The sequence below is a fragment of the Helianthus annuus genome, chromosome 2 (genome assembly GCF_002127325.2).
Source record: "Helianthus annuus cultivar XRQ/B chromosome 2, HanXRQr2.0-SUNRISE, whole genome shotgun sequence".
Taxonomy (NCBI): domain Eukaryota; kingdom Viridiplantae; phylum Streptophyta; class Magnoliopsida; order Asterales; family Asteraceae; genus Helianthus; species Helianthus annuus.
In genome coordinates, this window is record NC_035434.2 from 66,788,938 (window position 1) to 66,861,026 (window position 72,089).

Sequence of the window (72,089 nt, forward strand, 5' to 3'; positions counted from 1 at the left end):
AATATCTTTACACCCTAATATATTTTAAAATACCCCAATATGTCTTAAAATACACCCTGTACGTGAAAACCGAGCCCAAAATATGAAATGTCATTAAAAATAATTAAAAAACAAATTTATAGGCTGTCGCGGGGTGCTTAGCCTTTGGCTACCACCTACGCGGGCCGCGAGCGAGTAACAACGAGGCCGCACCTGGTGCTGACACGTGGCAGCAACGTGTTGAACCTATATCGTGACCCGGATCACCTACGCCTAGACCCCCTACTACGCGGGCCGCGTAACCCGAGGACTAACCTTACGTGGGCCGCGAGAAACTTGATTTCAGGCCCTATATAACAGGGCATCGGGTTTTCGTTTTTCGTCGCTCATTTCTTTTCTTTCTTAACTAATTTCTGAGAAGTAGGCATAATACTCGGGTATAATATCCCCCTAATTAACGAAGTTCTGCCACGATGTTTATTCAGTTTTGTCTCGTTTCGATACAGTTTCCCTCATTTCTCTGTTTTCACATGGCAGAGAATTCATCACCTCGCCCATCAGGTCCTCGGTCTGAATTCAAGGGTTCTACAACCCCAAATACTTAGATCGACGGAATCATGGGAATCAATACAAGTAACAATCACTCAGACGAAAAGGACTCCTCAGATCAACTCATAGAGAGAGCTCCAGAATACTGGATCGGCAGATTCCAGATAGCTTTGAACCAAATTTTCACACAAATTATCAGACCTGAGTCCCCAAACATCAGATCTGATATTCGGCAAGAAAGCAGTGGCAGGATTGATACTGTAGTATTGGACCCACAGATGCCTTATCAGTGGGACATCCAATCTGACAGTTATACCAGGGTAATCCCAAAACCAGAAGGTACCAATGGTCAGACAGCTAAACTAAAACAAATAAACATGGTACAAGGAGGCCCTTCACGAAGGCCAAAAAAACGACACCATGATCAGCATTGGCGAGAACAGCAAGTCGTGTTTCCTGTTGTTCCTGGAGGCCCTCAGGAAGAGCGACCAGTAATTATTACTAGCATCTTCGGCCACTATCGAACGGACTATATGTTTATAGATCGAGGAAGCTTGATGGATATCATATATGAGCAGTGCTTCAAACAACTCGATCCGGGAGACAAAGCACGTCTAGAGCCGGTCGATTTCCCTCTCACCGGATTTTGTAATGAATCTATATTCCCGTTAGGGCAAATAGCATTCCCTGTGACTCTATCTGATGGCGAGCATTCGCGCACAGTCACAGTAAATTTCATCGTCATGCCGGCAACATCACGCCATGATTTATTGCTCGGAAGAAGGTCACAAAGAGAATTCAGCATGATCACTTCTATTCCACATGCTGCATGCGGATTTCCAACAGAAACTGGAGTTGCAATTCTATACCAAGTAAGGAGGTCATGTACGTAGATGATGAGCCACCAGCAAAAGTGGCCAAACCCTCATCATCAAATGAGCCGGAGAAATGGGTTCTGAATAGTGAATACCTAGAACAGACCATCCTGTTAGGACACGCCATTTCCCCAGCAACACGAGTACAATTAAAAGAATTGATGTCCAATAATAAAGACATATTCGCCTGGTGCCCAGCAGACATGACTGGGGTTCCGCGCGATATAGCACAACATTGTCTGAACATCCGACCCTCAGCAGAACCTGTTTCATAGGGGAGGCGGAGCTTCAGCGATGAGAAATCAAAAGCCATGAACGAGCAAGTGACAGAGCTACTTAATGCCGGATTCTTGCGTGAGGTTCAATACCATACATGGGTCACCAACCCAGTAATGGTCCAAAAACATAGTGGCGGGTGGAGAATGTGCGTCGACTTCAAAGACCTGAATAAAGCATGCCCAAAAGATTGCTACGCGCTTCCTGAGGTAGACAAAAAAGTTGACTCTCTAGCATTATTTCTATGGAAGTGCTTTCTTGACTGTTATAAAGGTTATCATCAGGTCCAAATGAAAGAAGAAGATGAAGACAAGACCACATTCCGCAGAGACAAGGGCATCTTCTGTTACACAAAAATGCCCTTTGGCTTACGCAACGCAGGCGCAACGTACCAGCGCCTAATAGATACGATCCTCAGAGGCGATATCGGCAAGACAGTCGAGGTATACATGGATAACCTCGTCATCATGAGCCACGAGGAAGATACAATGCTCGCAAATATCCAGCGCATGTTCGATTCTTTCCGCAGCGTAAACTTAAAGCTCAACCCAACAAAATGTTCCTTCGGAATGGAAGAAGGGAAATTTCTGGGTTTCATAGTAACAAGGGATGGTTTTAAAGTAAACCCGGAAAAAGTGCAGGCCATCCAGTTAATGCCGTCACCTGCAACAATAAAGAAATGCAAAGACTCGCCGGACGTCTAGCAGCCTTGAACAGATTCTTGGCAAATCATGCAGCAAAGTCCTATCCATTCATTAGCACACTACGAAACTGCGCCAAGAAAACCCACTTCCAGTGGACACCCGAAGCGGAAGCAGCCTTCAAACAAATGAAAGAATGTTTAATTCAGTTGCCGACGCTAACAGCACCACGAGAAAAAGAGCCACTGATCTTATATTTATCTGCTGTGGAAGTAGAAGTAGGTGCAGTATTAATGGTAGAGCGAGAATACATTCAGACTCCAATCTACTATATAAGCAAGATGCTCACTGGCCTAGAGACACGTTACTCAATGATAGAAAAACTAGTCCTAGCACTAGTACATGCATCACGGCGCTTACGTCGGTATTTCTCTGGTCATGTCATCACAGTTCTCACTAATTACCATTTAGGTCAAATCTTATCCAAACCCGACGTCGCGGGAAGATTGGCCAAATGGGCTATTGAGCTCGAAGGATGCAATATCCTATATAGACCACGACCGGCAATCAAGGGTCAAGTTCTAGCAGATTTTGCCACAGAAGTTCCTATCAACAAAGTCCAAGAGTGCGAGGCAATCCAAACCCTGTTCCTATTTTCGACGATAGGGTCTGGACTCTACACACAGATGGCGCTTCTAATGATGGCGGTGCAGGTGCGGGTCTCCGATTGGTCAGCCCAGATGACCACAAACTTACATATGCTATACGCCTAGATTTCCGGAGCACAAACAACGAGGCAGAATACGAAGCGTTCCTAGCAGGCCTTCGTTTAGCGCTCAAGATGGGGGCAAGAAACCTTGAAGCCAATGTAGATTCAAAATTAGTGGCTGAACAGGTCAATGGTCATTATGATGCAAAAGGAGAAGCAATGGCTCTATACCTGGAACAAGCGCGAATACTAATCAGCAAATTCCAAACATTCAAGGTTAATCACATAAACAGAAGCGAGAATAAGCACGCGGATGCGCTAAGCAAATTGGTTGCCACTAGTTTCAAACATTTAGCAAAAGAGGTACGCATCGAAGTATTGTCCAACCCTTCCGTCCCTCTCAAACAAGTAAACATTATAGAGATCGGCAATCCATCCTGGATGTCTCCGATTATCTTATACCTACAACATGGGAAACTCCCAGAAGGAAAGGCGGAGGCTCGAAAAATCCAGAACAAGGCAATAAACTATGAAATGGCGGAAGGGATTCTGTACCGAAAGTCATTCATGGGACCACTATTGCGCTACGTTGACAAAACAGACGAACAACATTTAGTCAGGGAGGTCCATGAAGGGTTATGCGGGATACACGTCGGACCGCGCATGGTAGTGGCAAAAATAACGAATGCGGGCTACTACTGGCCGGGAATGCATGTAGACGCGGTAGAATTACTACGGAAATGCGTAGCATGTCAGCGCTATGCGCCAAAAACACTCCGACCAAAGAACCCGCTTGTACCGGTCACGTCTGCCTGGCCTTTCCAACAATGGGGCATTGATCTTGTGGGACCATTCCCTGACGCGCCCGGCGCAGTCGACTACTTCACGAAGTGGGTTGAAGCTATGGCCTTGGCCTCAACCACAGGAATGGTAATCCGCAAGTTTATATGGGAACACATTATTTGCAGATTCGGATTACCATTGCACATTATCTCCGACAACGGCACCAACTTCGCCTCAGAAGATCTTCAGAAATGGTTTAAAGAAATGAAGATCGAACACAATTTCGCCTCTGTGGCGCACCCACAAGCAAACGGCCAAGTTGAGAGTGTCAATAAACAGATTGTCGACGGCATTAAAGCGCGCCTCGGAACAGCGCGCAGGGGATGGGTCGATGAACTCCCCAGCATCCTATGGGCTCATCGTACCATGCCAAAGACCAGTACGGGGGAAACCCCCATTCAGTCTTGTCTATGGATCGGAGGCATTAATCCCAGCCGAGAACGGCCTCCCATCACCGCGCATGATTGCTATGCAGAAGCAAAACAATGAGCAAGAGCGAAGACTGGATTTAGACCTTCTCGAAGAAAGGCGCGAGAACGCCGCCATCACAAAGGCAAGGTACAAATCCAAACTCGAAAAATACTACAACGCGCGTGTACGCGTATGTACCTTCGTTCCTGGTGACTTCGTCTTGCGCGACAATGAGGCTTCCAACGCTGAAAAAACAGGCAAACTAGCGCCAAAGTGGGAAGGACCATACATCATCAATGAAGCCCTAGGCAAAGGGGCATACACACTGAAAAGAATCGATGGGACACTAGTTCCTCGCACCTGGAACGCGCAGCAGCTACGCAGGTGTTACATATAAGCCAAACCATCCCGCAAAGATAAAAGTATACAGGCAATGTGTTTCTTTATTGCACTTTGTATTATTGGCCTTGTGCCCTATTAGTGCGAACATCATCCCTACACATGTTACTGCTTGTTACAAATTGCATATAATTCTTTTGGTTTACGCGAAAACAATATGGTAAACATTGTACGCCTCATGAACAGTCTAAAAAGGGCACAACCTCCCGCATTTTTAGACAAACGTTCACACATGAGCACAATACCATTCTCATTCGCTCTACCTATTCAAAGCAATTAAACATATGCAACATATTGTAATCCAAACACAAACTGAAGCAACCAAAGCTTACATGCACAGCAATACATCAAAAAATACATATATCATCAAGTGCAGTATAACACTTCAAACAACCATTCACAAAGATCACGACAGTAATCTTCAAAAATTTCCTAGTAGCAAGACCAACATGTTTACAAACATCAAAAAAAGGGGGGGATACACTGTTTCCCAGACTTAACCTAATCAGCAGCAGGACCGTCATCAACAGCCGGCACCTGATCACCACGACGATTCTTCCGACGACAGTATACCAGTTGACATCCACCTTTCCGAATCATCAGAAAACGGGCCATTAATTCCTCAACAGATAACACATCATTTTTCTTATCAACAGTGCCCTTTGGCAGGTGAACTTTACAGTCAGAACTTACAACCATTGAAGGAACGAGGTCGAGCGGTTTTTCTTCTCCAATAGCCATTAATGGCGGTGAATCAGCAAGGAGCAAGAGCCCCTCAGCAGCCTCGTAGATTGTGACAACTCGTATTTCGAACCTACTTTTGTGTAACGTTACGTGATTATGTGAACTCTATTTTAATAACATGCTATACGTGCCTTGTGTGAAATTGTGAATGTTTGTTTATATGGTTGCATGATCCAACTACACAAACCCAATCGGCCCATGTATGTTTGGCCGACTCGAGACCAAGGACAACCCAATGATGGGTTCGGCCCACTTCATGTACACGCATAACACATAGGGTGTTAGTAACCTTCTCTCATTTGTTACAAACACACAAGTTATACAAAACCCTAGAACTCCTTCTCTCTCTCTTGTTTCCTCTTGAAGCCGGCGACAACATCACCTGGACTCGAGACCTCACGGGTTTCATCCCTAAGCCGGTTAGTGTTTTAAGTGTCTGTTGTTATATGATTTCATGTTTGATGATGTTTCTTGCATGATAATCTAGGGCTATTGTTACATGATTGATTGTGTTCTTGCTAATCGGCTCATGTGCATATTGATTATGAATATATATGAAATCGGCTGTATGTATGATTGGCAATATGATAATTGGTCCGAATATATGCTTGTTAACCGACTGTGATGATTGTGTTTTGCAATTAAGATTTAGGTTGCATGATAGTTAAATAATTCGGTTTATGTGTGAATGATGATTTCGATGGTTACTGCTCTTGTGGGTGATGAAGATGTTATGAATGTGTTTGAATATGGAATGATTATCGATTTGATCTGATTTTCGAAACTGCTAAGTTGTTAGCTGAAATTACGGAATGATTGTTACTGATTAAGTAAGGAAATCTGTTACACTTTGTCTCGACACGGATTTGCGAGTCGAGAACCCTTAGTCTCGACTCGAGACCACATTACCGGCACAGAACAGCACAAACCGAGACCACGGTTGCGGGTCCGGTTGCGACTCGAGACCGTGTAGTCTCGACCAGACCATGACAACTCGAGACCTCCTTGTTGCGACTCGAGACCCCGAAACCAGTACACCTCGAGACCGACTAGTCTCGACTCGAGATCGTTAGTCTCGACTCGTGACCGTGAACACTTGCACACTATTGGACTTTCACTGTTACGAGCCCAGTTGATTGGGCCGGATACTTGGACTTCGTTATTTACGTAACTGTTCCTGCTAATGCTCATACGTGAATTGCCATGATTATATTTGTGAACAATATGTGTAGAACATACGTGCTATACTTGAATAAGAACCTGACTTGTATAATAACCATGCTAGGACGTGGTTGATCGCTATATAGTTTAACCGACTTTCTGTGTATCTGCCGAGCAAACCAAGGTGAGTTCACACAGCCAAGGCATAGGGTTCCCGGGTGGGAATGGGATTTGATGAATTATTGTGTATACTCAGATGGTAGAACCTAGCGATAAGATACGACTAGACTAGTAACACTTATTGAACTGATCTTCGCACACCTGCCAAGGGTTGGCCGCGATAATATGACTGACTTCGCACACCTGCCATAGGAAGGCCGCGAACTAAATTTTACTAACCTTCGCACACCTGCCTGGGAGGCCGCGATACAAATAAACCTAGTCTAGAATACTTGGGAAAAACATCCTCTAATATCTTCGCATACCTGCCTGGGAGGCCGCGATGGAAACTAATACGAGACATGACCTAACGAACGAACATAATGCTACTCATACTATTACAAATACTGAACTGTACACTGTGAACTCGCTCAACTAGTTGTTGACTCTCTGCTGCATGCCTTGCAGGACCCTAGGTATTTAAGGAGTTTGCACAAGGAGGAGCAGGTCGTTGTGGGCATGGATCGTGAATGCTTGCTAAACACTTATGACATTTCATACATTATTACTTCTGTTGGGTTTTTACTTACATGCTTCCGCTACTTAAACAAAGTTTGGTTTGAACATCAATCGTATTGAATTGGGTTTTATGAATTACTTTAACTATTATGCTATGTTCAATATGATTGATGGCTTGATCCTGGTCATGTCACGCCTCCAAGCGGTGGTACTCCGCGTGTGGATTTTGGGGGTGTGACAGATTGGTATCAGAGCCATTGGTTATAGAGAACTTGGTTTTAATATGGGGAAAACGTTTTTATTAAAACCAGACTATAACCAGAACAGTGCTCTCAACGATCCACAACGACGCTTCGCTCCACGTGCAAGACTCGACATACTAGGTAATATGGCTTATATTTATATATTACCTGCATGCTAGAATTACATAGAACTTTGCTCGTAGTATGCATAGATACACATGACACTATTGCCTGAGAACACTTACGTGCTTACACTCTTCTGTCATCGCACTACTCGCGAACCATTCTCACTTATGCTACTTTTACTATGAAGATCATGTCTGGACGTATTAACATGACTCAAGCCCAGTTGACGGCTCTTATTAACGAACAAGTTGCTGCGGCACTTGCAGCCGCACAAGCAGGAGGTATATCCTATAGTTATAATTCACACTAGGATCTTTAGATCCTACACTCCTAAACCAACTCTCGTGTTTAAACATTGTCCTATTCGTACACAATAGGTCAACCCGCACAGCAACCTGTTTACACTTTCAAGAACTTCATGGACTGTCGTCCAAACACGTTCAGTGGCACGGAAGGGGCAGTGGGACTACTTCATTGGTTTGAGAAGCTAGAGTCAGTATTTGAGATGTGTGAATGCCCTGAGGCTCGCAGGGTCAAGTACGCCACTGGCACGTTGGAAGGAATCGCACTAACCTGGTGGAATGCGCAAGTACAGATCCTAGGGTTGGCAGCTGCTAACGCCACACCCTGGGAAGATTTCAAAGAACTGATCAAACGAGAATACTGCACGCGAGATGACATCCACAAGTTGGAGGATGAGTTATACCACTTGAAGATGACGGGGTCAGAGATTGAGGCTTACACGAAACGGTCAAACGAACTGGCCATCTTATGTCCAACGATGGTGGACCCTCCAGTTAAGCGCATTGAGTTGTATCTCAAGGGGCTTGCGCCAGAGATTCAGAGCCACGTGACGTCGGCTAACCTCAACAACATCCAAGACATTCAGCGTCTTGCTCATCGACTCACCGATCAGGCAGTGGAACAGAACAAGCTGCCAAAACGCATCAGTGCTACCACTACTGCTGTCACTATTTCTGCTACTCCCAGTGACAACAAGAGAAAATGGGAGGGGGATTCCAGCAAGGGATCAGTTTCTGTTCAGTCTCAAGCACAGCAGCGCAAGACAAATGACTACCAGAGTCCGAATCAGCAATCATCAGGCAGTCAGGGACAGGGTGGATATCGGGGAAATCACCCATGGTGTAGTAGGTGCAACAAACACCACAGTGGAAGATGTCGCAGGGAACGTTATCAAAGATGCCTCAAGATGGGTCATGAGGCTAAGGATTGTAGAAGCTCACGACCAGCAAATCAGAACCAGCAACTCCCACCGCCAGCTCCACAGAACCAGCAGCAGCAGCCACAGCGTGGAAACCGGGGATGTTTCCAGTGTGGTGCTGAAGGACACTACAAACGTGATTGCCCTCAATTGAACCAGAACCAGAATCGCAACAACAACAATAATCAGGGCAACGGGAACAACAACAACGGGGGAAACAACAACAACAATGGCAACGAGGCAAGGGGCCGAGCTTTCGTGCTGGGGCGAGGAGACGCAATGAACGATCCCAATGTGGTTATGGGTAAGTTTCTCCTCGACGATATTTATGTTACTGTTTTATTTGATTCGGGTACGGATACAAGTTATATATCTGTGAAAGCCAGTAAATTGTTAAAACGTGCACCAACACCCCTAAACACCAAGCATGTAGTAGAACTAGCTAATGGTAAGAGCCTAGAAGCCACGCAGGTAGTCAAGGGTTGTAGTATTGTCTTAGCTGGTCAAGCTTTCTCCATCGACCTTATTCCCATAGTTTTGGGTAGTTTCGATATCGTTATAGGGATGGATTGGTTATCCCAACATCAGGCAGAAATCTTATGCAGCGAGAAGATCATTCGTATTCCCCGTTCTGGTCAAGAACCTCTCGAAGTTCAAGGCGACAAGAGTGGTGCTGTGGTTGCCATCATCTCTTTCTTGAAGGCTCAGAAATGTTTACGAAAGGGGCACACTGCAATTCTGGCACTTGTCACTGACGCATCAGCAAAGGAAAAGAAGCTGGAGGATATTCCAGTTGTACGTGACTTTCCTCAGGTGTTTCCTGAAGGTTTACCCGGTTTACCGCCTCACCGCCAAGTCGAATTCCAGATTGAGTTAGCTCCTGGAGCAGCACCGATAGCCCGCGCACCGTATCGTTTAGCTCCAACCGAACTGGAAGAACTGTCGAAGCAGCTACAAGAGCTCTTGGAAAAGGGCTTTATTCATCCAAGCTCATCTCCTTGGGGAGCTCCAGTACTTTTCGTGAAAAAGAAGGATGGCACTTTCAGGATGTGCATCGACTACCGTGAACTCAACAAGGTGACGGTGATGAACCGTTATCCTCTTCCGCGAATAGACGATTTATTCGACCAGTTGCAGGGGTCGAGTTACTACTCCAAGATAGACTTGAGGTCAGGGTATCATCAGCTGAGAGTCCGGGATGAGGACGTCTCCAAAACCGCATTCAGAACTCGCTACGGCCACTACGAGTTTCTTGTCATGCCGTTCGGGTTAACGAACGCGCCTGCCGTATTTATGGATCTAATGAACACAGTATGCAAGCCGTACTTAGACAAGTTTGTCATCGTTTTCATCGACGACATTCTGATCTACTCCAAGAGTCAGGAGGAACATGAGCAGCACTTACGCCTTATCTTGGAACTTCTTCGAAAGGAGCAACTGTACGCCAAGTTTTCTAAATGCGACTTCTGGCTTCGTGAAGTCCACTTCTTAGGCCATGTGGTGAACAGGGATGGGATCCATGTCGATCCATCCAAGGTAGATTCGATCAGGAACTGGCCTGCACCGTGTACACCAACGGAAATACGCCAATTCTTGGGTTTGGCGGGATATTACAGACGGTTCATCAAGGACTTCTCAAAGATTGCTCAGCCGCTTACACTACTAACACAGAAGGGTGTCACATACCGTTGGGGCAACACTCAGGAAACCGCTTTTCAGTACCTAAAGTATAGGCTTTGCAGCGCACCTATTCTCTCATTGCCAGAGGGCACGGACGACTTTGTGGTTTATTGTGACGCGTCGATACAGGGTCTTGGGTGTGTATTGATGCAACAGGATAAGGTTATTGCTTACGCTTCTCGTCAACTCAAGGTTCATGAACGAAACTACACGACGCACGATTTAGAGCTGGGAGCTGTTGTTTTTGCACTTAAGATATGGCGACACTACCTGTACGGTACCAAGTGCACAATTTACACCGATCACAGGAGTCTCGAGCATATTCTTAAGCAGAAGGATTTGAACATGCGTCAACGACGATGGGTTGAGTTACTCAACGATTACGAATGCGCCATCAAGTACCATCCAGGCAAGGCCAATGTTGTGGCTGATGCCCTCAGTCGTAAAGATACTACACCTAGACGTGTACGAGCTTTGCAGCTCACCATTCAGTCCAGTCTTCCTGCACAGATACGAACTGCTCAGATGGAAGCATTGAAACCCGAAAACGTCAAGGCTGAAGCCTTACGCGGCTCAAGGCAACGAATGGAACGAAAGGAAGACGGCGCCTACTATGTAACAGGGCGTATTTGGGTCCCACTCTATGGCGGTTTACGAGAGCTTGTGATGGATGAAGCACACAAGTCTCGCTACTCGGTACATCCAGGGTCGGATAAAATGTACCACGACATCAAGACTACGTATTGGTGGCCTAGCATGAAGGCCCACATGCCACTTATGTCGGCAAATGCTTGACCTGTGCAAGAGTCAAGGCAGAATATCAGAAACCAGCAGGCTTACTTCAGCAACCAAGGATACCACAGTGGAAATGGGAGGAAATTTACATGGATTTTGTTACAGGCCTACCTAGATCTTAGCGTGGGAACGATACTATTTGGGTGATCGTGGATCGACTCACCAAGTCTGCTCACTTCTTGGCAATCAAAGAAACGAACAAGTTTTCCACACTTGCAGACATATACTTGAAGGAAGTAGTCTCAAGGCACGGGGTGCCCACCTCTATCATTTCGGATCGCGATGCACGATTCACTTCAGAACTATGGCAAGCAATGCACAAAGCTTTTGGCTCACAGTTAGACATGAGCACAGCATATCACCCTCAGACGAATGGACAGTCTGAACGCACGATACAAACTCTAGAAGACATGCTTCGGGCATGTGTTATCGATTTCGGCAACGGCTGGGAAAAGCATCTCCCTTTGGTGGAGTTCTCGTATAATAACAGTTATCACACTAGCATACAAGCCGCTCCATTCGAGGCATTGTACGGGCGTAAATGTCGGTCACCTCTCTGTTGGGCAGAGGTGGGGGATAGTCAGATCACGGGTCCAGAGATTGTAGTGGACGCCACGGAAAAGATTGCGCAGATACGACAACGCATGGCGGCAGCACGCGACCGTCAGAAAGCCTACGCGGACAAGCGTAGGAAGCCTTTGGAATTTCAGGTCGGGGACCGGGTTTTACTTAAAGTCTCACCCTGGAAGGGTGTAGTACGTTTTGGCAAACGGGGCAAACTAAATCCGCGGAGCTGAACTCGGTGCAGTTCACAATGTATTTCACGTGTCGAATCTGAAGAAGTGCCTATCAGATGAGACCCTCATAGTTCCTTTGAAAGAGCTCACTATCGACGAACAGTTGCACTTCGTCGAGGAACCAGTTGAAATCACGGACCGGGATGTTAAGGTCCTCAAACACAAGAGAATCCCTCTTGTCCGAGTTCGTTGGAACTCCAAACGTGTCCAGAGTACACCTGGGAACGCGAAGACCAGATGACAGAAAAGTATCCCCAGTTATTCGGAACCAATGTAACCACTTCTGAGGCTGAAGCTACTACTGCGGAATTTCGGGACGAAATTCCAGATCAACGGGTGGAGGATGTGACACCCCAGGAAAACCAGTGAACGATACAACTTACCTAGCTTCCCCAGTGAGTGCGTACCAAATTTCGGGACGAAATTTCTTTTTAGTTGGGGATAATGTGACAACTCGTATTTCGAACCTACTTTTGTGTAACGTTACGTGATTATGTGAACTCTATTTTAATAACATGCTATACGTGCCTTGTGTGAAATTGTGAATGTTTGTTTATATGGTTGCATGATCCAACTACACAAACCCAATCGGCCCATGTATGTTTGGCCGACTCGAGACCAAGGACAACCCAATGATGGGTTCGGCCCACTTCATGTACACGCATAACACATAGGGTGTTAGTAACCTTCTCTCATTTGTTACAAACACACAAGTTATACAAAACCCTAGAACTCCTTCTCTCTCTCTTGTTTCCTCTTGAAGCCGGCGACAACATCACCTGGACTCGAGACCTCACGGGTTTCATCCCTAAGCCGGTTAGTGTTTTAAGTGTCTGTTGTTATATGATTTCATGTTTGATGATGTTTCTTGCATGATAATCTAGGGCTATTGTTACATGATTGATTGTGTTCTTGCTAATCGGCTCATGTGCATATTGATTATGAATATATATGAAATCGGCTGTATGTATGATTGGCAATATGATAATTGGTCCGAATATATGCTTGTTAACCGACTGTGATGATTGTGTTTTGCAATTAAGATTTAGGTTGCATGATAATTAAATAATTCGGTTTATGTGTGAATGATGATTTCGATGGTTACTGCTCTTGTGGGTGATGAAGATGTTATGAATGTGTTTGAATATGGAATGATTATCGATTTGATCTGATTTTCGAAACTGCTAAGTTGTTAGCTGAAATTACGGAATGATTGTTACTGATTAAGTAAGGAAATCTGTTACACTTTGTCTCGACACGGATTTGCGAGTCGAGAACCCTTAGTCTCGACTCGAGACCACATTACCGGCACAGAACAGCACAAACCGAGACCACGGTTGCGGGTCCGGTTGCGACTCGAGACCGTGTAGTCTCGACCAGACCATGACAACTCGAGACCTCCTTGTTGCGACTCGAGACCCCGAAACCAGTACACCTCGAGACCGACTAGTCTCGACTCGAGATCGTTAGTCTCGACTCGTGACCGTGAACACTTGCACACTATTGGACTTTCACTGTTACGAGCCCAGTTGATTGGGCCGGATACTTGGACTTCGTTATTTACGTAACTGTTCCTGCTAATGCTCATACGTGAATTGCCATGATTATATTTGTGAACAATATGTGTAGAACATACGTGCTATACTTGAATAAGAACCTGACTTGTATAATAACCATGCTAGGACGTGGTTGATCGCTATATAGTTTAACCGACTTTCTGTGTATCTGCCGAGCAAACCAAGGTGAGTTCACACAGCCAAGGCATAGGGTTCCCGGGTGGGAATGGGATTTGATGAATTATTGTGTATACTCAGATGGTAGAACCTAGCGATAAGATACGACTAGACTAGTAACACTTATTGAACTGATCTTCGCACACCTGCCAAGGGTTGGCCGCGATAATATGACTGACTTCGCACACCTGCCATAGGAAGGCCGCGAACTAAATTTTACTAACCTTCGCACACCTGCCTGGGAGGCCGCGATACAAATAAACCTAGTCTAGAATACTTGGGAAAAACATCCTCTAATATCTTCGCATACCTGCCTGGGAGGCCGCGATGGAAACTAATACGAGACATGACCTAACGAACGAACATAATGCTACTCATACTATTACAAATACTGAACTGTACACTGTGAACTCGCTCAACTAGTTGTTGACTCTCTGCTGCATGCCTTGCAGGACCCTAGGTATTTAAGGAGTTTGCACAAGGAGGAGCAGGTCGTTGTGGGCATGGATCGTGAATGCTTGCTAAACACTTATGACATTTCATACATTATTACTTCTGTTGGGTTTTTACTTACATGCTTCCGCTACTTAAACAAAGTTTGGTTTGAACATCAATCGTATTGAATTGGGTTTTATGAATTACTTTAACTATTATGCTATGTTCAATATGATTGATGGCTTGATCCTGGTCATGTCACGCCTCCAAGCGGTGGTACTCCGCGTGTGGATTTTGGGGGTGTGACATAGATCCTTAAGATATCTAAAAGTCGCTGGGTACGAACGGAACTTTTCGCCTTCATATTTTCCAAATTAAGGAAGAAGATAAAAGTCCTTAAATGTATATATAGAGGAACCAAACTCCGGGAAAAGGAAAAGCTTAATCACCATGATTAACTGACAGAAACGTCCCTTTTGTACGGCGCTATAGGACCTAGGGTCATATCCCCATAAATGAGGCCTGACAAGCGTCCATACGTATCCCAAGGTAAGAAGAAAAAGTATCGCAAATACTAATTTTTTATTAATTGGCGTCACCAAGCGTCAGGTCATGATTACAAAAGGGTCAAATCAACAAAGGGGAAAATCACAACTTCCCCTAAAGGTTTTAATAAGCAAAGTAAATCTTCTCATAGAAGATTCCCTACTTTCGCGCCAAAAAGCATTTTCCCTCTCATAAGTCCAGTGCTCCACTTACTTGCATAAGAGCAACACTAGACTGGGGGGACTTGAAGGGGTAAGGTACCAAAAACCTTGTAACCAGTACTTAGGACCATACCACAACCTTGTCTTTCAGCCCTTTTTGACCTTGCGTGGCCGCGCGCTGGTCCTACAAAAAAGGCTTAAGAGGCAGATAACAGACAACACTTGCGCGCCAAAAGGAAATCATAAATCCTTGCGATTTCTTCCATAAACAAAGGATCAAAATCCTAAGTTAAACACTTCCGCCTAATGATGTCCAGACTTGGATATTATTTACCCAACTGGTGCCACACGATAAAGAGTCACACAGGATTATGGCAATAACCTTCTAGAAGGACCCGATCGTGCACCACTAAACGGTTACAATCGTCTGGACACGTGTCATCACCTCAGGCATCCCTGAAATCATGATGATGGCATGAAATTGGAGAGAAACCTCCACTTGATCACTTTCCACGTGGCAAACCCCCAGCCATAGATCTAAACAGCGATCCGTGTGCACTCACGTCAGATCGAGAAGCTTAATGGAAGGAAATGTAACCACTTACGGAGTTAGCATCTTCCGTCTGCATTTCACCAACGAGTTTTCCCGCCCAAAAATCTCGGCTATAAATATGAGAACAATTCAGGTATGAAATTCAAGTTACACACACTTCGTCAACACTTCTTCTTCTTCTTCATAAACACCTACTTATTCTCACGCCGGAGTCGGGTCAAGGAGAGAACCCCTCTTCTCCCCTTGACGAGGCTAACGGTGCTTTGTTTTGCAGAGTTTACCGGAGAAGAAGGTCAGTTGTATCGAATCAAACGAGAGAGAACAACCCCCTTTTATGCAGATCCAAACCCCCTAGATAATTCGATTCCGGTCAATTATCTAGTGTTTCTTCAGTATACAAAATGTGGAACACGTTACAATTGGACAACGAGTTAGACAATGTGTAATATGACTCACCAGTCAGGATTGACAATACTGAATGAGTAATTGTGTAGAAATAAACAATGTGATTGCTCTCAATACTGTTAATGGATGAAACTTTTCTTGATTAAACTAGGATTCACTCACCAGTATTTCCCACTTACAAATGTTTTTAAAACGCGTTTCAGGTAACAAAATGTAAAAGCCAAATTAGAAGAAAGACAACTGGAGAGCACTGACGGCTTGGAAAAATGTGGCTATAAAAGTTACCTAAAAGACGATGTTTTAAATAAAATAGGGTGTATCCCTATAAACATGTTGTAATAAGAAACTTGGGTTTTACCCATGTGATTATTAATATAAAATATGGTGGTTTTACTCTGATAAATATTTCCTAACTACGGTCCTGATGAAATTTCCGCTGCCAAATTAATAAATAATGATACCACCAAAACTGGTCTCGCGACCGCCCGTTCCCGGGACAGATAGGGAGCGGGGGTTGTGACATATCCCAGCAACACTCCTGAATTTTGCTCTTTAAACTTTTAACTGAGAACCCATGTATCTCATTTAGTGCCCAAGCCCACTTGTAATCCCCAGTCTCTAATACCACTTATTGCCTTAACAACCCTATTTGAACCAACTCGCCTATCTTTGCCAGCGAACTCGGCTGCCTTTTTAGCTCCATAACCAAATTAAGCCATTTTGGCTCCACTTCAATCTATCTGCAACATAGCACATCTTTGAGCTTTTAATCTCAAATAAAGTTGGGAACTTCAAGGCTAGCGATTACGACCCAATCCAGCAATCCTTCCGAAATCTAATTGATTGTCGATTTCTCAGAACCCAAATTATGCTTTTACTTAGATCGACCCCTTGTTCCGTCAAAACATCTGCGGCCTTGAATATTTGCTTCACAGGCCCCATAGATGATATCTTAGTTGGAATAAAACTCCAGGATCTTGAATGATGATGAAGTGCCTATATCACCTTTCTCCACATCCCATTCCTATCCTCCTTTAACCGCCCCCACCATTTTTGCAAACATTGCAAGATTGGCGTCTTGTAGTGGCCCGAGCCCTAAGTCATATGTCTTTTCTAGAACAGTTACCTTATTCCACATAACCCAATTCATCTTCGGCTTTTCCTCCGACCTACCCAAAAAGAAAACTCTTTGCATATTTTCCAACCGATGGAGCACGTTATAATGAAAAATAATATGTCGGCGAAAGCATTTAGAACAACCTTTGTTAAGGTTGCCCTTCCACCAAAAGACAACGACTTTTCCTTCCAGATTGACAACCTGTTTTAAAACACATCTAGCATGGCTCCCATGATTTTATAAAATTCATATTTTCTCCAATTTGTAGACCGAGGTCATCGGGCCGGGTATGTATCGACTTTACACCGAAAGAAGTTTGCCATATCCTGGACCTCCCCACCCGATACACATATACCAAATAAACTGCATTTAGTTAGATCTATCTTTAGTCCTGAGGTCATATAAAAACACCGTAGCAATCTTATCAAATTCAAAGCATTTGTGGTCGACCACTCTCCCAGAAATACCGCGTCGTCTGCATACATAAAGTGTGACAAATTCATACCACTCGCCCCACAACTAACCCCTTTCAATAGCCCCGATGAACACGCTTTTTCAATTAAACCTGATATTTCTTCCATTGCTAATGTAAAGAGAAAGGGTGACATTGGATCACCTTGACGAAGTCCATGAAAACATCGAAACTCCTATATAGGTGACCTGTTGACCAACACTGGTGCCTTTAAAAAAACTCATGTGATATATGAAAAGCATGCTATGGTGTAACAAAGGTTAAAGCTTTTCCTACCTTAACCAATGACATGATATAATATTTTTTCAAACTAAATATTGTAGTCAATGGTTTAAATATCGGTATGAATCGACCGGTTATACCGGTTAAACCGGATGTCAGACACGGGTCCGGTACAATAAATGCTTGTAAAACCCGAATACGGTATGTTTTATATACCGGCGGTAAATCTGGTTCAACCGGTTCAAACCGTTGAATAAGTTTGCATTATCTTGGAATTTGATTTTTTTAATTTAATAAAATACGAAATTAAGGTAATATTGACCTTCCATATTTACGGTAATTAACCTAGTGCCTTCCATTCCAGTATTCCATCAACATTGAAATTGTTTTCCGTACAATGCAACGCTCTTAAAATGCTTAACATTTTACCATAAAATAGTTGTTTTTTTTACATAAACTATGATCGGATACATAAATCCTAATTGAGATTAAATTGTTTTTTTGAGATAAGTTTGTATTTTATAGACTTATAGGGTTAACTAGTAACCCGGTTCAACCACCTAATACAACCTGGTTTAACTAGTTGAACCTTTGACAGAGCCCAACCTGATATGATTTAAAAACTGGTTTTTAAAACATTGATTGTAGTAATGAATATCCCGACATTGATGCAAATAATTGAAAGAAGTGAAGACCCTATCATAGAGCCGTCCAAATTAATTGTAATATAAAAACATAGAGATGCTAAAGAGAGGCCCATTTCAACTGATACTATATTTGTTAGGTCATTAATTATGATATATCAATCATTGACTTTCTGTGTCTCTTTTTCCAATTGAACAAACTATATTTGAAAACAAGCTCATGCAGAAAACACGGGTTTGAAGGTGAGTGTAAATATATGAAGGAACATCATAGATGAATCGTGTGATCGGAAGATATGATTCAGATATGATTCCGTCTTTGTGGTGTAACATTGATATTTTTTGAACTCTTGTAAGCAATATTTGTGTCAGTTATTATCCATTGGTGAAATTTTTTTTTTTTTTTTTGAAAGATCAACTTCATTAACAACAAAAACGGGATATCTCTAAGCTAGAGATAACCACAAAACCAATACATCAAGTAATATCAAAATTATACAAATCTTTCCAAACCAACCCACCCTTCTTCGATCTACTATTGAACCAAAGAAACCCAAACGATTTAATATCCGCTACTATCCTCGCCACATTAGCGTTCTTCTGTGAGAATAAAGCTTCGTTCCTAGCTACCCAAATTCTCCAACAAGTTAAAACGAAAATGCCAAACAGAACCTCCGCCTTCGAAGTCGAAACCTTCAGATGCTCCACCAGTTCCAAGATACCTTTAACAAAAAAAACAAACACCGGGGGAATTCTAACCCAATACACAATACCATTCCATACACCATTAGCCAAATGGCACACCGTAAAAATGTGTTCCGTAGTTTCCTCAACCTCTCCATGAAAAGTACACAAGCCTTCACCAACATTGATGTTCCGCCGATTAAGAGCAAGCTTCGTCGGAATCCTATCCAAATTAGCCCTCCACATAAATACATTACATTTACTTGGTAACCAATTACACCATTTATACTTAAATCCATTCGTGAAATGATCTCAAATCTTTCATATAACGGATTAAATTAAAAATGTTTATGAAATGGTCTCAAATCTTTGTTCACATAACGGATTAAATTAAAAAAGGTGTACTACCAGCTGTAGTAATTATACATTACATTATCCACATTTCCAAAACTAGGGTTAAATTGTAATGAAGACTTGATTTAAGACACTAACTGAATTCATATGCATAGTATGCTGGGGCGGACCCAAGTTATGGGTGGGTGGGCGGGCGTACCCCTTTAAAAAAAATTTAGTGGTATTTTTTGTGAAAAATCCAGACTGCACCCCTTGGAAATTTCCGTCCGCACCCCTTGAAAAAATTCCGACCGCACTCCTTGGAAATTTTCGTCCGCACCCCTTAAAAATGTTAGGAATTTATGTAAAAAAAATTGTGAACACGGATTGAAACCTGATCAAATTATGTAAACAAGTTAGCCTACACCCCCTTTAATAAAACTTAAATTCAATCCATCAAGCCCCATAACTTAATACTCATTCAAGCTCAACCCAACTACTAGTTTTGTTAAACAAACCAGTCCACATAATTAAAAAAAAAAACCCAAATCGCTGCCACTTGCCAGCGACTCCCTCCCTCCCTCTGCCTCACTTCAGCGCCCAGCGACAGCATAATTCCAGCCGGCGATTGCAAAATTTCGGCTGCAAACTGGTTAATCCAGGCCGCCCCTAACAGGTACATGTTTTTTTACTAGGGCTTATAATAATTACTAGGGCTTATAATAATTACTAGGGCTTGAAATTCAAAATTTTGATTGGCAAACATGTTTGTTGATTATATGATTGTTGATTGGCAAATAATAATTACTAGAGCTTGAAATTCAAAATTTTAAATTGAAAATTAAGGAACAAGGGCTATGGTTGAACACTTGAAGATCCTTGTTTATTTTGTATGTAATAGGATTAGGAATGAACAATGAGTAGGGAAGTTATGCCGCGATTTCTCAAGAGGAAAGGGGTTGAACCACTTTTTTTCGCGGGATTATTCTAATTAAAGACCAAGGTATGTTATAGATAAGTTTTTTTTGTTCTTTTATTGAATGATTAAGAGAAATAAAAGTAGGGATGGTTTGAACTTTGATGTTTTTTGTTTGTCAATGTGATAGGAAGTTAGGAACTAGGGTTTGATTGTTTGAGAATTGAAATGGACCCGACCCGATCTTATTTGACCCTCTATGAAACTTTGTTTGTTTGTTTTTACTTGTTTTACATGACCCGACCCGATCCGACCAGCTATGAACCGATTTTTGTCTATAGCTAGGGGTCTAAAATCTTTAAAAAATTTCCGCACCCCCAGGAAAAAAATCCTGAGTCCGCCACTGATGGTATGGAGTTTCTATAACGTATTTTTTTTCTATCCAATTCCAAGGACTTTTTGTTCTGTTTTCTTTTCTTTTTTTTTTAAATAGACTTTCATTAACAAACAGCCGAACCCGAAAACCGAGCCGGACCAAACAACAAACAAAAAAACAAAGATTACATAATTACAAATTTACACCAATCACTCCATGATAAGATTTGAGAAGACATCCTATGTCTAAACCAAAAGAAACCCAACGAGCGGACATCGCTAAAGACATCTTCCTCGCTAGCCCGGGAACCCGAAAAAACCGCTTTATTTCTAGCCAACCAAATGCACCAATACGTAGTGATAATAACGCCTTGTAAAATCTTTTTTCCGGAAACACCCAACCTGCTGAATTTGTGAATCTCCAAAATGTCTTTGACAGAAAAGGCGAAAATAGGCGGAATATGACACAATCTACTAACCTTATGCCAGATGACGGAAGCGAAACGGCATGAGATAAAGAGATGGTTCACCGAATCATTGTCACTACTACACAATGGACAGGTCCCAACTTGATTCACGATACCTCAAGAAAATAAAGCATCGAACGTCGCAATACGGTTCAGCTCCAACCTCCACGCAAAAATATTACACTTCAAGGGAACCCATACCACTCGAATACGAACCTCTCCGAAGTGTTACTGCGACGGTTCAACATATCTTTAACCGATTTCACTGAGAAACTACCCGTGGAATCTCCAAGCCACTTCCACCTATCTCTGCCAACACCAAGAATGACCGATGATACCATGCTCGAAAGAGTAACCAGTTCCTGAGCCTCGTTGGCCAAATCCGGTTCATGTTTCCACAACCACGTAATGCCACCTTCCAGCCTGTCTCTCACCGAACAGTTTTTGATGACCTCCAACCGAAAGAGACAAGGAAAGATCTCTTTTAAAGGAGTCTCGACTATCCAAGGATCCAAGCAAAAAAGGATTTCTTCACCCGAAACAACCTCTCCTCTGAAAAAACTACGGAACGACTTGTTGTCAATACACGGCTTATTGATGATGTTGCAGATGTTAAACCACGCACCCCTGACTGATCTGTTGCGAGGCAAAAAGGTCCACCCCGACGAACCCGAGTGAATGGCTTTGACCACCTTAACCCATAAACCATCCGGATCATTCTTAAATCTCCATCCCCGTTTACTAAGCAAAGCCAAATTCGCAGACTTTAATTTACATAACCCCAAGCCTCCGTCTTTCTTTGGAGAAGACACCCTATCCCACGCCACCCAATGAGTTTTTCTAATATTGTTTGACCCGCCCCATACGAATTTTTTCATATTGCTTTCCAGGTCTTTGACTACCTTCACCGGCGCCTTATAAAGGGACATAAAGTATGTAGGAAGATTTTCAAGCACCGACCGAATTAACGTGACCCTCCCTCCTATCGACAAAAGGGCGGCCTTCCATAAAGAAAGCCTTTTTTCAAAAATATCATAAATCGGCCTCCAATTATTGATGCGATTCATGTTGGCTCCAACTGTTAAGCCAAGATAATTAAACGGATTAGAATCAGCCTCGCATCTATCCAATTTTCCATCTCCTCTACCTCCTCGCTATTAACTCCATTACCAATAATACTCGACTTACTTAGATTTATCTTGAGGCCCGAGCAAGCGTGGAAACACCGCTGGATTCTAATAACATTTACTATATTATCTTTGTTCGATACCCCCATAAGCATAGCATCATCTGCGTACAGTAAGTGTGAAACGCAAATCATCCCCGGAGATATTGATACCATGAAAAACATTCACCTCGCAAGCCCTATTGAATAAACAGGACAGAGCCTCCATCACCACCACAAAAAGAAACGGAGAAATAGGATCTCCCTGTCTCATACCTTTACTACACCCGAACTCGAAAGTTGGCGAGCCGTTCACCAGAACAGAAGCCCTAGCCGAAGACAGAATACAAGAAATCCAACTGCACCATTTCGAGCCAAATCCCATTTGTTGGAGAATATCCAAGACAAAACCCCAATTCACATTATCATAAGCTTTCTCAAAATCAACTTTGAGAAAAATACCTGCTTTTTATTTCTTCTAGACCACGACATCAACTCGTTATTAATTAGCGGCCCGTCCAGAATATATCTTCCCCTAAGGAAGGCTGATTGGGAGTTAGATATGACCTCGTCGAGGACCGGCTTCAGCCTGTTAGCAAGAACTTTAGACATGACTTTGTTAATAGCTCCAACCAGACTGATTAGTCGGTAATCGCTCAAACCCATAGGATCTTTAACCTTAGGGAATAAGGCAATAAACGCCGACCCGCACCCCATGTTTAACTTTCCATATTCAAAGAGAGCAGCCATAATATTAAAGAAGTCTTCTTCAAACAAGTCCCAGAAGTGAGTAAAAAATCTAAAATTGAATCCGTCCGGCCCGGGAGCTCGATCTTTATCGCAATCGAAGACCGCTGCTTTAATTTCCTCCTTCGAAAACCGCGTCTCCAGTTAAGCGACTACTGAAGAAGAAATCTGCCTCAACTGGTAACACACCAAACGCGGACACATAACACTAACCTCCACAAACTTGTCTCTGAAAAACCGGAAAACCTCCTTCTTCACTAAGGAAGGTTTGGAAATCCAAACCCCATTCACTTCAAGGCCATGGATAGTGTTACTCGCTTTCCTGCTGTTAATCATGGCATGCAAAAATTTTGAGTTTTCATCCCCTTCCTTCGCCCATTTGACGCGAGATCTTTGCCTGAGGTCCATAACTTTGGCTTCTTCCGCTTCACGAATAATCCTTTTATTTTCAGAAAAGACCCACTCCTCTTCCTCAGAAAAGTCTCTAGAATCAAGAAGAGTCTCTAAGACCTCATTCTCTTCCATCGCGGTTTCCACCTCCTCTCTTTCCTTTCGGGCTATATCTTTCTTCCATACTTTCAGCTGGTCTCTAATAAACTGAAGTTTTTTAATAAACCTCACATCTGGGAGAGCTTCCAGCGTCAGAAACTCGCTAGCAGCTTTAGACACTACCTCCTCAAACCCTTGCTTCCCAAACCATGAATTAAATACCCGAAACGGGCACAAACCGAAATTCGTAGTCTGACAAACCAAAAGAATAGGGTTATGGTCTGACCAAAGTCTTGGTAATACTCGACAACAAGCCGCTGGCCAAGAATTAAAAAAATCCGAATTCGCAAAGAAACGATCGAGCTTGCTGAGCTTATTGCCATTATCCGAGCAAAAAGTGAAAGCTCGGCCTCTAATGTTGTACTCAATCAGACCCGTATTGAAGATAAAATCATTAAAATTGTTTGCACAAACTTGTTTGAAAGCACAATTCCTCCTTTCTTCTCTGAACCAAACCGTATTAAAGTCCCCCGAGATAACCCAAAGACCGTCATTAGAATCAATTATCACTTTCAACTCCTCCCACAAGTTCTTTTTAGCCGGGATCCCTTGAGGAGCATAAACGTTAAGGACATTGACAGGGGAGTCACAACCCACCAAAGTACCCTTTATATGCAAGAAGTGTCTGTTTTTAGAACCACCAATCTGATGGAAGATCTTATTATCCCAAACGCAAATCAATCCACCCGATAACCCAACAAACTTGACAAAATCCATTCCAAAATTACTCTTTCCCCAGAACTTAGTAATCTCGGAGCCGGAAACACCGACCGACTTGGACTCTTGAAACGACAAGAAGGAAATACCATGCTCGGAAACCATATCTTTCACCCAACCAGATTTGCTCGACCCCCCAATACCCCTAATATTTAAAGATAATATATTCATAGGCGAACCACATTAATACCTGAACTGATCGAGTTCCTGATAAGATTCGCATGGCCAGCAATATCAATTCCAATCTTCGAGCCAATAGCGACTGTTTCGGAAGCCTCCTTCTCAACTTCCGACAACTCAATACCTTCTGCTCCCTCGGATCCGCCACTTCCTTCTGACCCACCAGCCGTCTGAGCCTCCACAGTGGATGAATCGACCGTTTGGATGGCTTCGGTCGCGTCTACAGAAGCTAAGTTGTTCAAATCAAAGAAATATTTTTCGAATCCACTTTCTGAACCGTTGCCCCCATTAACCTCTGTTCTTGACCTCCCCCCATTAGAACAACGACCTTCCATGAAAGATCTAGAGCGCTTCTTGGGCCTAATATCATCACTTACAGATACTGGCCCAACTGATGACTTTTTGGGCTTCTTGTTATTAGTGGGAAGCTCCTTGAATCTACTGGGCCAAAAGTCATTGGGCTTCCCAATTTTGAAAGAAAAGGAATTGTCAAAAACCCCATCCCCCACCTGAACATTACAGGGCCCCACCTAATGATTGACCAAAAAGTCCTTCCCTACATTCCCATGAAGCAAATCACCCTTATCTTTGGAGACAGAGCCACCACTGTAACGCCCTGCTTTTTCATACTTTCCAGAATTAGAAAGCTCGCCTTGTAATGCTATTTTTGGAAATCTTGTATTATTGTAGTCGTCTTTTCGTTGTAAAATCCGAGACTTGGATCATAAATAAAATTCGTATTTCTTTAAATTCACCATCTACATATTCATACATGTTCATACGTTGGAATTCATTGTACATCGAATCCTTATTTGTAATTCATACTTATACGATACTTATTCACGATGCATGTCCATGCTTGTCCTCAAATTGTTGATACCTAAAAACCCCTAATAATATGCTTAATTATACAACGGTTAATCATCTAATATGTGACAAATACTTGTCACTTACAAACATGTTACATACTTGTACATTACACTTTTTACCTAGTTAAATCATGTTTCATTTCATATTTCACCTTGTTACAAGTTAGGGGAAACATTGTTGCATATTATTACACAACTTAATTAACAAAATTACTCATTATAATGTTTTAAAAAAATAAAAAAATATGGCAGCCCCAATTCAGCAAAATTCAGCCCCATATAATTGGGTTTTGTGGGCTAGTTTCAAGGTGTAACCCCTTCTAAACACTTACAAAGTCCAACCCATCGAAACCCTAATCCTTCCCCCTATAAATACCACTTATAACCAGCCTCCCTACCACTTTTGCAACACTAAAAACTCTCAAAACATCCTCCAAACCGTAGCTGAAAGCAAGGGTTCGAGCAGATTGACACCCCTTCATGAAAATGAGCATAACTCACTCAATTCTTATCCGATTCACTCGATTCTTTTTCCTACTACTTTGTATTGACCTTCTCTACGTTTCCATAGGTTTTTCACAGTAAATAAGTCCCTGGAACTCTAGCAAAAAGGCTCCAAAGTCCACTGATTGTTTTTGTTTTCATGAAATCCTTGTTATTTCTTACCAAACTTGAGTCTATCTCATCTCAAACCTATGTCCTAATGCTTACAACACTTTAGTGGTTGGTTAGGCTTAAAAACAAGGTTGAGACACTTAAAAATCAGAGGATTAAACCTCATAAACTTGGTGTTTTGTTTAGGGTTTTTAACCCACAAGTCATGTCAAACTTTGTCTTTGATACATGAGTGATTATGGAACAACTTGGGTTGTCCAAACATACAATCCTTACATGATTTGATGATTTCTCTTAGTTAGTGTGTATATTTCTTATTCTTTATTGTATGTTCATGACCCTCCTTGGTTGTTTTTTTTTACATCAAGTGTAGTGGTGAACAAATAGAGGTTCCTAAATGGAAGACTTGATCTTCCTACCTCCTACATGATTTCTATGACATTTAGAGGTACCAAAATGAAGATTTTAATCTTCTACCTCATGCTTGAACTATTGGACATATATTATATAACCTAAATATATTATTCGAATAATCGAATCTTTGATGATGAACTAGTGTTCATATGTCCGGGTACTAGATTACATCATCCTAGACTATGATAACTTGTCACGATTCTAATGGAACCTTGTTCCATGAAAACATCTAAACTCCTTCGAGTTTCCTAGTGTCAAGAACAAGCATCATATGTACTAAATGATTATTTTCCATGTTATTCTCATATCTTATTTTTATGTTGTTTTAAACACAGAATCTCGACTCTAAACATACTTGAACTTTAACCCGTATACATTCGGACTCTAAATCTCTACTCGTCAATAATTGGATAATCGGAAAGCATATGCAAGCCTTGTGAGTATACTCGTATTTTCCCCTTTTTATTTTTACCACTTTTGGGGTATAACATGTTTACTTATCAAAAACTTACACATGAACATTTTGCTTAAACACATGAACATTCCTATAACATGCTTGTATACGTGATGGCTTGATACTTTAAACTTGGGTGAAACTTATGTGTTGAATTTATCATTAACTTCGTACGAGCCAAACCGTGACATATGTAGCGCTATAGGATTAACGACCCGCCCTTTATCATCGGTAATGTCATGAGCATATTGCGTTTCCTTGGTTTGATATGTTAGACACATGCCATGTTTAAATGTTTATCTTGAATCACATGCTTGCTATGAGGAATTGTTTAAACTTATCTTTTACTATGTATGTATCAAACTTGTATACTCGCCTTTGCCTTTGCCTTTGCATTGAATTATTTTAAACATGTTACAGGTTGATGAGGATGTTGCTAAGAAAAGAAGTAGCGTTGAGGCCTAGATACACATATAGACGTTAGGGTTTAATATGTTGTATCAATTTTGTTATGTTGTCATGTTATTTTGTTAAACTTGTTGTATTTGAATTTCTTGTAATGTTGACAATTCATCTTATGAAATGAAATCGGATTATTTAAATACTTGTCACAATTATTAGCGTTATGATGTCTCGAGCAATCTTCACACTTCGTCTCATCCCGATGTTTCCGCCATTGGTTGGGGTGTGACAACCGCCAACATCCTCTTTCTGCATGGAAACCTGCTGCCGATTAACATTTTCGAGATCCTCCATATTCTTTTCAGCTTTTTCATCGGAAAGTCGCACTAACTTTTCGTCTACCATATTACCCGATCGAACGTTCCCCGGAGGGTTTCCGGCCGAAAACTCCCCGAATACTCCCACCTCCGATGAAACGGCAACCGATGCTTCATCGTCTTCTAAAAAATTCGGAACCCATTGATCAGAATCTTCGACCACCCAAATCTTGTACCTTTTGTTTTGCCAACTGAGGTTAATGACACCATCAATTTTATTACCTGAGTCAAGTAAAATCCCCAGCCTGTCGAACGTAAGATCAGCATCCGTTTCAACGAACTGAGAAGGTTGAACCACCTTACCGTATCTACTGCCAATACTGTCAAAAACACCTCTCGAAACGAGATGGGGTGGAACACCATAAATGTTGATCCATGCAAGGCATTCGTAAGGCAACGGCTGACCTATCCAAGGGGATAGTGTTGAAAACCATCGCTTCCACGCTTCTTTATCGTCTAACATCCCTTTTATCTTGTCCTCATTCTGGCACGAAATTAACACTGTAAGCCCTCCGAGGTACTGGATGTTAGCCTCCTCATACCCAGCTAAAGATAAGGACGATCTAAGAAGCATAATTTCTTTGAAACCCAATGCTCTTCCAACTACCGCTTTCCCGACAAGATTAGATAGGGAGATCACAGAAGGATCAATAACCACCACATCCTCTTCCACTTCCACTCCCGCATGAGATCTGTTTGTAAGAATAACCACCACATCCTCCCTGAAAATTATCTTGGCCTCCTCCTGGCACCTTTGGTCCTCCCCCAGTCGCCGTATTCTACCTAATATCACCGTTCTCTCTAGCGAAAAGAGCCACATTAATCACCAACTTGTTACCTCCCAGCTTCACTTTAGACAAGTTTTTCTTGAGTTCATCCAAATTCCTTTTCTTACTTGAACGGTTTTACCTGAAATATTATTCTGCATATACAAATTAACGATCCTAAATAAATAGATGTGAAATGTAGCACTTTAACTTGTAATCGGATAACATGTCACGTTCATAAAATAAAATAAGTCATAATAACTTTTGTTTTGATAAAAAACAAACATTGTACGACCTATCTAAGTAATAGCCTTAATATAGCGAGAAGTACGACCTGCCTAACTAATAGCCATCACAAAACTCTAATCACATGTTAACTTTCAATATATCTTTTGGTTACTTTGAAAACGATATGATATGCAAAATCTAGATCTTCCACATTAGCATGCAATATTAATCAAACCGCGGAATTTAGGTCCAACTTTTTTTTATATGTAAACACAATCAGAGCATCTCCAATGAAATAGCATATCCAAAAACCAGATTTGCCTCATTAACATGCAACATTCTAGATCTCTACCCTTAAAACTCACTTTCTTTCTCTAAGGATAAATCAATACAAACTCCCAACTCATTATCCATTTTATTACATACTTTTCATTTTACTTAATCTAACCCAATTTTTATATTGTATAAATATTTAGATGAACCACGGTACATGACTTTCAGTTTACCAATAATCTTTTTAGTTCGGATCAGAGTGCCGGGGCACAACCCGAATGTACTTGAAATTCCACCAATCATTCATTGTCAACTCATTTTTACGCTAAATTAACCAAACACATTATTAGTATCACCACTACTATGGACCCCACCTTTTAACACTATCCTCACTCTTCCTACACAATACTCTCTCTACCTCTCTCTCTCCGACCCTACAACTTTTCAATCGATAAGCACAACCCGAACCCAGTACCCGGTTTGGGATGCCCGAATGGATGACGACGGTCCCTACCAAAACCCAATTTGGTGTGATGCCATCCCCTTCTTATGCTTTTCAAAAGATAAACTAGAACTCAAAATACATATATATATTTTTTTTATGATCAATAAGCTCTTAAACTATAATCAATCTAAATATGGTAACTAGAGTTTTTTGAAAATGACGTAGTTGAAAAAATATTTATTAAAAAGTGAGTTCTTTGAACTTATTAGAAAAGTGATTTTCACACATTTAGATAAGGGGTATTGGATTTTAATAATCCCAAGTTTCACTAATTGGTCGGTAATAATTTCAACTTCAAAAATTGCTTACAACAGTCCCAACTTGTAAGATTTTGGCCATCAATGATCCTTGTCTAACGGGGTTAGTTAAATGTGACGTGGCAGCTGACGTGTTTAAAAACTTAAATGTTGGAGGCCTATGTGGATGCTGATGTGTTCAAAGAGTACAACACCCCTATTTAAAAGGCATTTTAACCCTGATTTAAACCCAACCCCTGAAATGTCGACATCATCCTCTTCAATAAGCTGCCCAAACAAAGTCTCTCTCTCACCCTTTTCTACCTCCACCACCACCAGCCACCACCAAACCACCACTAGCCACCACCAACCCACTCTCTCTACTTTCTCTCTCTACAACCTCCACCACAACCACCCATCTACCACCACATAATCACCACCACCACCACCTCATATCCACCTCACCTCCATCTACACCGCCCACCACCATCACCGAAATCTTGAAGTCTTCACAACGGATAAAATTTGAATATGGGGATGTGAGTTTTGTGAGAAAAAGGTTTCCAGTATAGTTCCGAGTTGGTTTATATGGTAATAAGTCTAAAAACGGATCAGATTTTGATTGAATCGGTAATTCCGATAAATCAACGATTTCAATTTAGAATCAAATTGGACAGAATTTGAACGTGAAACACATGGATTCGATTTGGTGTTATTGGCTGTGATTGATTGAAGTTTAATCAGGGGATTACAAAAACAACGCATCAATTCCGGATTCATCGGAGCTTCCGTTTTAGATTTTGCCAGAGAAACGGGATGAAAAGAAACGGGTCTTCTTTGTTTGGACGATTCAAGTAGATATGGGGAAATTTTATCGCATGGGTTTATTTGGAAGGTTATAACCTATTGCAAATTTTCAGATATAGTAGAAAACGATGGCTTTGACTGGATTCTGGGTTGCTGGACTTTCCAGTGCTATAGATGGAGGTGAAGTGGTACTGGTTATGTGGTGGGAAATGGGTGGTTGTGGTAGGGTTTTTGTTTGGGCAGCTTATTGAAGAGGATGATGTCGACATTTCAGGGATTGGGTTTAAATTAGGGTTAAAATGCCTTTTAAATAGGGGTGTTGTACTCTTTGAACACATCTGCATCCACATAGGCCTCCAACATTTAAGTTTTTAAACACGTCAGCTGCCACGTCACCTGCCACGTCACATTTAACTAACCCAGTTCGACAAGGATCATTGGTCGCCAAAATCTTACAAGTTTGGACTGTTGTAGGCAATATTTGAAGTTGGGATTATTACCGGCCAATTAGTAAAACTTGGGATTATTAAAATCCAATACCCCTTTAGATAAATAAATTTCAAATAACCATTTTAATAATTTTTTTTTTCAACTGTGCCCTTTTTGAAAAAAAAAAAATGTTAGAAGTAACCGATATTCTTTTTTCAACTATACCCTTTTGAAAAAAAAAAAAAATCAAGAACTAACCAACAAAATGTAGAATTCAAATTCATCACTTTAAAAATGTTGGCTTACTTAATTAAGAAAAGAGGCTAACCGTGTAAATCAAACAACCCACTCGTCTTGTCATTCTCCACTTAAACATGTAAACAACACACATCCAACCACTTAAACACTGACCGAAACCATAACCAAAACAAAATGCACGACATACATTCCTCTCGGAGTAGCAGCGGCAGCGGAGGCAGTTTATTCGCAGGAAAGGTAGACGGAAGGCCGATACTCCACCACCATGACAATCTAAAGTGCCCACGTTGCCAGTCGCTAAACACAAAATTTTGTTACTATAACAACTACAACCTCACTCAGCCTCGTCATTTCTGTAAGAGCTGCCGCCGGTACTGGACTAAAGGCGGCGTCCTACGCAACATTCCCGTTGGTGGCGGCATCAGGAAAGCTAAACGGTCCGGTAAACCAAAATCCAAAGCCGTTGTTGTGGTGCGTAAGCATTGTTTTTAGAACTACTCCTAATCTACTTCTATAAAGCTTATGCACCTTGCAGAATTTAAAACCGTTAGTGTTCGTGCATAGGAGTTTTTTTTTCTTTTTTTTTTTTTTATAGAAAAAGCAGCTCCTAATCTACTCCTATAAATCACCTATATCTAAGGATTTAAAGTTGTCATGGTAGTGCATAAGCATATTTTTTTAAATAAATCTACCCGATCTTATAAGTCACCTATACCTGCACCTTTCACTAGCGTAGCTACATAGAAAGGTATAGATTCGGCCGAACCCTTATAAAAAAAAAATTAGTTCTATATATAGGTGTATTTTGACATCGAACCTGAAGAAATTTCGCCATCAAACCTGTAGAATCTTTTAAATCAAACCTAGAAAATTTCCGAACCCATAGGAAAAATTTCCTTGCTACGCCTATGCGTTTCAGAATTTAAAGAGGTTATGGGGGTGTGTAAGCTTTTTTTTTTTTTTTTTTTTTTTTTTTCTTTTATAACGGGATTAACGGCTGATAAAGAACCTATACCTACGATTTTGCAGGATTTAGATTCAAAAGTTACAAACTGCTCTACCCTTACAACCAACACAACGACGGGCAATACGACCAAGAATACAAAAGTCCCCCCGACACATATGAACACTACGGAGGTTTCGGCAAGCGATCCCACTACCTCAACGCCGGAGATGTTGTTTAGTTTCAACGAATTATCAGCACGTATTCTGTCGTCTCCGTCTCCGGTCGAAACATTCGATCCGGTGATGTTGAATCATTCTCCAGTGAGAAACGTGATTGAAACGTTTCAGTGGACGGACACCGGGACAGATATGAAGATGCCGGAAACATGGTCACCGTTGATGATGGATCAGACGGGTGTGATTGATTATGATATGGGGTTAGAGAACATGAGAAGTGACGGTAAAGATGATCGTCGGAATAGTGCTGGTGAAGATTTGTTTGATCTGACTGGAAGTGTTGATGAATCTTACTGGGGTCAAAGTCGGTGGAGTGATGTTGATGATGATGGTAATCTTGGGCATCTTAATTACCTTCCTTAATATCTCCGAGGTAACAAATATATTACACGGTTTTTTTTTTTTTTTTTTTTTTTTTTTTTTTTTTTTTTTTTTTTTGAAACTTAATATATTACACGGTTTAGAATAATGTTATGCATGATTTTGATTTTTTTCATTTTTATTCTGGAAAAGTGTTTTGGATTTATTCCTGTTTTTTTGATATCCAAAACCAAATTGACATATGCTTTTATATATTTGTTACTAGTATTAAGTAATTGTGTTGTAGCGGTTGTTTGTGTCAAGTAGTATAATACAATATCACCTTCAGCGACTACAAATACCGAAAAAGCTCGTAAAAACGAAATAACTAAAACGGAAATAAATAAATAACGCTGAGCGAAAAGTAGACGTAAAATCTTTGAATCAGGCATGCTCGTTGTAGAGGAATTAAACTGAAACGTAAAACATAGACTAAAATAACTAAGTCAATCCAGGTCCCGCGCATTGCGACGAACTTGTCAAACAGAGGAAAATAGATGTGTTGCGACAGTCCAGTCAAACGTGAAAAAAATATACAAAAAAATGTCGAACCCCACACGCACGCTGCGGTGCGATAACTCACAAAATTTAGAACGAAATGAAAAACTTGGAAAAAATGAAAAGTTTGGTGGACCAAAATTGAAAATAAAAAAGAGTTGGAATTAAATTGTAAAAGATGAAAACTTTGGGTTAAAAGTAAAAAAAAAAATATTTAAATTGCAAAAGAAGAAAAATTCTGGGTTAGAAATGAAATAAGAAAAAAGAATCTCCGGGTACAACACCACAAATTACAAAAAAAGTTAAAAATTTTATTTTTGTAAAACTTGAATAACCTATTATATAGGCATTATGCCTAGTGGATATGAGTATGATCGGGTGGTTCTACTGGTGGCACTATTATACTCCAGTGGTGCGCCAGTGATCCAAATTTGCCGTTAAAAATAGAGTAAACTCTAGTTAATTGTTAAATACTTGTAGAATATATTATATAATATATGCATAATACATGACACGGTTTCAATTTATTTATTATTCTTTAATTAGTTTAATATTTTGTGAATTAATTCCTTTTATATTAATTCAAAAGATATTAATAATTTATTAGATATTAGCTTTAGATATTAATAATATTATTAATTATTAATAGATCGAAAAAGAAAATGAAATATGACATTAATTAAAGTTATTTATTAAATTTAGATTAGATAAATATAAGTGATATATATATGTGTATATATATATATATATATATAGTGTGAGGTTCTTTGGGGAACACTAAAAAAGTGGGGAACAGCGGGGAACCGACTCAAACGAACTCCGATTGGACTCATTCCAGCGGCGTTGGAACCGGCTCGTCGAACCCTAACTAGGATCTCTTAACCCTAATTCATGACCCCTAACCCCTAAATATATTAGGGTTTGGCTTTTAGGGTTTAGCTTTAGGGTTTAGCCTTAGGGTTTAGCCTTAGGGTTTAGCCTTAGGGTTTAGCTTTAACGTTTAGGGTTTAGCTTTAGGGTTTAGGGTTTAGTTTTAGGGTTTAGCTTTAGGGTTTAGCCTTTAGGGTTTAGCTTTTAGGGTTTATGGCTTAGATTTTACGGTTTAGCATAGGTTTTAGCCTTATTTTTTAGCTTTAGGGTTTAGAGTTCAGGAGTTAGGATTTAGGGTTCAGGGCTAAGAGATCTTAGTTAGGGTTCGACGAGTCGGTTCCAACGCCGTTGGAATGAGTCCAATCGGAGTTCGTTTGAGTCGGTTCCCCGCTGTTCCCCACTTTTTTAGTGTTCCCCAATGAACCTTCCCAAATATATATATATATATATATATATATATATATATATATAACAGGATCAGGAGAGAACGTCTCAAAGTGTGAGAACGGTGAGAACGATTCTCAGCTACAAGATCTTAGTGGTTTGTGGCTGAGATTGAACTGGTGACATTTTTGTAAATAATAGGGGTCTTGGAACTAACAGGAGGGGTAAAATAAGAAGATCCAAACAAAGGTGCACATGCTAATCACATGTTATTTTCCCCCATCATATTTAAACGACAATAAATTTTTTATATGTGATTATTTTTCGAAAAAAATTACACCATAAAACTCAGCGTTTTTTTATCTTTCCAACGAGTATACTATTGATATACTTTTCGAAAAAAAATAACTGGGTTTTATGGAGTTTTCCTGAACTGGGTGTTTTATGGCGTTTTAGACTATGTATTTTTATGGCGTTTTTATGAACAAGGTGTTTTTATGGCGTTTTAACTAGGTATTTTCATGTCGTTTTTCTGAACCGAGTGTTTTATGGCGTTTTAAACTAAGTTTTTTCATGGCGTTTTTCTGAACTAGGTGTTTTATGCCGTTTTAACTGGGCATTTTCATGACGGTTTTTCTGAAATGGGTGCTTTTATGGCGTTTTATTTGAATAACCAGTTCATGTGAGTGGGTTTTTTTTTGACAATATTACCTCTTAGTGTAATTCAGTATCAATGCCACATGTCACCACCAAAATTGTTCTCACCGTTCTCACACTTTTCACCGTTCTCTCTAAATCCTGACCCTATATATATATATATACATACATATATATGTATATATATATGTATATATATATGTATATATATATATATATGTATGTATATATATATATATTGGGGATGGATCATGAGAAAACTAGTTTGAATGAGAAAACCAAAAAACTAACTAAAAAAACCTAAAAAAATACCAATTTTTTTTTTTTACAATTTTTTAAAGAAAAATCGCTACTTTTTATGTATGGAAAAAAATTTTCAAAAAAAAATATATATATATTTTTTGTTTTACTGCACATGTGCACTAATACGGAAAGGCTAAACCACTTAACCCACCCCCCACTGACACCCCCCCAAAAACCTAAACCCCCCCCCCCACCCCCCAAAAACCTAAATTCACCCTCCCACCAAAAGCCTAACCCCCCACCCCCCAAAAACCTAAACCCCCCACCCCCCAAAAACCTAAAACTAAACCCTAAACATAAACCGAAAAAAACCTAAACCCCCACCCCACCCCCCAAAAACCTAACCCCCCCCCCCACACCCAAAAACCTAATCCTAAACCTCCAAAAAAACTAACCCTAAAAGCTAAACTAGACTCAAAAAGCTAATTTTAAGCATGTAATAAAATTGTAGTACATGTTATATTGCACATGTGCACTACTATAATAATAGTGTTGAAAACAAGACGACACCATAAATCTTTTTTCATGACATAAAAAATATGCTCGAATATACTTGAATGAAAGATAAGAAAATTTGTGATCTTATGGTGCCATTTTTGTTTTAAAATGATAACGTATGGAGAAATGGGAAATGTTTGAAAAGTTTTATATATTTTTTTTTCAATTTTACCCCTCCTTCATTAAAAGTCCCCCCTCCTTCATTAAAAGTCTTCATCCCCCTCCTTTTTAGTGGATTTTAGTTAGTTTTCTAGTTTTCTCATTTATATCTAGTTTTCTCATAATCCTCTCCCTATATATATATACATACATATATATACATACATATGTATATATAGATATATATATATATGTATATATATATATATGTATATATATAGTGAACCGCTAAAATGAGAACCACCTCCAGTTGTAAGAATCGTGAGAACTACACCGTACGGGACGAGGTGGACCAAAATTTTTTTTCATAAACGTAGATTCGTGTGTTATAAACACATTTGTAAAAAAATCAAAAAAAAAAAAAGTTGTGTGTGTAGTTTTGAGCACCACAGGTTTGAGTTTACAGGTACCGTAAAATTTAAATAAAATTTACGGTACCCGTAACCCAAACTTGTGGTGCTCAAAACTACACACACGACATTTTTTTTATTTTTTTTTACAAATGTGTTTATAATACATGCATCTACGTTTATCAAAATGAATTTTGGTCCAACTCGCCCCAGATCAAGTAGTTCTCACGGTTATTATAACTGGAGGTGGTTCTTATTTTAGCGGATTTCTACATATATATATATATATATATACTAGTCATTTACCCGCGCGATGCGGCGGGAGTGACGATTTACAATAGGATACTCGTTAACTGTTAGTTTATCCGTCGTCTCGTGATATATTGTATAGTACTTAAGTTACTTTTCTTATTCGTGATATGTTGGTACTGGTTTTTCTGTTAGTTTATCAATTCTTTGGTGATATACTTGGGTAAATTTTTTTAGTTGTAGCTTCGACGTGATCTATCTACAACGTGAGTGCAAAACAAAGAAGTAGATGTAATTAAAAACAAGAGTATAAAACAGGCAAGTAGTTGGTTTAGTTATCATCATGATACCCACGTGTTACGGCAGACATTCGGGCGATACTGAATTTTTCTTTTTGTATGGGGACATGGGATGGGTCTTGGATTACCACTATATGCAACACCCCTCCCCCCTAGGCTAAGGGGTATGGGGGCATGGGATGGGTCTTGGATTGTCACCTATATTGATGGATGATGTCCTACACCACCCCTTTAGGGAACCCGGTTAAAATGGATTAAACCATGGCAACCATGCACATCCTTTACTTAATTAGTTAAATATATTTTACACAAAATAAATTTAAAAAAAAAATAGGGATGGTTGTTTCAGTCATGACCACATTGTTGATTTGAATGGTAGATGAGAATGGGGTGACATAGCGCTAACATAGAGGGTAATGGTGGTCTTGAGAGTCATGACCACACCCTATAGCTTTAGGGAACCGTCATGGTTAGGGGTGTTCTTGGTCCTATTTGGGCAGTTTTTGGGTTAAACCATGAGTCAAACCGTTAATAACAGTTTTTGATTTTGATAGTCAAAATTCAAAGCCAAACCGTTGAAAATTAAAACAGAACCAAACCGCTACTAACGAATTTGGATTCACAGTTTGACCTCTCCGATTTCTTTTATAAATTAACTTGTCTAATAAACCAATTATGTATCCATAATCGAAACACATTACCGTGTTACAGAAAATATATTACAATTTTATTTATAAGATTATTCTAAATGGGAATGTATAAGGGTGATTTCATAAAAATAAAGAAAGAACAAGTTTTGTTCCACATGAATTAAGTGATCATGAACATAAATATGGTCGCCCTTTGAAAAAAAAATCATATACAGAAACATAGACAAAAGCTTGAAATCTTAGGAGCCTAGTTTATCGAATATAGGGTCAACATTTAGTCCCAATTTTCCATGAAACAAATCCAAAAGCTTCTCTGTTCGTGTTAAACCAAGATTCTTTATAGCTAAATGGGAAATGTGTCAAACAGGTTTTATATCACCGCTGCTATTCCCAAGATTCTTCTTCAGCGGGTGCAAAAAGCTAACGGTCAAGAGGGTCAAATACACCAAATAATGTACCTGCAACAAAACATCAAACCTTATTTGGCTGCAATAAAAAAGTTTCACACCTCACATTAATTGCAGGTCCATGTGCTAAAAAACACCTCCTTTAGGGTCTTTTTAAAAAACACACTAATTGGTTGTGTAAACCTTTTAAGCAGTAAACTTGACATTGTTAAACACAAGAAAAAAACACTTTAAAAGTTCACAGCTAAACACAAATGACGCAATTATAAAGCTGTATTCATCAGGAAAGATACCTTTGTAAGTCGGCTTAGACTCGGACCACAATGAAGTTCCCCCCACGATTAATCAAATCAGGCACCTGGCTCCGTTAAAACACCCATCATGAACAGCACAAAATAGAAGAAGAATGTATAGGGAACTTTAATTAATAAACGCTTAAATTGCGCAAATTAGAATTACCTCCTTTAGGGTCTTTAACTATGTAGACCTAAATATCTACCCAAAAAACAAAATCCCAAATTAAATCGCTGCACATAATCTCAATTAGTTCAAATTCATCCATATGTTCACTGGTTCCAATAAAAAGGAGTGGCCTTTTTGTTGCTGCACCTCTGTATGTACGATTCAATATTAAATACCCATCAATGGGTCCCTGCACACCACAAAGAAACCAAAAAAGATCACAAAAAATTAACCAAACTGAAATGAAATAAAATATGCACGCAACATTTGGCTTTTTAAACAGAGTGAAGCGCACCCAGACAACAGGCTCATAAATGTGCCGCTTTTTATACGCAAGGCACAACTTATTTATATACTTATAAGTGTTCATGAATCACAGAACCTGTGAAGCCACCCACACCAAAACAAGTGGCCAGTTTAGAAACCTTACCTCTAAACAAAATCTAGGCAATCAAATCTTACCTCTGTGTATCGAGCTGAACAGTGAAAATGAGACTGTCAGAACCCTAAACCGAAGTCACCAGAAATGCGTCTGGACACCAACCACCACCGTTGTTGTAGGAGCTGCTACAAATCGTCCACAAGAGCAACGTTGAGTCTACAAAATGCAACCAAGGAACCACATTTTTAAATTTAAACCAAGATTTTATTAGTTAAAAGATATTAATCTATGAGAGCTAAAGTTTGAGTTAATTATACCATGGCAGATTCTCGGCACATTTGGACCAACTGATGACAAGTTTTGATCTGCACTATTGATTACCGTTCTTGAAGTGTGACCTCTACCACCGTTTAGAAGGGCATAAATGTAACCGGTTTTTCAAGTCGAAAACAATAACCGGTGTAACCGGTTGGGATCGGGTTTAACCGTTTTTTGCCAAAAAAAACCCAGTTTTTAACCGGTTTAACCGGTTTTTTTAAAACCGGTTTCGGTTATTAACCGATTTTTTAATACCAAGAATCCTAACCGGTCTATAACTGGCGGTTTGGTTATAAAACCGGTTAAAAAAAACCAGTTTCGGTTTTTTTCCCGGTTTCGATTCTAAAACCGGTTTTTTTGTACACCTCTAGGTTAAGCTATGTACCAGCTCGACTTGCCCATATACACTTAGCGCACTCCTAGCTATGAAGTTCTTGGTCAAGTTCTCTATTATATATAATAATTTGTAGAAATTTTCCAACATATAACATGTAATTTATTAAAAAAAACTGCAGCAAAGTTTTCTTGTATTTTCAAAACTTACCAACAGGGTTTTGCAAAAAGGCAATACCACCTACACATACAAAGGTCATCCAACTTTTGTCGCTCATTGCGTAAACTATTTCAGGCACAGGTGTCTAATAGTACTAAGCAAGCAAAACAAAGTTCCTTTTAGGTTACATCTTCTGCAAGTGATGATCTGAATAGTGAAATAAAAACAATATTTTGAATAATTTTAATATAAAATATACATATAGCATATACCAAGTGTAGGATCATTGATAGAAGATGAAGTCCCTCAATTTTAAAAGCACTGATAGCTTTGCTAGTACTGTAACCTAGAGGTGTAAAAAAAAACCGGTTTTAAAACCGAAACGGGAAAACAAAAAACCGGAACCTGGCGGTTTTTTAAAACCGGTTCTAGCCAAACTGAACCGCCAGTTAGTATACTGGTCCCAGTTAAAACCGGTTTTTTTGGCACAAACCAGTTTTAAACCGAACCGGTTATTATACCACTTTGGGTTCCTGTCGTGAAAAACCGGTTAAAAAACCGAACCAGTTTTTTAAAAAAACCGGTTTTCCCCCACACAAAAATAACTGGTTTGGTTAAAAACCGGACCTGTTTAAAAATAAAAGAAAATGATTTGTACACCTCTACTGTAACCAGCAACAAAAAGCCATGAACAATTAATAACATCTTAGTTTATAGCATTACAATACATACACAAACTATGACGTTACAATAACTTATGAGCTTACCACTAATGACAATTCTGAATAGTTCTCTTTTATAACTGTGTCGAGGGAATGTTTCATACATAAATACATTTCAGGAATATTAAATCCATATCCAGATATGATACTCAAACCTTGAAACTAAAATAATACACTTCGGTTATAATTTATATGAAATATACCGTCCGTTAAGATTGGAATCCGAGGTCCTAAAACAGTCATGCCACCAGACTTGTAAAAGATTCGAACCCAAATATTGTGAGTTGTTGACGCCAAGTATAAAAAATCATAGCATTCTTCAACCAATTGTGGTCCTAATCTATAATTTCAAAAGACAAACACAAAAAGGAACATTGTTTGGTTAATAAATTAACTTGTTAAAGATAATATAATCAAGTCATTTATAAAATGCTTACTCTTTAGAAAGAATTTCCAGCATGAGTGGAATTTTATTGACCATATCATATCAACTGAGAAAGCAATGTTAAGAAGCAATCTTAAGAACCCAACAGAACGGAGCCAAAATGGTAACAGATAACTGTAAGTTGTATGAAGAATCAAATTAAATTAAAACAACAAATGCCTTGTCTAGATTCAAATTTAAAATAATGTATAAAAGCATTTGAACAATCCATGAAACATATCGTACCTTGACCAAGTCAAGTAGTCAACTCTCTATGAAACACTTTCTCCTTTTTCCATCCCCCATATCTTCTGAAGCTCATAGGTGATAGCTAATATTATGAAGAACAAAAACTATATGGTAAAGAGTAACTTAAAGAACAAAAAACTAAAAATCGAGTAGGCTTTCGGAACAAATTACACAGCAAACCTCTTCATCTTCTTTGAGGTTGCAGAGCATGGAAACCATCCCCATATCTTCATCTTCTTCTTCTTTGAAGTTCCAGAGCACAGAAACCATCTCAACCTCTCTCTCTTCATCTTCTTATATAGTATAGATAAACCTGGAAATCTGATAAATGCAGGCTTCATATCTGCAACCATCTTAAATAGATCACTTCAAAACCCATGACCCCGTCCCAACCAAACATTCCTTTAGAAATCAAAACCGAGTATATATATATATATATATATATATATATATATATATATATATAAACTTAAATGGTCAGCAATTAAGCTTTTGACACCCATAAAAAAACTAATCAAATATTAACCAGTTGGGGCCACCTCCGCCTTCTACTTCTGAAAAACAGCAACCAAAACCCTATTATACCTAAAATCGAATAAAATAAATGATTTTACTGGTGTTGGTTCTTACCTTGTTGTTATAGAAAGCTTGTTTATGCAATATATCGCCGGAATCTCTACTTACCAAACCCTTGTTTTCCTAAACTTAAGCATCCAGTTGCGGTTACACCTAGGAAATGCAAAAGCATAAGCCTTGATTAAGTATGCCTTGTTGGATTCCTTTCCATCAAACAATAGAAAACATTCAGCAGGAAAAAAAATAAACCTACCTCGATCTTTTTCCCCTCGATTGCAACCACACCAAAGCTTCATGCTTCTGATTTCCACAAAAACGTGTGTGTTTGTACTGGCTTGTGTGTGCAAAGGGGAGGGGAGGGGAGCGGGCTATGGATTTTAGGGTTTTGAGAGAATGAAGGAGAGAGAAAGAGATACACGTGATTTAAGTGAACGCAGTTTGAATTTTGAATGAAATTTTTGAACTGCCAAAATTTGGCCCGCCCAGTAAGTACGCGTGTTGTGTTTGGCCGCCCAAAATTTTGTTGCTTTATCAGATTCAACAATTTATGCTTTAGTTGGTTGTACAATATGCTTTAAAGACTTGTAAAGTGGCAAATGACCATTCTTGTCCTTCCTATATGCTTATTAAAGTAGTATAGATATATATATATATATATATATATATATATATATATATATATATAGAGAGAGAGAGAGAGAGAGAAAGTGTACTGTACAAATGCCCTTATCGCACAATACGTACGCGTCAATCTCAGCCATCAGATCTTTTATCCCGCATTGAAATCGCATGTTGGTTTTTTGTAACAATTTCGCATGTGATAATTTTTGATGAAATCGCATGTTGGTTTTTGTAACAATTTCGCATGTGATAATTTTGATGAAATAGCATGTTGTTTTTTTGTAACAATTTCGCATGTGGTAATTTTGATGAAATCGCATGTTAAAAAAATGTGAAATTGTTACAAAAAACCAACATGCGATTTCAATGCGGGATGAAGATTTGACGGCTGAGATTGACCTGTACGTATTGTACGATAAGAGCATTTGTACGTTAACCTAACCCTATATATATATATATATATATTAGTTATTAATATTGAAAGAAAATATATTAAATTAAACAAATGTAAATAAAATTTATGAGATTAAAGGAGAAAATGTCATGTGAAATTATTTGAAATCTTTTATTATAAATTAGATTTTTGTTTTCTATGTAGAGCTTACAAGTTCAAATTTTATTAATATTTTGAAATTATAAAACCGTATTTTGTTAATCAACTTTGGAATATAGGAAGGGATTTAATACTATTAGTTATATATTATATTCTATTACTGTTTTTTAAATTTCATATTAAAATATAGAATACGATGCTGTAAATAATAGAAATAGGAAAACATGTTTAACTTTAAAATTGTAACAGTGGCACAATTACTTACCTATTTATTAATTATACTCTTATAAAAATATCAACCTAAGTTGTGTCATTTCTATTTTTTATCCCAAAGGTCGTGTCGTTTCTTTGTAACGGAAGTTACGAAACTCACAATTCCTCCCACGTTCAATATTCCCCTATTAAATAGATTACAAAAATAAATTTTATTAAATAAATAGGAATATGTCATATTCTTAACCGAAACCCCAATATTCCGAATTCTGATATCCTTTCTTCGTAATCCATTCGGCGCTTCAACTCAACTCAAACCACTGCGTCGCTTCATCAACATCACCGGCCGACCACCGCGTTGCTTCATTAAGAACGCGGCTGAAGATACATATCCGAGGCCGGATATGATCCTTAGGGGCGGACCGAACCATACCTGAATGGACATTTTTAAGATGTCCGTTCCCTCATATCTCCGAGGACGAACCTCCACTCAAGTGCGTCTGGACGAATGACGTCATCTCAGTTGACCATTATAAATACCTCATCAAGTACAAAGCCAAGTACGATTTTATGAACCTTCGTCCCTATTTTCTCTCTCTACCAATACTTATCCTCACGCCGGAGGGTGGTCGCAGAGTGGCCCTCCCACCTCTGCGGCGAGCCTAACGGTTTGTTGTTTTGCAGGTCAAGTTTCCGGCTACTATACAAGGTCCAAACCCCTCCATTTACAGGTGTCACACCCCTTTCTTAGGCGGAAGCACGAGGTGTGATCATGAAAGGTTCTCATTGCATACGAATGGTAAACAGATTACATGCTCGTAAAAATAACTTCAAATGCCAATAACATTACATAACTGAAAACATAGTTTAAGTTTGGGGTTTACATTGCATCATAATACGTTGTCTGAAAAGTTTACAACATTATTCAAAGACAAACATAAACGATATCCAAGAGCAAGAGTAAGACCGCACGCACATCCACTTTAGTTACCTGAAATACATGTGAGTTTTTGGAAATCGTCAACATAATGTTGGTGTGAATTCATGCAGTTTTTGTATTAAACATTTGTATACTTTGTATGAAAACATGGTATGTATCTTGTATAAATCAAGTATTTCTGTATGTATCAAGGTTGTTAATGGGTTGCAAAGCCATTAACACGTGACACTACATAGGAAGCATCCAAACCATAGGCATTTTTCTAGTTGTCGATTCACGACTGAGACACAAAAGCACTACTTGGTACTAGTTTTCACCAAGAGTGTGGCTGCCCGAAAACCCATTAGATCTAACCTTTTGTTCTGCGGTCTTAGTATGTACACGAATAATGGTGCTTATGGTACCCTATTCGTGACACGATTTCAAGTATCATTCCTTAGTTCTTGTATCCATCATACCATAACACATGTATTTTCCCCAAGTTTAAAAAGTATGTAAAAGATTAAAAGTGGGGACATGAACTCGCTTTTCTGTAAACATTTAGTAACAGGTACTTCATCCCTGAAGTTATAAAATTGAAAACAGTTAAAAGAAAATGGGGAGCATGAACTCACAACTTTGCGTTTCTTGCGCCGTGAACTTCACCGGGTTTTGCTTATATAGTGCCGTGACCTATACGTGTTTTATTAACGTTAGTCACTAGACTTGTATCGCACAAGTACAAGTCACCATCTTTTATGTATGTGTTCTTTGTTGTTAAAAATATTTCATATTTTTAACTATGTATCTTACTTATATTATTTTCTCAAAAATAAATATAAGTATCTTGTATTTTTCACCCGAGTTATGTATTTTGTCCAAAAACACCTTTTAAGTTTATAACTTGTCCAAGTTACGTAATCTTTTAAGAAATATATTTTCATAAATATATTCTCTTGTATTTGTCTATGCATGTTGTATGTGTATTTTTTGTATTTTTACTCCTTAGGAGTATTTAGTGTATTTTCAAGTCCTAATACACTATTATATGTAATACATATATACACTTAGCACAAAATTTGGTGATCAATAAATATATATATTTTTCTCAAAAATATACATACTTAATATCACATTTTACTTGAAGAAATCATCATTTCTTAACTTGAAGTTTACACAAAAAAATTTGGGAAACCTTAGTAAATGTTTTAGGGAATAAGTTTCACCAGAACTTATATTTTTCTAAGTGTCAAAATTCTATAGAAATTTTGACATAGTTTCCCCTAAAAATGGAGGTTTCCCATGTTTTCAAAACATGTGTTTATTTTCTTTTAAAATCATCACAACAATCAACAACCCATTCAACACTTATCAAGTGCCAAAATCAAGTAAATTACACTACATCATGAACTTGAAGTTTTTGTGAAAACTTGTAGTAACTTACCATCTTATTTAGTAGGTTTAGTTACCCTTAAAAACATGGTTATTTGTTTGTAAATCACTTTCTTGAAAGATTTAGCCATTTACAACTTGTAAGATGATTTTTCTAAAAGTATTTCTTTTGTATTTTTCTTGTTACACACATGTTTCTAGGCTTGTTTAAACACTAAAAATATGGTTAGTTTATTTAGAAACCATGACTTTGTAAATCTCATAAATAAACTTGGTTTCTTGAGAAAATCATTTTGGAAATCATATATTTACAAGATTTGTATTTTGTTTAAATCATTTTTACATATGAAAATCACTTTCATCATTCAAGTTCATGAAGACATAAAGTATGATGATCTTGGTCTTTCACAAGATCACCACCTTAACTTACTAGATCATGTGTTTAATCACAATCTAGTAGTTTCCATATGATGTCTAACATCACTAACACTAATAATCAATCAACAAGAAGCAAATCATCATCATTCAACATGTATTCTTATGTATTTAAGCATATGTTAAAGTATCATGTTCATGTTCTTTAGTGTTCTTGTGATTAACAATATTTATTATCTTCTAACCATCAAGATATGAAGAAATAAGAGATCATGAGGGCTCACCACTAGCAACAAGGCTAGGGAAGAATACTAGGACTTGAAGATGACAAAAGTGTTTGATAAAAGCAAATGGAGGAGGTCCTTCAAGATCCAAGACCACCAAGCTTCACTATAGACCTTCTTACACCTTGTGTAAACTTAAGATTGTATGAAAATGAGACGATGATGGTGGTGTGGTTGGTGCTTGATCTCGGCCGAATGGAGGGGAGAAGGAGGGAGAAAGATGGTGTTGGTTAAGTGTGGATGATTATGAGAGTTCAATGTGTTCTTATAACCATCCAATGCTTATGTCTAATGGGTATTGTGTTCTTAAAGTACAAGACATAAATCTCTAGAGAATCAAGGAGAATCAAAGTGAATCAAAATGAATCTGTAACAATTGTGCTTGTAATCATTGTAAACAGTTCAATTATCAATAAAATAATGTAATTTGATCCCAATGTTTGTTTCATTGTGTTTTACATTTTTCATGTTTTGACTTTTATTCAATTCCAAACTCTACATCGCTTTCTGGAGAGTTATACGCTAACTAGTGCCTAAACGTACTCAGTTTAATGCGACAAATACTCCGGAACATCAACCTATACTCAACGTACCTTAAATAACCTTTACATAACTTAGAAATAAGTTTTGAAGGCTTTGGTATAGCAAAAACAAGTTAATTCGCTTACAGGGACTAAACTTGACAAACTGCGAAAGTATGCCAATTTGAACTGTAACGAACATTCCGGAACATGTCCATAAGTTAAACATACCATAAATATCCTTTACATAGCTTAGAAATAGGCTTTGAGAGGTTTGGTATGCTAAAACAAACTTTTGGATCATTCAGGGACTAAAAGTGTCAAAAAGTGCCTAAGTTTGCACTTTCGCGCATAACTTACATTCTGAATACATCCGGACATCCAAAAATTTATGTAAGCATCCTTATATTATGCCTTAGTGTTTGGCATGAGAAAAATCCATTCGTCGCGTCATTTGGATCGTCTTTCACGCTTATGCGCATTCCGTCGTAATTAAGCGAACATCGCGATCGTACGGCCAAACGAACCGACATCCGACATATTTTTGGGCATGTTTCATGTCCACAATGTTTAGGCATCATTTTAGGGCCTTAAAGATGGCTTTACAGGTCTTAGAAGGGCTGGAAATAGCTTAAACACGCAACAGGGACCAAAAGTGTAAATTCTGCAAGTGGTGCAGATCAGAGAAGGCCAGGCGGCCCGCGTGAGTTTTGCCCAAATGTGAGGCGGGCCGCGTGGGGATGTCTGACAGAAAGATTTTGCATTTAATGCAGAATCTGGCCTTTCGTTCGATCAAGGGGCAATGCCTTTTCACCCAATGAAGAGCCAAGAGTCAAGTTCACTGAACTTATCCACTGGACACATGTACGCACGTGATCAAGGCTCGATATTCGATAAAACGATCCTAACGGTTCCACTTTTCCTATAAATACCCCCCCCTTTTAGTGTAAAAATCACAAAATCAGATCCTAAAGCTCTAAGTTGAAACCATTGTTTCATACCTGAGTTGTTTGGTCTTGATTTGCACTCGGGGACCCTCCGTAAGTCTTCTTTCGCTCTTTTATTCGCTTTTCGAGTCCGAAAGTCAACGTTTTGTTGACTTTCTGCGTTGACCAGCTTATGGTCGATGCGAAGTTTATGGAACTTCATAACGTGAGCGTGATCACGATGGTTATGGTCCATAGTGACCATACCTACTGATCACAACGTTATCTAGGCTCAGTGACGAGTCGTAGTTTCGGCCAAAATGTGCATTCTTGCATATTTTGTAACCAAACTACTCGTGAGCATCAAAGCCGTTTGTTTTGATGTCAAACCTGTTTTCAAACTTAGTTAAGCATGTTCTAACATGCTTAGCTCGTCACTTTTAGTTTAGTGCTTATATAGGGTCGTAAGGTAAGCGATCTAAACCATCGCTTATGCTTTCGAACCCGACCCATTTTGTCGGTCATTAGGACCTGACCAAACACATTAGGTGACCATAGCTATAACCTTCCGAGGTTATACCTTGTGGTCACGATGTTAGGCGTTCCAGACGCGTTCTACGCGAACGACGCGTAAGGTGGCATAAGCTACCTAAACGGGTCGTGATGGACCGTAAGCACTTAGGTTAAGTTTCATTTTAGTATGTAGGCTTTGTTAAACCATATTACACGAGTCTCCATAGTCGTTTGGTTTTCGAACCCGCGTACTGTCCGATCCTTCCGATTTGGTCCGGTATATTAACATAAGCTACCTATTAGGTGCCGTTGATATTCCGTGATCTTTAGCATTATCTGGTTATTATACAAGGAACTCAAAGCAATCTCAGGTGAGTACATTGAACCCCTCTTTTACTGTTTTCCAAACTGTTTTGGGGTGAAACACATGTGCCTATCTGTTACTTTCATGTTTTCCATGTTTTCACATCATATATCTGCTATGCTCATTAGTACATTATAGTACATGATTTCATTACATTTCATGCTAAGTATGCCCATTGTGTGCGTACTTAGTACATTGATTTACATTACATCTTCTGTTGCTTATGTTTACTCAGCATATGGACACATTGATTTACATGAACATTTCTGTTGCATATGTTTACTCAGCATATGGACACATTGATTTACATGAACATTTCTGCTGCATATGTTTACTCAGCATATGGGCACATTGATTTACATGAACATTTCTGCTTCGTATGTTTACTTAGCATACTTAGTACAATTGTTTACATCACATGCCTTCATTTTGTTATGACATTTGGTTTGTTTAACATGGGACAATACATTCATTAACACTAGCTACGCCGTTCGTTAGTAGGTAGTGGTACCATAGGAATTGACAACTCCCATTCCTGAAGTCCTGGGTTTGATAGGACTGGAATTAATGACCGAATTCGATATACATAACTTAGATAAACCTTTAATTTGTTTAAGGGTTTATCGCCGCAGTCTCAAGGCTTGGATGTATGCATAGTTTACAATACCGCATAAATGTTAATATCAATAGAGCATGCATTTTCCGCAGAACATAACGTTGATTTAAACCACGTTTTACTTCAACGACTTGTTTTGTGCATATGGTTTAAGTTGATACATTTCGCTTACCATACATGATACATTTTGGGATGCACATTACATGATTTACATTGAACATAAACACGTCGACATTGACATACACATTTGGTGGTTTACATTTGAACATAAACATTTGACATGGTTTACAATAACACTTGACATTTGGTTTACACATGAATAATTTACATGGTGGATTGGTTTGGGTAAATGATTTAAGTAACGTGGCATATGTAATATGATACAAACATGGTGGATACGCCGCTGGTACTTCCTATATATAAATGTTTGTATAATATTACATATCGTGGCGTTATCTAAGTCATTTCAGTTTAGACACATTACACTTTACATAAGTAACATATTCTTCACAAGACATTATTTTCACAAACAACTTATCTTATTCAACTCATTTTACTTGGTTATTCGTTTAACCTTGCACTTATCTATACATATCGTTTGATGTTATCGTTTTTCAAATGATTTACAAAGCAAAACAAATTACAAGGTCCATGACTGACTGTTATTAAACATTCTTTAAAACTCAAGTCATGAACCCCATTTTCACAAAACCTATGTATCTCACAGGCATTTTTATACTGACGTACCTACTTTCACATGTGTTTTCAGGAGCTATTCCATAGGACGATGATCATGATTCTAGGGCGGACCTGTGCCTTAGAGCCTAAAAATGAAGTTTGAACTAGCTTAATTATGTTTTGAATATCCGTACTCTCTTTCCAAGACAATGTAACACCTTTGTTTATAAATAAAATACAACTTGTATGCCATGGTCATGAAACAATTTAATTCTGTCCACGACACTCCCCGGCGTTTCCGCCGCGGTTGCATGTTACACGCGGCCGGGGTGTGACAGAAGAGTTGGTATCAGAGCCAATGGTTATAGGGAATTAGGTTATTAGTAATGCTTTGACCTAGACTATAACTTTCTAGGACCCTAACACAAGTTATCTTGTGTTTAGAGTTTAAAACATGCACATCACCTATCCTTAGGTGATAACCACAACGGGAACTTCGGTTCCGAATCCGCTTTGAAAATTAATCATCTGTTCTAGGATGATTGATTACTAGGTTTTGAACCCTCTATTATAAGGTTTTGAACCCTCTGTTATAAGGTTTTGAACCCTCTGTTATAAGGTTTTGAACCCTCTGTTATATGGTTTTGAACCCCTTTGGATTCTCAAAAATCTCGTCAAAGTTTTGGGTTAATAGTGTGAACACGTGCGAACTGGAAGAGTGAATGCCTGTACCCTGGGTTTTCTGTCTAAGGCTAGAGTGTTCGTACAAATCCACATAATCGGACCAGTCACTCTTACCTGGGAACTCTTGGGGTGAGTGTTCACTTATAGGCAAGCATGTCTTCGCGATACACTAATTCTGACCCATTCACTTTGACTAGACATTTCATGTCGCTTGTTTGCTTTGCGATGCATTACCGCCATCTTTGCTTTTGTTGATTTTGCTTCATCTCATTCTCTTCATCCAATCATCTCACTCGTTTCATTTCATGTTTTTCTCTTCTAGAATGCCTCCTCGACGCGACAACCAGATAGCTACTGCCGAGCTGGCGGAGATTATTGCGCAGCAGATGGCTGCTCAATTTCCGAATCTCTTTGCTCAATGGAACCAGGCCAACAACAACAATGGTACATGCAAATACAAGGATTTTAACTCGGCTAAGCCACTCAAGTTTAGTGGTTCTGAGGGAGAAACTGGGCTTCTTCAGTGGTTCGAGAGCATCGAGAACACTTTTCGCCACGTGCAGTGTCCTGACAATCGCAAGGTCGAGTTTTCTTCGAGCGTGTTTCAGAAGAGGGCTCTTACATGGTGGAATGGGGTTAGGAGAGATCAAGGTGCAGAAGTTGCTCTAGCTCAAACATGGGCTGAACTGAGAGCTCTTATGATGAGGGAGTTTTGTCCTCGTCATGAGCAACGAGCGTTGGAGAAAGAATTTGATGTGTTGAAGCAAGATAGTGGCGAGCACAGGGCTTATACAGATAGGTTTGAGGAGCTGAGTCTTCTTTGCCCGACTATGGTTACCCCACTCGATAAGGCCATCGAAAGGTACATCGACGGCCTACCTGACTCAGTACAAGACATTCTCACTGGTAGCAACCCTACCACACTCCGTCAGGCAATCGAGTTATCGGCGACGTTGACTGAGTCGCAGATCCGAAAGAATAAACTACACAGGAAGGGTGACAAGGGCAAGAAGCAGTCGGCTGACAAGGAGGATAGTAAGAAAGGTCAGAACAAGAAGGGAAAGGACTCTGGTTCCTCAAGGGGGTCAAGGAAGCGTAAGGCTTCCCAAAATTTTGCTGTCACTGCCCAAGCAAACCAGGCAGCTCCCAACCAGCCTCCAGCAAAGAAACCCTACTCAGGAAGTGCACCTTTGTGCAATCGATGCAACAGTCACCACCAGCCACAATATCAGTGCCGTTTCTGTACTAACTGTGGGAAATCGGGTCATCTTGCCGATGTTTTTCGGTTTGCTCAGAATCACGCAGTCCAGAACCCTGCTCAACAGGTTGCTCAACAACAGGGTCAGGCTGCACGACCAAACTACCAACCAGGTGCATGTTATAATTGTGGGGATCTGACCCACTACAGAAATCGGTGTCCAAGACTAGTCAACCAGAACCAGAATGCAAACCAGAATCCGGCACCGGCTCGAGGTCGAGTCTTTAACATGAATGCGCAAGAAGCACAAGCAGACAACGAGGTGGTGAACGGTACGTTCTTTATTAATAATCAGCCAGCATCTGTTCTTTTTGATTCGGGTGCCGACAAGAGCTTTGTGTCATTGTCTTTTGAGACAATACTTCGCGTGTCTAGAACGAAACTAGGTAAACCTTTGACAGTAGAGGTTGCCAGTGGTGAACCCATTGTTCTAAATTCTGTTCTGCGCAACTGCCAGTTGAACCTTAACGACCATATTTTTCCTATTGACCTCACGGCAATGCAACTTGGAAGCTTCGATGTTATTGTGGGAATGGATTGGTTATCTAAGCATCGCGCAGAGATAGTATGTTCTGAGAAGATTGTTCGTGTACCGCTGTCGACAGGCGAGATCCTACAGGTTCGTGGTGAGAAGCCTGCCGGTGGTCTCAAACTCATGTCTTGTTTTAAAGCTCGGAAATATCTGCGAAAGCACTATGTGGCTTTCTTAGCACATGTTACAGCAGATAAAGGCAAGGGTAAGACTATTTCAGATATTCCTGTCGTTCGGGATTATTCCGAAGTTTTCCCTGAAGAGTTACCCGGTCTACCTCCAGCACGCCAAGTCGAGTTCCGTATTGATCTCGTACCTGGTGCAAATCCCATTGCCAGAGCTCCATACCGTCTTGCACCATTAGAGATGCAAGAATTATCTAAACAGCTTCAGGAGCTCTCCGACAAAGGTTTTATCCGTCCTAGCTTTTCACCTTGGGGTGCTCCCGTTCTTTTTGTAAAGAAGAAGGATGGATCTTTCAGGATGTGTATCGATTATCGTGAGCTTAACAAGCTCACCATCAAAAATCGATATCCCCTACCTCGCATTGATGATCTCTTTGATCAATTACAAAGCGCTTCTTATTTTTCAAAGATTGATCTACGATCTGGATATCATCAGCTTCGTGTGCATGAAGAAGATATTCCAAAGACAGCGTTCCGTACTCGTTATGGACATTATGAGTTCACAGTCATGCCATTCGGTTTGACTAATGCTCCTGCTGTTTTCATGGACTTGATGAATAGGGTCTGCAAGCCTTATTTAGATAAGTTCATCATCGTTTTCATCGATGACATTTTGATATATTCTAAGACGCGAGCTGATCATGAACAACATCTCCGTCTTACTTTGGAACTCCTAAAGAAAGAACAACTTTTCGCCAAATTCTCCAAGTGTGAATTCTGGCTTAAAGAGGTTCAATTCTTAGGACATATTGTCAACGAACAAGGTATTCATGTAGATCCCTCCAAGATCAGCGCGATTAAGGATTGGGATACGCCTACTACTCCTACTGAAGTTCGTTCTTTTCTTGGTCTAGCGGGTTATTACCGCCGCTTCATTGAAAACTTCTCAAAGATTGCAGTTCCTCTAACTGCTCTAACTCAGAAGAACAAGCCATTTGATTGGGGAGTCAAACAAGAGGAAGCGTTTCAGACTTTGAAACAAAAGCTTTGCGACGCACCTGTCCTAACATTACCTGAGGGCAATGATGATTTCGTCGTTTATTGTGACGCATCTAAATTAGGTCTCGGCTGCGTCCTAATGCAAAGAAACAAAGTCATAGCATACGCATCAAGGCAGTTAAAGATACATGAGAGGAACTACACCACTCATGATCTTGAGTTGGGTGCAGTTGTCTTCGCTCTCAAAATTTGGAGACACTACTTGTACGGTACAAAATGTGTGGTTTTCACGGACCACAAAAGTCTTCAACATATCTTCAATCAAAAAGAACTCAACATGAGGCAAAGACGTTGGGTCGAACTCCTAAACGACTACGACTGCGAGATTCGCTACCATCCTGGTAAGGCGAATGTCGTAGCCGATGCATTGAGTCGCAAGGAACGTACTAAGCTTCATTGTGTTCGTGTCCAATCTGTTATTCAAACCGACATCCAAGCACGTATTTCTCAGGCTCAACAAGCTTGTGTTTCACAAGGTTTAATGGATAAGGAATTCCCTTATCACATAACACCTGCTCTTGAACTGAAAGACAATGGATCGTACTATTTCATGGACCGTTTGTGGGTCCCAAGCCAAGATGATCTTCGTACCTTGCTTATGGATGAAGCCCATAAGTCTCGTTATTCCATTCATCCTGGCTCAGATAAGATGTATAAGGATCTTCGTATTCAGTATTGGTGGCCTGGTATGAAGAAAGACATTGCCTTATATGTATCAAAATGCCTTACTTGTCTTAAAGTTAAGGCTGAGCATGTTGATGCATATTTTGTCTATCGCCTTCGTCAATCCGAGTCGTAGTGAAAAGCCGGAAGAAATCAAGCGTATTATGTCATATTTAGTTAGAAATGGCAAGGTGGCAAACTTGTAATTAGTGTGAACTTTCATTTAGTTGCCTTGACCATATAAATAGGAGGTATGTCATGATTTTAGTTAGAGACTTTTGGAAGACTTTTAGAAGAGATTTAGAGAGAAGACTTGGAGAAGACTTTCTAGAGAGAGAAAGTAGAGAGAGAAAGCTGTAAAGTTGTGATTCTTGTATCAATCTTGTCAAAGTTAGCAATGGAATCACATTAAAAGTACGTTATCGTGTGTTCGGTCACGTTCGTTCACGGATTCCGCACGTGAAACGTTCGTTACGCAATCGAACGGTATCAAAACCGATCCTACAAGTGGTATCAGAGCTAGGAGCTCGATTGCTTGATCAAACACGTTGTTTTCGTACTGATTTCAGCAGATTTGAGCCGATTCAGATCTGATTTCTCCTATTTCTTCACCTTTTACTCGTTCTTTACTGAAATACGTAAAATTGAACAGGTAAATACGGTCCGTTTCGTCTGATTTTTGGATATGTTGTGCGTTTAGTCCCGATCTACAACCCTACCAAATTTCAGCTCGAAATTCCGAGCCGTTTAGGAGTAATCGCGATTTTTCAGTCCGTTTTTGCGTCATAGTTTCAGATCTGTTGGGAACCACTTTTGCGAACATCTGGACCGCTCGTAAATTCAGGTGTGAACCGCTCCAAGTCACTGTTGTGGATCGCTCTTGTGGTAGTTCGCTCATTAGACCATACGTGGATCGCTCATATGAAAGTCTTGAATCGCTCGTAATTGATTGTTCGTGAACCGCTTATATGGTATTGTCTGGATCGCTCAAAATTTCTTGGCTGAATCGCTCCTAGGGAAATTACGTGTGAACCGCTCATACGTCTAAGATTAGACAGAGTTGGGAACCGCTCCAAGTGTCAGCTGGATCGCGCTTTCGTCATCACCTTCACGTGGCTTATCTGATATTACAGGATGTCGGCCAATCCTAGGTTTTGTTGAAACATGTGTTGACTGCCCCCATTAATTACCTTTATCATATTCTGTTTACAACAGAAAGTATGTGTCAGCAGGGCATGTTATACATGTGAAGCCGCCCACTTCTTAAAGGCTCACTCTGCCGTCTAAGACATCAATCTGTGGCCCAATCCGAGCCTTCTGTGTGCCACCCACTAAACACAAGTTCCACCGCCCCATTTATTCTATTGTGGCCTAATAGAAAACATTTACCTGCCGCCCATTACCATTTGTTTAATCGGGAGCCCACTTGCCGCCCAAACATGTGTGATAAGTAGCTAAAAGCCACCGCCCCTTTAACCCAATTGGCCCACAAGCACCGTCCATATTCAGCCTATTTCACTATTTCACTTTGAGTTGCTGTTTGTGCAGCCCAAGGCCCAATTGTTGATTAGTGTAGTGGACTGGAGGTGCCACCATTTGAACGTAAACACGTGTCGGATTCATTTTTGCGAAGAAATGGCAATGGTGTTTGATGAAAAGGAAAACTATCATCTTGAAAGATTAAATGAAAGATATGATTTGTATAGTAGTTATGAACAACAAGATGATAAACAGATATGGATTATGCGGCTTGAAAATTTTTTGTGCAAAAAGAATGAGACTTTGGAGAGGATGGAAAGCAGATTTAACTATTTACTGGGCAAATTGGAAAAATATGGGATAAGGTTGACAGATGGGGAAAAAGTATCAAAAATTGCAGATGCTTTACCTACAGAATGGGATGATATTTTGTCGAATATAAGATCGAATTCTGGTTTCTCTGGGTTATCAAAATTGAATTCATCAGAGTTTTTAAAAACACTCAAAACACATAGTTATGAGAATGATAAAATTAAAAGAGAATTGATTGACAAAATAAAAGGAAACCTAGAGAATCTAAGTTTGAATGTGATTGGTGAAATAGATAAAAGAATATGTGTATGTCTTGGAGCAAAATATGTGATGAAATACGATATCAAAAGAGGTTGTTATATTGATAATAGTGGAAATCCTCTTGATTTTGTTAAAATATTTTGTGCAGGTACAATCAGGGAAAAAGAAGAAGACACTTCAAAAGCCAAAGAATCTGTGAAGAATGCAACAGTATGCTTTAAGTGTGACAGCTTCAAGAATGACTATGACAAACTATTGAAGAATGTGGAAAGTTTGACATCCGAAGTCAAGGAGCTGAAAGATGGAAAGCAAATTGATGAAAAACAGATTCTTATGGTTCAGAGTATTTGTGAGAAACTTAAAGCTGAAAATGACAAACTGTTGGATGGTTTGAACAGTTTGATTTTTGAAAACAAGAAGTTAAATGAAAAAGTTAAAGGTTTTGAAATTGAAAAAACTAAAATTGAGAAAGAATTTCAGAATCAAATGAAAATTCTTGAAGATGGGAGAAATGTGTTTAGCAAAAACAACATTGAAAAACAGAAAATGATAAATTCCCATCTTCAGAAAATCATTAAACTTGAAAAAGAAGGTGAATGTGCTAGAAAGAAAATCAAATAGCTAGAAAAGGAGTCTGAAAGCAAAAAGAAATCGTCAGAAGATGAGGATTTCTGGATAAAGCTTGAAAACAAAAACCTGAAAGCAAATGAATCAAAATTTCAGGAACAGATAAAAGTTTTGATGAATGAAAAATCTGTTCTTGAAAATTTGAAAAATGAAAATGAGAAAACAATCGAGTCTCATTTTGGGAGAATATCTCAGCTTGAAAGTGAAGCTGAGAATTCGAGGAACAAAATTGATGAACTTGAGAAGAAATTGAAAGGTTTTGTGACTAAATCTGACAGTTTGAATTTTCCCTGTCCAAAACCAATCAATTCTATGCCGATAAGTGAAAAAGTTGAAGATTGTGATGAGAAAACTGATGATGAAAATGAGGAATTTTATTCAGCAGATGAATCTGAGACAGAATCCGATGCTGAAATCAAGAAAAAGGAAAAATTTTTAAAATTAAAAGAAAAATTTCAGAAAACTGTTTTACACTCGACTGAAAAGGGAGAATGCTCTAAGCAGAAACCTGTGAAGAAGATTGTAAAACAGAAACAAAAATTTAAAATTGAAGAAAGAAACTCATCAGTACAATCATCCAATCAAAAGGAAAAATTACAAAAGGTAGAGAATGAAAATTAAAAAATTGTTGGATGCAGGAAAGATCACAGTGCTAAAGCGCCAAATCAAGCAGAGTTGAGGAAGGAGTATCATCAAGCCACACAATGCTTTGATCTGAGCGTTTGGACTAAAAATGGTGATAGGTACGATAACAGAGTGTGTTACAGCTGCGGCTATCATGGACACATTGCTGTTAACTGCCGGTATTGGAGTTATGAGACCAGGAGATGCTTTAATTGCAACATCAAAGGTCACATTGCCAGAGATTGCCCAAGGAAATCAAATGAAAGATTGAGGGTTAATTCTCAGAAAACGGCAAAGATTCCAGTCAAAGTCAAGCCCCAGGAACAGAAGGTTTTGAAACCTAAAGTTCAAGAACAGTCAATTCTGGAAAAGAAAGTCAAACTTTCACAGGGGCAGAAAGACAGACTGAGGAAAAAGAGGAAGAAAGCGAGAGAGTATCTCGAGAAGATTTTGTCCTCGGATTCACCAAATAGAAAGAGTAAAAGTTCTGATGAATCAATTTCCTCGATTGCAAAGTCTAGCAAGACAGATTCATCAGATACAAATCTGAGGACTAAAGAGGAAAAGAAGAAAAAGGAGAAGGTCGGCGATGAATCTGACAGATCAAAGTCGGACAAGCCACCTTCAGGCAATGATTCTGGTTCGTTAAAACCAGAGGAGCCTTTGGTTGAGGTAAAAAAGGAGAATTCAGGTTTAGCAATGGATGATGCAAATTTTCCACCATTGTTGAACAAGAATTCGAAATCACCCAAGGACCGTCAGGCTTGGGTGAATATGTTTAAATGAAAAACCTGACTTGCCGGAGATCCCAAGATGGTATCGTGGATCATGAATCGGCACATTTCTTGAGAAATTTCACTTTGGTGATTTTTCGCCTCGTACGTGGTAAATCAGGGACATTAATTTGTACTTGATTTTCTACTGATGGTTTATGATCAAACTGGAAATGATAAATCTTTAAAATGTTTGAAGAAAACAAGATGAAGAGATAACCCCGAATCTACAAATGGTTTGAACACAAACTAATTTTTCCGGAAAAACCATTTTGATTGAAACAAACTTAAGTGTTTTGAAATCATTATGGGAAAATAGTTTGTTGTGAGGGGGAGTTCTGATTGTTTTTGCACGAGAATGGTGAATTGAGGTAATTCACATAATGTTGTCAAGTTTCTTGTATAGTTTGTTTTTCAATTTTTTCCTCGGAAAATCAAAATTGAAACATATTTTGATTTTAGGGGGAGTAAGAAAATTTTGAAAAATTTAAAAAAATTGAATAATGAAAATGAGTTTTGTTGCAAAAAGAGGAGATGATAGTACATCGGTGGACTATTACAACATGCTAGAGATTTGTAAAGTCAAAAATGTTTTTAAACAAGTCTTACTAATGATGTGTCAGTAGGCTTCACACAGTTAGTAAATTGTATTCGAGATATAAACCTAAATTCAAACTTACTTATTTTGTGGGGAACACTACTTGGATATATAGGTAACCCCTGAAATCTCATTTGAAAGGTTTCTTATTCTGGAATACTAGGTTCTTATACTCAAATGATGTCTTGGGTATTATTCCGGGACTTCTGCTGAACGGTAGTTCTGACCTAGTCCCTGGCTAATACTTTCTTCATATGCTTGAAACATAGCATAAAGCCCTCAGCTGATTAGACAATAAAATTGATGATCAGTTGTTGTAGCTGAAAAGATCCTCTAAAGGGGACCCACTGCTAAGTCGAAGCTGATATCTCTCTGCTGAACGGAAGTTCTGACCTGAGATCCCTCAGTTCTCGCATTTTTCCCCTAATTTATATACAGATATCATTTGTAGTTATACTTACCTGTAAATCAGAATATTGGGATCTGGATACGGGAGTATATTCAAGAGGTGGGACACTCAAATAAGTTTAAGTGCTAATACATTAAATACGTATCTTGAATCAATTGAAAATTTGTGTAGAGGTTTAAGTGGACAACAATACTGACAATCAGAAGTAAATTTGTTTTTAACATTTGCTGATTAATCAAGATCAACGGTGTTGGTGATATGTCTCAAAAACCGATATGATCCTCTTGCACAATCTCTCAAAAATAGTGTTCATTTCTGTATTGTTCAAAATTCAAAAATCCAAAAATATTGTATTTTTGTTTGATATTTGAAAACTGCAAAAAGATTTTCGACAACAGAGTGTGAAGAACTGATATTTGACATTTCAAGTGCTAAACATGTTGAACTTGTGGTTTGAGAGAGTATGTTAAATTGTGAAGATTTGAAATGCAAATTTGGTTCATTAACTTGATGAATAAGTTGAATGGTAACCTACAGTTTGATCTTCATAATTTTTCTTATATGATTTGCTGATTCATTAAGTTGAATTGCAAATTGTATTAGTTTGTAATAGTATGGTTGAGTTTTGCAGGTTTCTGATCCTGTTGCTACGAATAGCCAGGAGATACATCAGAACCAGAGGAGAGCTTAAACAGAGAAAGCCAGGAGTTGATTTCAATGGTGATAACGATTTCCAGACAGAGATCTCAGCATTATGTTAGGGGGAGTCTGATGAAAGTTAGAGCCAGAGAATGATCCAGGCATATGATTCCAGGAAGGAATTCCTGAAGAAGATATTATTCCAGGCTGAGTTCCTGAAGAAGATCGAACAAGATTGAGGTGCTGTGAATGATCGAAGACTCTCACTACAGATTCCGTCAACATCCAAGGGGGAGTTTGTTAGTGCAGTTGTCTGTCGACTACATCTTTGTTCGAGTCTTAGAGAGAGAGAAAGACAAGTCGTTACGAGTTTCACCACGAGATTGACTACGGCAATATCCAAGGGGGAGATTGTTGATGCATATTTTGTCTATCGCCTTCGTCAATCCGAGTCGTAGTGAAAAGCCGGAAGAAATCAAGCGTATTATGTCATATTTAGTTAGAAATGGCAAGGTGGCAAACTTGTAATTAGTGTGAACTTTCATTTAGTTGCCTTGACCATATAAATAGGAGGTATGTCATGATTTTAGTTAGAGACTTTTGGAAGACTTTTAGAAGAGATTTAGAGAGAAGACTTGGAGAAGACTTTCTAGAGAGAGAAAGTAGAGAGAGAAAGCTGTAAAGTTGTGATTCTTGTATCAATCTTGTCAAAGTTAGCAATGGAATCACATTAAAAGTACGTTATCGTGTGTTCGGTCACGTTCGTTCACGGATTCCGCACGTGAAACGTTCGTTACGCAATCGAACGGTATCAAAACCGATCCTACAAGTGGTATCAGAGCTAGGAGCTCGATTGCTTGATCAAACACGTTGTTTTCGTACTGATTTCAGCAGATTTGAGCCGATTCAGATCTGATTTCTCCTATTTCTTCACCTTTTACTCGTTCTTTACTGAAATACGTAAAATTGAACAGGTAAATACGGTCCGTTTCGTCTGATTTTTGGATATGTTGTGCGTTTAGTCCCGATCTACAACCCTACCAAATTTCAGCTCGAAATTCCGAGCCGTTTAGGAGTAATCGCGATTTTTCAGTCCGTTTTTGCGTCATAGTTTCAGATCTGTTGGGAACCACTTTTGCGAACATCTGGACCGCTCGTAAATTCAGGTGTGAACCGCTCCAAGTCACTGTTGTGGATCGCTCTTGTGGTAGTTCGCTCATTAGACCATACGTGGATCGCTCATATGAAAGTCTTGAATCGCTCGTAATTGATTGTTCGTGAACCGCTTATATGGTATTGTCTGGATCGCTCAAAATTTCTTGGCTGAATCGCTCCTAGGGAAATTACGTGTGAACCGCTCATACGTCTAAGATTAGACAGAGTTGGGAACCGCTCCAAGTGTCAGCTGGATCGCGCTTTCGTCATCACCTTCACGTGGCTTATCTGATATTACAGGATGTCGGCCAATCCTAGGTTTTGTTGAAACATGTGTTGACTGCCCCCATTAATTACCTTTATCATATTCTGTTTACAACAGAAAGTATGTGTCAGCAGGGCATGTTATACATGTGAAGCCGCCCACTTCTTAAAGGCTCACTCTGCCGTCTAAGACATCAATCTGCGGCCCAATCCGAGCCTTCTGTGTGCCACCCACTAAACACAAGTTCCACCGCCCCATTTATTCTATTGTGGCCTAATAGAAAACATTTACCTGCCGCCCATTACCATTTGTTTAATCGGGAGCCCACTTGCCGCCCAAACATGTGTGATAAGTAGCTAAAAGCCACCGCCCCTTTAACCCAATTGGCCCACAAGCACCGTCCATATTCAGCCTATTTCACTATTTCACTTTGAGTTGCTGTTTGTGCAGCCCAAGGCCCAATTGTTGATTAGTGTAGTGGACTGGAGGTGCCACCATTTGAACGTAAACACGTGTCGGATTCATTTTTGCGAAGAAATGGCAATGGTGTTTGATGAAAAGGAAAACTATCATCTTGAAAGATTAAATGAAAGATATGATTTGTATAGTAGTTATGAACAACAAGATGATAAACAGATATGGATTATGCGGCTTGAAAATTTTTTGTGCAAAAAGAATGAGACTTTGGAGAGGATGGAAAGCAGATTTAACTATTTACTGGGCAAATTGGAAAAATATGGGATAAGGTTGACAGATGGGGAAAAAGTATCAAAAATTGCAGATGCTTTACCTACAGAATGGGATGATATTTTGTCGAATATAAGATCGAATTCTGGTTTCTCTGGGTTATCAAAATTGAATTCATCAGAGTTTTTAAAAACACTCAAAACACATAGTTATGAGAATGATAAAATTAAAAGAGAATTGATTGACAAAATAAAAGGAAACCTAGAGAATCTAAGTTTGAATGTGATTGGTGAAATAGATAAAAGAATATGTGTATGTCTTGGAGCAAAATATGTGATGAAATACGATATCAAAAGAGGTTGTTATATTGATAATAGTGGAAATCCTCTTGATTTTGTTAAAATATTTTGTGCAGGTACAATCAGGGAAAAAGAAGAAGACACTTCAAAAGCCAAAGAATCTGTGAAGAATGCAACAGTATGCTTTAAGTGTGACAGCTTCAAGAATGACTATGACAAACTATTGAAGAATGTGGAAAGTTTGACATCCGAAGTCAAGGAGCTGAAAGATGGAAAGCAAATTGATGAAAAACAGATTCTTATGGTTCAGAGTATTTGTGAGAAACTTAAAGCTGAAAATGACAAACTGTTGGATGGTTTGAACAGTTTGATTTTTGAAAACAAGAAGTTAAATGAAAAAGTTAAAGGTTTTGAAATTGAAAAAACTAAAATTGAGAAAGAATTTCAGAATCAAATGAAAATTCTTGAAGATGGGAGAAATGTGTTTAGCAAAAACAACATTGAAAAACAGAAAATGATAAATTCCCATCTTCAGAAAATCATTAAACTTGAAAAAGAAGGTGAATGTGCTAGAAAGAAAATCAAATAGCTAGAAAAGGAGTCTGAAAGCAAAAAGAAATCGTCAGAAGATGAGGATTTCTGGATAAAGCTTGAAAACAAAAACCTGAAAGCAAATGAATCAAAATTTCAGGAACAGATAAAAGTTTTGATGAATGAAAAATCTGTTCTTGAAAATTTGAAAAATGAAAATGAGAAAACAATCGAGTCTCATTTTGGGAGAATATCTCAGCTTGAAAGTGAAGCTGAGAATTCGAGGAACAAAATTGATGAACTTGAGAAGAAATTGAAAGGTTTTGTGACTAAATCTGACAGTTTGAATTTTCCCTGTCCAAAACCAATCAATTCTATGCCGATAAGTGAAAAAGTTGAAGATTGTGATGAGAAAACTGATGATGAAAATGAGGAATTTTATTCAGCAGATGAATCTGAGACAGAATCCGATGCTGAAATCAAGAAAAAGGAAAAATTTTTAAAATTAAAAGAAAAATTTCAGAAAACTGTTTTACACTCGACTGAAAAGGGAGAATGCTCTAAGCAGAAACCTGTGAAGAAGATTGTAAAACAGAAACAAAAATTTAAAATTGAAGAAAGAAACTCATCAGTACAATCATCCAATCAAAAGGAAAAATTACAAAAGGTAGAGAATGAAAATTAAAAAATTGTTGGATGCAGGAAAGATCACAGTGCTAAAGCGCCAAATCAAGCAGAGTTGAGGAAGGAGTATCATCAAGCCACACAATGCTTTGATCTGAGCGTTTGGACTAAAAATGGTGATAGGTACGATAACAGAGTGTGTTACAGCTGCGGCTATCATGGACACATTGCTGTTAACTGCCGGTATTGGAGTTATGAGACCAGGAGATGCTTTAATTGCAACATCAAAGGTCACATTGCCAGAGATTGCCCAAGGAAATCAAATGAAAGATTGAGGGTTAATTCTCATAAAACGGCAAAGATTCCAGTCAAAGTCAAGCCCCAGGAACAGAAGGTTTTGAAACCTAAAGTTCAAGAACAGTCAATTCTGGAAAAGAAAGTCAAACTTTCACAGGGGCAGAAAGACAGACTGAGGAAAAAGAGGAAGAAAGCGAGAGAGTATCTCGAGAAGATTTTGTCCTCGGATTCACCAAATAGAAAGAGTAAAAGTTCTGATGAATCAATTTCCTCGATTGCAAAGTCTAGCAAGACAGATTCATCAGATACAAATCTGAGGACTAAAGAGGAAAAGAAGAAAAAGGAGAAGGTCGGCGATGAATCTGACAGATCAAAGTCGGACAAGCCACCTTCAGGCAATGATTCTGGTTCGTTAAAACCAGAGGAGCCTTTGGTTGAGGTAAAAAAGGAGAATTCAGGTTTAGCAATGGATGATGCAAATTTTCCACCATTGTTGAACAAGAATTCGAAATCACCCAAGGACCGTCAGGCTTGGGTGAATATGTTTAAATGAAAAACCTGACTTGCCGGAGATCCCAAGATGGTATCGTGGATCATGAATCGGCACATTTCTTGAGAAATTTCACTTTGGTGATTTTTCGCCTCGTACGTGGTAAATCAGGGACATTAATTTGTACTTGATTTTCTACTGATGGTTTATGATCAAACTGGAAATGATAAATCTTTAAAATGTTTGAAGAAAACAAGATGAAGAGATAACCCCGAATCTACAAATGGTTTGAACACAAACTAATTTTTCCGGAAAAACCATTTTGATTGAAACAAACTTAAGTGTTTTGAAATCATTATGGGAAAATAGTTTGTTGTGAGGGGGAGTTCTGATTGTTTTTGCACGAGAATGGTGAATTGAGGTAATTCACATAATGTTGTCAAGTTTCTTGTATAGTTTGTTTTTCAATTTTTTCCTCGGAAAATCAAAATTGAAACATATTTTGATTTTAGGGGGAGTAAGAAAATTTTGAAAAATTTAAAAAAATTGAATAATGAAAATGAGTTTTGTTGCAAAAAGAGGAGATGATAGTACATCGGTGGACTATTACAACATGCTAGAGATTTGTAAAGTCAAAAATGTTTTTAAACAAGTCTTACTAATGATGTGTCAGTAGGCTTCACACAGTTAGTAAATTGTATTCGAGATATAAACCTAAATTCAAACTTACTTATTTTGTGGGGAACACTACTTGGATATATAGGTAACCCCTGAAATCTCGTTTGAAAGGTTTCTTATTCTGGAATACTAGGTTCTTATACTCAAATGATGTCTTGGGTATTATTCCGGGACTTCTGCTGAACGGTAGTTCTGACCTAGTCCCTGGCTAATACTTTCTTCATATGCTTGAAACATAGCATAAAGCCCTCAGCTGATTAGACAATAAAATTGATGATCAGTTGTTGTAGCTGAAAAGATCCTCTAAAGGGGACCCACTGCTAAGTCGAAGCTGATATCTCTCTGCTGAACGGAAGTTCTGACCTGAGATCCCTCAGTTCTCGCATTTTTCCCCTAATTTATATACAGATATCATTTGTAGTTATACTTACCTGTAAATCAGAATATTGGGATCTGGATACGGGAGTATATTCAAGAGGTGGGACACTCAAATAAGTTTAAGTGCTAATACATTAAATACGTATCTTGAATCAATTGAAAATTTGTGTAGAGGTTTAAGTGGACAACAATACTGACAATCAGAAGTAAATTTGTTTTTAACATTTGCTGATTAATCAAGATCAACGGTGTTGGTGATATGTCTCAAAAACCGATATGATCCTCTTGCACAATCTCTCAAAAATAGTGTTCATTTCTGTATTGTTCAAAATTCAAAAATCCAAAAATATTGTATTTTTGTTTGATATTTGAAAACTGCAAAAAGATTTTCGACAACAGAGTGTGAAGAACTGATATTTGACATTTCAAGTGCTAAACATGTTGAACTTGTGGTTTGAGAGAGTATGTTAAATTGTGAAGATTTGAAATGCAAATTTGGTTCATTAACTTGATGAATAAGTTGAATGGTAACCTACAGTTTGATCTTCATAATTTTTCTTATATGATTTGCTGATTCATTAAGTTGAATTGCAAATTGTATTAGTTTGTAATAGTATGGTTGAGTTTTGCAGGTTTCTGATCCTGTTGCTACGAATAGCCAGGAGATACATCAGAACCAGAGGAGAGCTTAAACAGAGAAAGCCAGGAGTTGATTTCAATGGTGATAACGATTTCCAGACAGAGATCTCAGCATTATGTTAGGGGGAGTCTGATGAAAGTTAGAGCCAGAGAATGATCCAGGCATATGATTCCAGGAAGGAATTCCTGAAGAAGATATTATTCCAGGCTGAGTTCCTGAAGAAGATCGAACAAGATTGAGGTGCTGTGAATGATCGAAGACTCTCACTACAGATTCCGTCAACATCCAAGGGGGAGTTTGTTAGTGCAGTTGTCTGTCGACTACATCTTTGTTCGAGTCTTAGAGAGAGAGAAAGACAAGTCGTTACGAGTTTCACCACGAGATTGACTACGGCAATATCCAAGGGGGAGATTGTTGATGCATATTTTGTCTATCGCCTTCGTCAATCCGAGTCGTAGTGAAAAGCCGGAAGAAATCAAGCGTATTATGTCATATTTAGTTAGAAATGGCAAGGTGGCAAACTTGTAATTAGTGTGAACTTTCATTTAGTTGCCTTGACCATATAAATAGGAGGTATGTCATGATTTTAGTTAGAGACTTTTGGAAGACTTTTAGAAGAGATTTAGAGAGAAGACTTGGAGAAGACTTTCTAGAGAGAGAAAGTAGAGAGAGAAAGCTGTAAAGTTGTGATTCTTGTATCAATCTTGTCAAAGTTAGCAATGGAATCACATTAAAAGTACGTTATCGTGTGTTCGGTCACGTTCGTTCACGGATTCCGCACGTGAAACGTTCGTTACGCAATCGAACGGTATCAAAACCGATCCTACAGAGCACCAGCGTCCTTCTGGTTTATTGGAGCAACCAGAGATCCCAGTTTGGAAATGGGAAAACATTACTATGGATCTCATTACCAAACTCCCGCGCACAAAGAAAGGTCACGATGCCATCTGGGTAGTCGTTGATCGTCTTACAAAGTCAGCACATTTCTTGCCAATCCGTGAGGATTTTTCGGCTGCCAAACTTGCTCAAATCTACGTGGATGAAATTGTAGCACGACATGGTGTTCCTTTGAACATCATTTCTGACAGAGATGCTCGTTTCACTTCTCATTTTTGGAGAACCATGCAATCTGCAATGGGGTCTCAACTTAATCTGAGCACAGCTTATCATCCGCAAACGGATGGTCAATCTGAAAGAACAATCCAGACACTGGAGGATATGCTTAGAGCTTGTGTGATAGACTTGTGGTAGTTGGGATTCACATCTTCCATTGATTGAATTCTCCTACAACAACAGTTATCACTCCAGCATCAACATGGCTCCTTTCGAGGCCCTCTATAGTCGAAAATGTCGTTCACCAGTCTGCTGGAATGAGATTGGCGAGGCTCAACTTACTGGACCTGCCCTCATTTTAGAGACAACAGATAAGGTAAAGAAAGTTCGTGATAACCTTCAGGCAGCTAGAAGCCGTCAGAAGAATTACGCGGACTTAAAACGCAAGCCCTTGGATTTTCAAGTCGGTGATCGTGTATTACTTAAGGTCTCACCTTGGAAAGGTGTGATCAGATTCGGAAAGAAAGGAAAACTTGCACCCAGATACGTTGGACCATTCAAGATCGTCGAAAGAATCGATAAGGTAGCCTACAGACTTGAGTTACCTCCTGAACTTGGAAATGTTCATCCAACCTTTCACGTATCCAATCTCAAGAGGTGTTTAGCCGATGAGAACCTCCACATACCGCTTGATGAAATTCGTGTTGATAAAACACTGAAATTTGTTGAGAAACCGGTAGAAATCATGGAACGTGAAGTCAAGTGGCTCAAACGCAAGCGCATTCCTTTGGTCAAGGTTCGTTGGGAATCTAAACGTGGACCCGAGTTTACTTGGGAACGTGAAGACCAAATGAAGGCAAAATATCCGCATCTTTTTCCATCAGTTTCCTCTAAATAAATTTCGGGACGAAATTTCCACAAGTAGGGGAGACTGTAACAATTGTGCTTGTAATCATTGTAAACAGTTCAATTATCAATAAAATAATGTAATTTGATCCCAATGTTTGTTTCATTGTGTTTTACATTTTTCATGTTTTGACTTTTATTCAATTCCAAACTCTACATCGCTTTCTGGAGAGTTATACGCTAACTAGTGCGTAAACGTACTCAGTTTAATGCGACAAATACTCCGGAACATCAACATATACTCAACGTACCTTAAATAACCTCTACATAACTTAGAAATAAGTTTTGAAGGCTTTGGTATAGCAAAAACAAGTTAATTCGCTTACAGGGACTAAACTTGACAAACTGCGAAAGTATGCCAATTTGAACTGTAACGAACATTCCGGAACATGTCCATAAGTTAAACATACCATAAATATCCTTTACATAGCTTAGAAATAGGCTTTGAGAGGTTTGGTATGCTAAAACAAACTTTTGGATCATTCAGGGACTAAAAGTGTCAAAAAGTGCCTAAGTTTGCACTTTCGCGCATAACTTACGTTCTGAATACATCCGGACATCCAAAAATTTATGTAAGCATCCTTATATTATGCCTTAGTGTTTGGCATGAGAAAAATCCATTCGTCGCGTCATTTGGATCGTCTTTCACGCTTATGCGCATTCCGTCGTAATTAAGCGAACATCGCGATCGTACGGCCAAACGAACCGACATCCGACATATTTTTGGGCATGTTTCATGTCCACAATGTTTAGACATCATTTTAGGGCCTTAAAGATGGCTTTACAGGTCTTAGAAGGGCTGGAAATAGCTTAAACACGCAACAGGGACCAAAAGTGTAAATTCTGCAAGTGGTGCAGATCAGAGAAGGCCAGGCGGCCCGCGTGAGTTTTGCCCAAATGTGAGGCGGGCCGCGTGGGGATGTCTGACAGAAAGATTTTGCATTTAATGCAGAATCTGGCCTTTCGTTCGATCAAGGGGCAATGCCTTTTCACCCAATGAAGAGCCAAGAGTCAAGTTCACTGCACTTATCCACTGGACACATGTACGCACGTGATCAAGGCTCGATATTCGATAAAACGATCCTAACGGTTCCACTTTTCCTATAAATACCCCCCCCTTTTAGTGTAAAAATCACAAAATCAGATCCTAAAGCTCTAAGTTGAAACCATTGTTTCATACCTGAGCTGTTTGGTCTTGATTTGCACTCGGGGACCCTCCGTAAGTCTTCTTTCGCTCTTTTATTCGCTTTTCGAGTCCGAAAGTCAACGTTTTGTTGACTTTCTGCGTTGACCAGCTTATGGTCGATGCGAAGTTCATGGAACTTCATAACGTGAGCGTGATCACGATGGTTATGGTCCATAGTGACCATACCTACTGATCACCACGTTATCTAGGCTCAGTGACGAGTCGTAGTTTCGGCCAAAATGTGCATTCTTGCATATTTTGTAACCAAACTACTCGTGAGCATCAAAGCCGTTTGTTTTGATGTCAAACCTGTTTTCAAACTTAGTTAAGCATGTTCTAACATGCTTAGCTCGTCACTTTTAGTTTAGTTCTTATATAGGGTCGTAAGGTAAGCGATCTAAACCATCGCTTATGCTTTCGAACCCGACCCATTTTGTCGGTCATTAGGACCTGACCAAACACATTAGGTGACCATAGCTATAACCTTCCGAGGTTATACCTTGTGGTCACGATGTTAGGCGTTCCAGACGCGTTCTACGCGAACGACGCGTAAGGTGGCATAAGCTACCTAAACGGGTCGTGATGGACCGTAAGCACTTAGGTTATGTTTCATTTTAGTATGTAGGCTTTGTTAAACCATATTACACGAGTCTCCATACTCGTTTGGTTTTCGAACCCGCGTACTGTCCGATCCTTCCGATTTGGTCCGGTATATTAACATAAGCTACCTATTAGGTGCCGTTGATATTCCGTGATCTTTAGCATTATCTGGTTATTATACAAGGAACTCAAAGCAATCTCAGGTGAGTACATTGAACCCCTCTTTTACTGTTTTCCAAACTGTTTTGGGGTGAAACACATGTGCCTATCTGTTACTTTCATGTTTTCCATGTTTTCACATCATATATCTGCTATGCTCATTAGTACATTATAGTACATGATTTCATTACATTTCATGCTAAGTATGCCCATTGTGTGCGTACTTAGTACATTGATTTACATTACATCTTCTGTTGCATATGTTTACTCAGCATATGGACACATTGATTTACATGAACATTTCTGTTGCATATGTTTACTCAGCATATGGACATATTGATTTACATGAACATTTCTGTTGCATATGTTTACTCAGCATATGGGCACATTGATTTACATGAACATTTCTGCTTCGTATGTTTACTTAGCATACTTAGTACAATTGTTTACATCACATGCCTTCATTTTGTTATGACATTTGGTTTGTTTAACATGGGACAATACATTCATTAACACTAGCTACGCCGTTCGTTAGTAGGTAGTGGTACCATAGGAATTGACAACTCCCATTCCTGAAGTCCTGGGTTTGATAGGACTGGAAGGAATGACCGAATTCGATATACATAACTTAGATAAACCTTTAATTTGTTTAAGGGTTTATCGCCGCAGTCTCAAGGCTTGGATGTATGCATAGTTTACAATACCGCATAAATGTTAATATCAATAGAGCATGCATTTTCCGCAGAACATAACGTTGATTTAAACCACGTTTTACTTCAACGACTTGTTTTGTGCATATGGTTTAAGTTGATACATTTCGCTTACCATACATGATACATTTTGGGATGCACATTACATGATTTACATTGAACATAAACACGTCGACATTGACATACACATTTGGTGGTTTACATTTGAACATAAACATTTGACATGGTTTACAATAACACTTGACATTTGGTTTACACATGAACAATTTACATTGTGGATTGGTTTGGGTAAATGATTTAAGTAACGTGGCATATGTAATATGATACAAACATGGTGGATACGCCGCTGGTACTTCCTATATATAAATGTTTGTATAATATTACATATCGTGGCGTTATCTAAGTCATTTCAGTTTAGACACATTACACTTTACATAAGTAACATATTCTTCACAAGACATTATTTTCACAAACAACTTATCTTATTCAACTCATTTTACTTGGTTATTCGTTTAACCTTGCACTTATCTATACATATCGTTTGATGTTATCGTTTTTCAAATGATTTACAAAGCAAAACAAATTACAAGGTCCATGACTGACTGTTATTAAACATTCTTTAAAACTCAAGTCATGAACCCCATTTTCACAAAACCTATGTATCTCACAGGCATTTTTATGCTGACGTACCTACTTTCACATGTGTTTTCAGGAGCTATTCCATAGGACGATGATCATGATTCTAGGGCGGACCTGTGCCTTAGAGCCTAAAAATGAAGTTTGAACTAGCTTAATTATGTTTTGAATATCCGTACTCTCTTTCCAAGACAATGTAACACCTTTGTTTATAAATAAAATACAACTTGTATGCCATGGTCATGAAACAATTTAATTCTGTCCACGACACTCCCCGGCGTTTCCGCCGCGGTTGCATGTTAAACGCGGCCGGGGTGTGACAGAATCCTAGTGAGATTATGCAAGATCAAGAAGGATATTTGTGGGGGCCACTCCATGACTGTCCACTATATAGGCGGGGGGGGGGGGGGTAAATGTAATTTTTGAATGGTAATTAGTTAGTTAATAATTCAAATCCAAGTATATGGTTACAAGTGTTAGTTACTAGATATTCTAGTGGGTGTTAGGGTGTTCGGGGTTCATAACTAGCTTAGAAATAAGTAAACAATGCTTCTAGTAATATTTTGATGTTCCGGGTAATGTCCGGTTGTTCGGTTAAATGCCGGTTCGTTAAAGTGCTAAATTGCACCGTTTAGTTTCCTTTAAGTACTCTTTTGTGACACTTTTAATTAACGACACTTAGGAAGGTATTATGGGTGAATTAGTCATATTTTTTGTTGGTGCATACGTCTGTCGACTTCGTCTTGTATCGAGTCTTGTATGTATCTAGATAGATCAGGGCACGTAGTACGAGAAAATTGTCAAATATGGGTTAGAAGTTATGTAGGATCATTGTCGCGACCCGAATGAGTCGTTCAGAGGAGTTTTAATCTATTTCAAAGGCGGAAACAGAGAAATAGACTACGACACAACTTGCAATTCACTTTAAACACCTTTCTGATTGATGTAACAACAAGTACAATCACTGGATAAACCAGCAGCACTTCGGTATCCAAATCAAGAACTGTTCCATATGATTTCGTTCGAAAGGCTATTTATAGAGATGAGATTCCTCTTGAACATGCTTCAAGCGGAATAAAAAGTTTGTTGATTCCGCTTGAAAT

At 39.2% G+C, this 72,089-nt stretch overlaps 2 protein-coding genes and 2 long non-coding RNA genes across 6 annotated transcripts; 1 reads left to right on the forward strand and 3 right to left on the reverse strand.

Annotated features, from left to right (window-relative positions):
• Window positions 1–23,246: 23,246 nt before the first annotated feature.
• On the reverse strand, window positions 23,247–24,539 carry LOC110893196. Its single transcript, XM_022140314.1, has one exon. The coding sequence runs from the start codon at window positions 24,537–24,539 to the stop codon at window positions 23,247–23,249; it is 1,293 nt and encodes a 430-aa protein (XP_021996006.1).
• Window positions 24,540–29,951: 5,412 nt separating this feature from the next.
• LOC110918234 (dof zinc finger protein DOF5.4) lies at window positions 29,952–32,873 on the forward strand. Of its 2 annotated transcripts, none has more exons than XM_022162576.2 (2): window positions 29,952–31,653; window positions 32,212–32,863. In XM_022162576.2, the coding sequence occupies exons 1-2, from the start codon at window positions 31,357–31,359 to the stop codon at window positions 32,725–32,727; spliced, it is 813 nt and encodes a 270-aa protein (XP_022018268.1). In that variant the 5' UTR covers window positions 29,952–31,356; the 3' UTR covers window positions 32,728–32,863. The 2 variants fall into 2 exon arrangements, with proteins under 2 accessions (XP_022018268.1, XP_022018274.1); XM_022162582.2 differs by lacking the exon at window positions 29,952–31,653 and adding an exon at window positions 31,857–32,121 and having other exon boundaries at window positions 32,212–32,873.
• A 5,194-nt stretch (window positions 32,874–38,067) lies between these two features.
• Window positions 38,068–39,245, reverse strand: LOC110904483. Its single transcript, XR_002572549.1, has 5 exons — window positions 39,210–39,245; window positions 38,973–39,108; window positions 38,508–38,700; window positions 38,342–38,406; window positions 38,068–38,099 (listed from the first exon to the last, which is right to left on the reverse strand). It is a non-coding gene; the product is annotated as an uncharacterized LOC110904483 (long non-coding RNA).
• A 1,231-nt stretch (window positions 39,246–40,476) lies between these two features.
• On the reverse strand, window positions 40,477–42,067 carry LOC110904467. 2 transcript variants are annotated; one of them, XR_002572544.2, is made up of 7 exons: window positions 41,928–42,067; window positions 41,783–41,827; window positions 41,625–41,683; window positions 41,279–41,441; window positions 41,096–41,180; window positions 40,863–40,916; window positions 40,477–40,765 (listed from the first exon to the last, which is right to left on the reverse strand). It is a non-coding gene; the product is annotated as an uncharacterized LOC110904467 (long non-coding RNA). The 2 variants fall into 2 exon arrangements; XR_002572547.2 differs by having other exon boundaries at window positions 40,863–40,984.
• Window positions 42,068–72,089: the final 30,022 nt, after the last annotated feature.

What these genes read in the sequence shown, in the direction of transcription:
- LOC110918234 (XM_022162576.2), top strand. Translation starts at nt 31,357, where the DNA reads ATGCACGACATACATTCCTCTCGGAGTAGCAGCGGCAGCGGAGGCAGT. An exon ending in AATCCAAAGCCGTTGTTGTG is followed by an intron (nt 31,654 to 32,211) that starts GTGCGTAAGCAT and finishes ACGATTTTGCAG; the next exon opens with GATTTAGATTCAAAAGTTAC.
- LOC110893196 (XM_022140314.1), bottom strand. Translation starts at nt 24,539, where the DNA reads ATGAATATATTATCTTTAAATATTAGGGGTATTGGGGGGTCGAGCAAA.